The sequence below is a fragment of the Gigantopelta aegis genome, chromosome 4, assembly GCF_016097555.1.
Source record: "Gigantopelta aegis isolate Gae_Host chromosome 4, Gae_host_genome, whole genome shotgun sequence".
Lineage (NCBI taxonomy): Eukaryota > Metazoa > Mollusca > Gastropoda > Neomphalida > Peltospiridae > Gigantopelta > Gigantopelta aegis.
The window spans coordinates 62159013-62231101 of record NC_054702.1 but is presented as its reverse complement, the minus strand read 5'-3'; the positions used below and the strand labels follow the sequence as shown (position 1 = coordinate 62231101).

Genomic DNA, 72089 nt, shown 5'->3' with positions numbered 1-72089 from the left:
GGTTGGAATACCTAGTCTGTTCGAGTGCGTAGGGTGGATGTTCCTTCCAGGGAGTCACAGGTGTCACGAGTTAAGTAGTATACTAATTATTTATCTTAGTTATAGTTCGCCACCTTCCCTCCGTTGGTCTCCCAGATTGGAGTGCGTGTCGGTCGAGTGCAGAAGGTCGCTCTTCCCTCCAGGAGACGTACAGGCGGGCGGTTGCGATCTTTTTCAAATTTTTTAGCTTTTGACTAAATGACTTGCCAGGAGCCCAGTGGGTACGCTACGGCTTCCCATCCTGCCTGCGATCGGTCGAGTTGGTGGTTCGCGCCGATCGAACGCTGGCACGGCGGGTGGCACGTGGCTTTTATAATTTTGGTTTGGTGGACTGGACGAATTGGTATACTGCTTTGAAGGTTTTGAGTTTGAGGAATTTATCAGGGTTAAGTAAAAAATTAGGAGTAATTGGTTTGTTATGGTTGGCTTCGGTTATTGATTCTATCATTAGTTTTCTCTGACTGTCGTGTAACGTGCAATCCAGGAGATAATGTTTCATGTCTTCCCGGGTGCCACACTCACAGTCAGGGTTTTTATTGGTGAAAGAGCAGCTGTTGAGCTGCGATGATTTACCTATGCGCAATTTAGTAATTATTTTATCCACATAAGTGTTTAGGTGTTTAGGTCGGATAGAGTTGACTAGTGGTTTGATGTTATAGTGCCATGTATTGGTTGTTAGGTCCCAGTTGGCCTGCCATTGATTAATGTAATTTTGTCTTGCTTTTGACATGAGTTCTGAAATTCCTAAAGGTAGTGTTGTAATTTTACTAGTGATTGAAAGTGCAGTTTTGGCTCCACAGTCAGCTATTTCATTGCCAATTATCCTTACGTGAGCTGGGACCCATTCGAATACTACTGTTAAATTGAGATGGTTTAGTTCATGAAGTTTATTGTGGATAGCTGCGAGAATGTCTGGTCTGGTAGATTTATTAGTTTGAAGTGATTGGATAGAGCTAAGACTGTCTGAGAAAATAACGCTTTTTGAGTATTTTTGGGTTTTGATCCAGATTAGAGCTTCATGGATGGTTGTCAGTTCTGCTGTATAGACTGATAGATTATCTGACAGCCTGGAGTGTTTAACTAATTTAGATTGTTTAGATATTTTTTCTTCAACTATTGCGAAGCCAACCCTACCGTTATCTGGATTTTTTTAGCCATCCGTGTAGATATGGATATGCTCAGGGTAATTTTCGTTGGCTGCGGCTTCGAACAGGAATTTCTTAAATGGTGGAAATGGAGTTGAATCCGTAGCTTGTTTAATTAGATATGGTGTGTGGCACTCGACTGGCTGATTGATATGGTATAGTGCCACTGGCGTGTTATCTACACCTACTTCTATTTCTATTTTACTCGTTAAGATTTTTATTGGTTTTGAATACTAGTCCTGGTTTAGCTATGATAGGAGTGAGTTCCTGAACTGGATGATCTAGTTTAAGAGAGTGGATTTTTAGATGTTAATTAAGATGTTGAAGATTGCGACGATATTTCAGTGGCATAATGTTAAACTCAACTTCTAAGCTCTGTCCGCTGGTATTTGATGGAACTTTAGCTATGATTCTAAGAGCTTGGTTTTGAATAACATCTAATTTATGTAACAGTTTGGGGGCGGCACAGCTGTAGGCTTGGGCTCCATAATCTATTCTGGAGAGTATGCATGCTTTGTAAACCATAAGCATTGCCTCTGTTTGCGCTCCCCAACTGGTACCTGAGATGGCTGTTAACAAGTTTAGAGTATTTTTTGAGTTCCTCACTATGTCATTGATATGGTCACTAAAGGTTAGTTTTGAGTCAAAAGTTACACCTAGAAATTAAAAAAAATTGACTCTAGGAATTATTTTATCACCTGATTTAAGTTGGTGATTATCTGATTTATTGACTTTATTAAAAAGCATATAGACAGTTTTAGTTTCTGATAGTTTAATGCCCCAGTCCAGGGCCCATTTGTTAAGTCTATTCATATCAGCTTGCATTAGGTGAAATAAATTAGTGGTTGTGTTGCCTGTGCGCCAGATGGCGCAATCATCGGCAAATAGTGCTGTGTTTAATGGCGTGGTCGTTTTTGTTTTTCCTTTAGCATTAAGTGCTTTAGTTATGTCATTAATAAAAATGGTGAATAAGGTTGGTGAAAGGACCGAACCTTGTGGTATGCCATTAATTATTTCGGTTCTATCTGAATAGTGACCGTTCACTCTAACTGAGATTGATCTATTATGGATGAAATTGTTGATAAAATTAAACATATTACCTATAATACCGTTACTCCGTAGTTTATTTAGTAGACCTTGACACCATTCCATATCAAAAAGCTTTTTAAATATCTATGAATATTGTTAAGACCTTATGAGATTTTCGAAATGCATCATTAATACTATTTTGTAATCTAACTATTTGATCTATTGTTGAATGTTTAGTTCTAAATCCGCTCTGTACATTAGTTATTAGGTTATTTTCGAGTAGGTAATTGTTGAGTCGTTTATTGATAATAGTTTCTAAGGTTTTGCACATGTGGGACGTGAGTGTTATCGGTCTATAACTCCCTGGGAGGGAATGGTCTTTTCCCGCTTTAGGGAGACTAAAGCATTCTGCATGTTTCCACGCAGTGGGCATTTGACCCTCCCTCCAGATTCGGTTAAAGAGCGATAACACTACCTTTAGGGCTACATCCGGCATATGCTGGAGTAATGTGTAACTTATTTGTTCGGGCCCGGTGGCAGTACTTTTTTTTAGCTTTAAGAGCTGTTTTTAATTCTAACATTGTTATCGGTTTATTAAATTCTAAATTATCAGTAGTTGGTTGATTTGCTGTTTTAGTATCATTAGTTGGTAGAGAGTTATCTTTCTTAAGTTTCTCAAAAAATTGTTTAGGAAAATTTTCGTTGCTACTGTTTTTACTGAAAGTTTTACTGAGAAGGTCGGCCTTTTGTTTATTAGTAGTTGCTGTTTTATGTTTTTGAAGGACTGTGGAATTAGCGCGTTGTCCTTGAATAGCCTTAATTTCTAATAGATGTTCTATTGTTAATTTCACCGCAAAATTTATGCCAGCTGGCTTGTTTAGCATTGATGATAAGCTTACCTACTTCGTTTTTGGCTATTTTATATTTAGTGTGGTAGTCTTGTTTCCCTGTTTTTTTTATAAAGTTTACGCATCCTGTTCCTAAAGCCACATTTAGATTTAATTTCGTCCGTCCACCAGTTAACTGGTCTATTTTTATTGAAGGGTTTAGTTTTAGGAATATTCTTTTCAGCTATTAGTTTATTAGTGGCGTCGTCAATGTTTAGGCTATTTTCTAACTTAATTTTGCTACAGTCACTTGTAAAGCCAGCCCAGTTAGCTTTACTAAATTTAAATTTAGGTATAAATGTTTCTTCTTCTGTATAAGTAGTATTACATTTATAGCTGGTTAGAATGGGGAGGTGGTCGCTGTTGAGAGCTTCTAACACCTCCCATTGGGCGTTTGCACCTATATTGTTTGAGGTGATGGTTAGGTCGATGGCGGATGTGCCCAGATAATCGTGGATACCGATTCTCCCGACTGTTTAGATAAATACTGCGACCGCATCTGCCGAAGAATCGAGCAATGAGGATTAATTACCTTCAACACACATCAGATTATTGCCTTACTTTACGAGAAATTTTAGTTTTTTCGAGTATCTGTTTTTCCGATTGTCACTACCAATGTTCGTCTAGGTAACAAAAAAACTATTCCCAGGTGAATTAGGTGTTAGTATTTGCGTGGTTGGTCCAAATTGGATAAGAGCGGTGGGTGAACGTAGAGGCAACACGAGGCCTCTGGCAAAACAGGATTAAAAGCCAATGTTTGGCGGATTTGTAATTTACACACCACATTAACGCCTGTGTCACTTTACTATGTCCCAGTTCGAGGCCTCTGTCACAAAACGCTTGCTGGGTAATGTCGGATTGGAATTACAGAAACAAACTTGAATACTCCCGTTAACAATGAGTGCCTGTTTCAGCGGTGAGGAATGAGAGAGAGAGAGAGAGAGAGAGAGAGAGAGAGAGAGAGAGAGAGAGAGAGAGAGAGAGAGAGAGAGAGAGAGAGAGAGAGAGAGAGAGAGAGAGAGAGAGAGAGAGAGAGAGAGAGAGAGAGAGAGAGAGAAAGATAGAGAGGGGGAGAGGAGGAGGTAGGTAGGAGGAGTAATATATAGAGAAGGACAGACACAAAAAAAGAAAGAGAAAAAGAAAGAAAGGGGATAGGAACAGAGGAGAGGGTTATGCATATTTTTTAAAGGAGAAAATAACTCGCATACCATTTCAAATACATTTATCAGTACATTTATCAATAAAAATTTTTAATTTAGACTATTGATTGGTTTATCGTCCATCCGTATTTTAATTCATCCGCACATTTTCGAGTCCATTCATACGTCTGTCCATGAATCCATCCAGCCGAATGTTAAAATATGCGATTGCATCCATGCATTGAAGTTAAAGATTACTTAACCAATTATGGCCTGTCTGTTGGCCCTTCTGGCTTCTATCTCTACACACCGCAACCATTAGTTACCAATAATCCTATCGCTATCCTGTCTGTCTATATGGTTTTAGCTGTCAGCGGCGAACCGCTAAACATCTTACACGTAATTCCCTAAGTTAATAAAACTTCGAATACAGTTTTGGCGAAAAGTATTTGCTACGCCATTAAAAATAATTACGATTCTTTCATTGTCTGTTTTGATGCTTAACCTATTTCCTACAAATCGAAGAGAAACACACTGACCTTGTATTTTGCAATGTGACTTTTACTTGAGAGAATTACATATTTCACCAAAGTGGAGAAAAACTATAGACATAATGACAAAACAGGAATGGCGAAGACATGGTAAACAGTGAGACATTTTATTGATGACTGAGATGCAAAATTACCAATTGCAAGCCACGACAAAGTTTTAATGTCTGCGGGAAGAGAGGTCGCCAAACGACGAGTTGTATTTGCAGTTATTAACATGGTTCTAATCGGTGTTTGCGTGTTCGCCTAAGATTTAACGGTTCTATAGGGAAGTACACCTAAAAGACTTCTTGCTGCTAATCGGAAGGAGCAGTATATGTGGCAGTCACGGGTTTCTTTTCAGAAAAAGATGTACCTAACTACAACCCTACCCCAAAGACAACAACAACAACAACAATAACAACACCGTCAAATAAACAAACAAACAAACAAAAAACAAGACATGTCAAAACAAAAAACACCCCCCAAAACCACCAACCCTACAGCAGCAACAGCAACGACGACCACAACAACACAAAACAACAAACAAAAACAAAGACAAAGACAAAGAAATGTTTTATTTAACGATGCACTCAACACATTTTGTTTACGGTTATATCATCTTATATGGCGTCTAGACAAAGACAAAACAAAACAAAAACGCATACAAAGATGTACATTACGTTATTCCGTTTTTAGTTTCCAAGAAATCACACATATATTCTATATGTTATGTACACACTACATATCCACCCCCCAAAAAACAAAACAAACCCCCACCACAAAAAAAAACAACCACAAAAAAAACCCCACCACCAAACAAACAAAAATAAAAACAAAACCCAACAACCCAAAAATAAAACCCACCAAACAAACAAACAAACAAACAAACAAAAACAAGACATACAAATGCACCTCAAAACCAACAACCCTCCCAACAAACGAACAAACCAAACATTAAAATTTGAAATTCCACATCATACAACTGATACACTGTGTAGATTAAAGAGACATTCCCGAGTTTGCTGCATTGTAAGATGTTTCCGACTAATAAAATATTTCTACGATTAAACGTTCATATTAAATATATTTTCTTGTTTAGAATATCAGTGTATTTATATTCAATGTGTTTGTGGTCGTCTTAATATTTGTAAGAAGCTCAAACTGGATTTTGTCTTCAAAAAATATATTTTAGAAAATAAAATGAAATTTAACCTAGTACAAATATTGGAACGATCAGAAACACGTTTAATATACAGCAATACATTTGATATGTAATTAGTCGTCAAAAAGTCTCTGTTAGTCGATAACATCTTACAAATTGTAGCAAACTCAGGAATGTCCCTTTAAGTAACAACTCGTCAGTTTTATATTCTATACTACTATTATCCTGTTCAATTATTAGGCCCAAAGTTTTTTGCAAATGTTACGTTTATTTCCTATTCGATATTTGTTTTCTTTGCATTTACATGAAAACAAACCCAAACTCCGAGAGGTTTTATATATAAATCATCATATAAAATGCACGAAGTTGACTTAATTTCACTTTTTAAAAATCTCTGTCTTTTGAATGCATGTTATTTCTCCTATAAATGACTACGGTCATTTGCATATCAAAAGCATCATTCTATAGTGCGTTTCAAATTAATGTGCGATTGGTGGAGGTGTGACCCTCTGCACAACCCCAACACCACTTAAGGCTTCTTTTGTATATGGAGCGGGACGTAGCTCAGAGGTAAAGCGTTCGCTCATGGTAGGTCGACTGATCGATCCCACATGGTGGACCCATTGGGTTGTGTCTAGTTCCATCCTGTGCACCACAACCGATGTATAAAGGCTGTGGTATGTGCTATCCTGTCTATGGGATGGTGCATATAAAACGTCCCTTATTGCTTATAAAAATTGCTTATCGGAAACAGTGGCCCATGTGGCGGTAGCGAGTTTCTTTCTCACTGTCATAATGCTCCTTAACCGTTTTGTCTGACGCCACATAAACGTATATCAAATGCGTTGAGTGTGTCGTTAAATAAACATTTCTCTCGTATGTATGTGTAGTCTATATGCATTTCTAGTCGATTAGTTTATAGGTTGTTAGGTTGTTTGATAGTGAATGATATGGAAATAAATTGTTTTTGGTGTTAAAGAGTTCATGCATACATTAAAGTAATACTCCTGATGGGTATGGAGAAATAACTTAATCAGTCGACGAACTCATTTCTTCATCACTATCTTCGGTTAAGGGGGACTATCACAGGGGGTATTTTATTTCTTATAAAACTATTTTGTTTTCTAAAATCTTCTTCGATCTTTATTACATGTTTAACTGCGTCAGAGAAGTGTGTAGGTGTGACAGAGTTCAATGCATGTGCAAGTTCTCTCCGCACCGTGGTCATTTTACCATCATTATGACGAGCTATGTGCCCTTTGACTTGACTCCAGATCAGTTCTATCGGATTGCGTTCAGAATGTCTTGGCGGCAGTCTTAGACACAAATGCCCATGGCGTTCAGCAATATCATCAGTAACAAATTGTTTTGCACATTTGTTACTTTTCACAAGTTCATAAAGAACTGGCTTTGTCATGTTACTCTCAAAACGTATATTTTTGTTTCGTAGCCACGACTGAATTTCTTCCTTTTTAGCGTTTAGTGCAGGACATCGTGTAATCTCAGTTAATTTGTTGTGGTAGCTTGCGTTATCCATGACGATAACAGAAAGTTCTGGCAGAGAAGGCATAAGTTGTTCTTCAAACCATTTGATGAAATTTTCATGATTCATCTCACCATGATAGTCTCCTTCTGTTTTTTTTTAGCCTCAAAGATCAGTTCACATCCATCTATCAATCCATATTTATCACAGCCAGCATGACAAATAATAAGTCTTTTTCCCTTCCCAGTCACCGAACAGAGTTTAGGAACTCGATCAGCAGCGTCTGATTTTGGCAGGTGATTGGCGGTACTTGTGCCCGGGTGGATATCTGTCCAGTGGTGGGACGTTGTGTGGTTGACATTCACCCAGTTCTCATCTTGATACACTATTAAATACCCCTGTTCTCGTAAACTGGATATTTCATGGAGATAGGACAGTCTCCTGTCTGATATATTGGCGTCCTCAAAAATAACTTTTCCGGTTGTAGACATATGTTGGTATTTAAAATCGAGGTCATGGAGTGTTCTTCGTAAAGTTGATATGGATATGTTGATTCCACATTCCTCCCTTAAAGCCACGTTAATCTTATGTAATGTAGGTAATTCGCCCTCTCTATAAAATCTGTATACTCGTCGTCTAATAACATCTTTATCAAATAAATCGATGAGTTTTTCGTCGCGTTTTTTAACAGTGATTTCTGTGCTTGGATTCGTAGAGCTTAGATTTTTCACAGTTCTTTTTACTGTTGAAACCGAAACTTTAAGTGCAGCGGCAACTCGATCGACAATTCGATAAGAAGCATACCTTGTGGGATTATTGCCATGATCCAATCATAAACAGCAAGGTAACGAAGACATTATACGCTTTAATATAAAAAAGAAATCAACAATTACTTCCTTTCTTATAAATGAAATAAAAGAAAAAAGGGCTCTACTTCCAAATTCGTCTCTTTTTTTTTTCAATTTGATGAACCAAAATTTACATGACTTTTGAGTATAAAAAATATTTTTAGTGAAAAAATAAATGTGTAGATTCTTAATAGAAATAGTTTAGAGAGAACAGCTGAATAATATAATACACAAAGATGGAGATAGAATCAAGATTTAAAAATATGAGAAAAGAAACTTCACCCAGATTACAATATCGACACCAGATCTCATAATACCGACACTCTGAGTCCAGATTTTCAAAGCTATTGTAGCGCTACGGTATGGTAAAACCGTCGTAGGGTATGGCAAGCGATGTTATGACGTCATAGCTTACGACAGTTTAAGATATCGTAGCGCTAAGATAGCTTCGAAAATCTGTAGCCGGTGTCCATTTTCACAAAACATCGTACGTCTAGGGCTGCGTTCAGCCAGACCTAGGAGAAAAACGTCCGCTACACTGCTTTATGCGCTTCACGTTAAACGAAATGGACACGTCGGGAACCAATCAAACAGTTCGCGAACGTTAGCGAAACGTTCGCTGGCTGAACTTAGGAATGTCGATACGTTTACACGTGTTTGGCGTCTATTTCACGAAGAAAAATACATTAGTATGAAAGATGGAGCATTCTAAGACAAACGAAATTGAAATATGTGTACTTCAAATTAAATTTGCTATACTGTTAATAGTAATAAGAACTGTGGTTTGAGTCGTAGATTTACGTTTACGTAAAAAACTAGCAACCAGATCAAGCGGAAAAACGTCCGCTAGACTGGTTTATGCGCTTCACAGTAAACCAAATGGCTACGATGGAAACTAATCAAATAGTTCGCAAACGTTAGAGCTAGTGTGACTGCTAGTAGCAGACGTCAACTAGTGCAGCAGTAAGGTCACCCATACACCTTACAAGTCTGTACATCTATAATACTATTATTGATAGATAGTCCAGGATCCACAGGTCTCAAAGCCCTCAAAAATGGGTTGAACCTGACTTCACCTAACACTTTTATTTTGTGTTTTATTTGTTTGAATAGGCCTTCTTGTGATAGAATTGGGTGGTCTGCTTTGCCAAAAATTTTGCAAACAAAAATTATGGCTACATTTATACATATACTATGCAATATTTTTGTAGCAAAAAACAAAATAATAATAATATAAAAACATTGATTATGTTCTTCCCTACAAAACCTCTTGTTACTGTAGCTCATTAAATGCATTCTAATAATGGCAAACAATTAACCATTAACCCACTGACCTGGACATTGAGCCCAGATAACTGAAGTGCCCAGGATAGCGTGCTTGAACATTAATTGGACATATGCATGAAAATCAAATTAAACGTAAAGAAAAGAAACAAAAAATCAGTTCAACAGATGCTATGCGTTCTGATGTATGGATTCATAGATGTGTTATAAATACATGTACCAGGAAGATTGTGGACAACCGTGTGGACCGCCCATTGTCAATCTACCCCTACCCCCCCCCCCCCCCCCTCCCAATGCTAAACTGTTATTGATGATGCTGATCAATTCCATACCAATGGGAACTATCTAAGCTTGAAGGTCCACTTCCTACCTGAACTAAACACAAATCTGTATCGATGTGAGTATATGTTTATGGATATTTTGACCAACCTTGTGTGTTTCCCTTTCTACTTTGGATCTACGAAGACAAAAGTAATGTTTAAACATCAGAAGAAACTATGGCTATGCAATGAGAAATGGAAGTACAGTCAAACCTAAACTAGTCGCCAACCATAGTCAACAGGCACCTGTCTTAGTTGATTGGTCTGTTTCCCCTGGGTGATTTGTATTGCCTTTACGAAGTAAAAAGACGAGACATAGGTACATGTATTACCTTTACCTTTTAAAGTTTTGCGTTTAGTCCCATTTCTCACAAACTTAATTCTTACATTATTGACACTGGGTTTATAGTTTCATCTATGAAACTTCATCTCAGTGACTGTTAACAAAAAATCAAATTTATAAAATAAAATATTAATTGATGGTATTTTTGGTAAGGTTTGTTTCTTCACATACATGTACATTGAAAAAAAAAAAAAAACGTGTTTTATTTAACGACACACTCAACACATTTTATTTACGGTTATATGGCGTCAGACATATGGTTCAGGACCACACAGATTTTGAGAGGAAACCCGCTGTCGCCGCTACATGGGCTACTCTTCCGATTGGCAGCAAGGGATCTTTTATTTGCGCTTCCCACAGGCAGGATAGCACAATCCATGGCCTTTATTGAACCAGTTATGGATCACTGGTCGGTGCAAGTGGTTTACACCTACCCATTGAGCCTTGCGGAGCACTCACTCAGGGTTTGGAGTCGGTATCTGGATTAAAAATCCCATGCCTCGACTGGGATCCGAACCCAGTACCTACCAGCCTGTAGACCGATGGCCTGCCACGACGCCACCGAGGCCGGTATGTACATTGAGAAAAAACATCTATGGATGAAACCATCAGCTACAATGAATGTTGAATAAAGTTATGGTAGACATTTAATTTCACTGAATTCTTGATTGATAAGTTACTTCTATTAGACTGTTACTTGTCTAGCATTAGCAGCAACTACATACTAAAGGTACTAGATAGGAAAAAGGAGTGGGGGAACCACTGCCCCTAGTGCTGGAGCAAAACCTCAAATTCGGGCAGAAATGATACAGATATTCCGGGAAAATGTGCTAAACTGAGACCTTTTACCATGTACTACTCAAAAGAATTTAAGGGTCAAAAATTTATAACCAAACAAGTTTCAGAGTGTATTAGATTGATGATGTAAACTACACCAAAATTTTTATTTATTGTTCCATATTTACAAAAAAACACAAATAAACGTCACTGTATACAAGAAAGTCACATGACATGCTGTCAAAGTTGAAGGTTGTCAAACATGGATTTTACACATTAGAACATTCGTTTAATAGTGTGTGAATCCACCCCTGGCGCGAATACACTCGACACATCGTTGCCTCATGCTGTTGATCAGACGTCTGAAGAACTCTTGGGGAATGGCCTTCCACTCTGCCATAAGAAGTTGACCCAGATCATGAAGGTTGGCCGGAGGGGCATGGTTTATCCCGAACTCTACTGCCTAATTCGTCCCAGGCGGTTCTCTATTGGGGCCAAGTCAGGCGAATATGCTGGCCAATCCATCCTGGCGATACCTTGTTGTCTGAGAAAGTCCCGTTACCACCCTGGCGCGGTGGGGTCTGGCATTGTCATCCTGCAGAACTGCCCCGCCGCCAATCTGCTGAAGGCCTGGGAGAACCAACGGCCGGATAATCTCATTCAGATAGCGGATTCCATTCAGATTGCCATCCACCACATAGAGCGGGGTCCTGTGGTGGATAGAGATGCCGCCCCACACCATGACGCTGCCACCACCGAACCGGTGACGTTGTCTAACGTTAACGTCAGCGAAGCGCTACCCAGGACGTCTGTAGACACGAACCCGACCGTCGTTGAACTGGAGACTAAACCTGGACTCATCAGTGAACATCACTCGACACCACTGAACACGTTGCCACCGCAGATGAAGCGTGCAACAGTGACGTCTGGCCGTTCTGTGACGTGGTAGGAGTGGTGGTCCAACAGCCTGGCGATGGCAGCGTAGATTATTGGCTCTCAGACGATTGCGTATGGTTTGATCAGACACTCGAGTTCCAGTCGCAGTCCGCAGATTGTCACGTAATCGGCGTGCAGTGGTTGTGCGTTGACGTAGAGCCATATTGGTGATGTAGCGGTCCTCTCTATTTGTGTTGTGCTTCGGGGTCTTCCCCGAACGTGGACGATTTCGAACAGAATTCGTTGCTTGGTACCGTTGCCACAGTCGGCCAACGACACTCTGACTGGACACCACAAAGTCTCAGAGCAAACATTTCTTTGCGTATTGCCATCCTGAAGCCAAGCAATAGCCCTTCCTCGATCTTCGATAGTCAGTTTGAAGTCGTACCATTGTCGAATTTTGAGTGTGCACCGTACACGAACGCAAAGCTCCAATTATACGGAAATTCAGCATTGGGAACATGGAATACACGTGCAAAGCGTGCAAATGAAGCGCTTTGTGAAAAAGCAAGTTATGGGCACTTAGCAGACCTTTCGCTTTCGCCCTAATTTACGTGCAAATGTAAGCATGTTTTCGCCATTAGAACTAGTCGACAGTGTCATTGACAGTGGATTTTAATTCATTTATGGGTTGCTTAGACCCACTTTCGTCAAAATGGAACAATACCATGCGTGACATTATGGTCTAGCTAATATAACTGACATTCAGAAAATAATGTCGAAAATATCGTCTGACCCTTAAATTCTTTTGAGTAGTATTATTTCCATCATTCTACCCTCATAATTAGTTGTAATCCATGTACAAATGTGTAGTGATTCGTTTACAACCTTATATAGCTGTTTGGTAGTAATACTAAGATGAATAAATGTTATCCAGATTCGGGCATTTTCTTAATTTGAGCAAAAGCCAGCATGCCCCCCCCCCCCCCTCACCCCTACAAAAATGGGAACCCGTACGCCTATGACATCCTAAAATTAATCCCAAATCAGGATACATGTACCTGCGTTATGTGGCCACAATTAAAACATTGCCTGTAAATTTTACACAACCAGAAATACAGGCATCAAACCATAAACCAAAAGGAAAATGCAAGCGAGGAATGCATTCTTTGAGTAAATTAAACTTGGTATTTGAATTCATCCAGTTTGATTATATATTTCAAGAAAGTCCAGCTACAATGTCGTTTGATAAGATATTTTGTGTGATTCAAACTGAATCCACAGCCACGGTATTTTTATTAGTTTATGGAGAGAGAGTCCACAGCCTAAGAGATTCCCTAGGAGGAAGATTAACCAGGATCAGCAGAAGGAGATGACAACCAGTTGCACCACTGCCGGTGGCTGGTCTTTCTACAATTCAGTCCCTCTCTCGTCCTGCAATGCTAGCTAGTACTCATGTTTACACATCGAGCCGCTAGCCAGTTCACTTATACTTTGTTTTATCGACACTATTAGATTTATTGATTATTGGCTAATGTCAAATATTTAAAAATTCTGACATAATTTTAATCCTGATGGAAACCTGCTGTATTTTCCTTTAGCAGCAAAGGATATTTCATAATATGCACTTTCCCATAGACAAGGCAGCACTAATCATGGGTCTACTGACTGGCACTAAACATACAACCGAATCACCACAAACATGCGTTCTGCCGATTGTGTTAGATACGGACCCTACCTCAAGCCAGCTCAGAGTCTTCTCCTACTCCAGCTCAACGGTGATTCACATAATTATATACTGTACTCCAATATGCTGGCTATAGCAGTCATACTATTATGCAAACTGTAATTACTATGTCTACAATCTGAGCCATGGCTAGACCGTAGATATAGCAGAATGAAGCGAAGTATAACATGATTGCCATGTCTTCTCAATACATCCTAACTGGGTGTGATCCTATGACCTGTTCCTACACGTGAGGAAAGAATGTTGAAAACACCGACAAAGTACCCTTAATCTTGTTCGTGAAATGTTTTGTTGGTTGAAAGACACCTGTTCAAATGTATGTATGGACGAGATGTCTGATGACAGCCGCATTGTATTATTTTATCACCAAGGAAAATTTGCTTTACATTCTTCTGCCGAGACTGTATTTTAATGAGATGTGCAACAGTGATGCTGAAGGAGTCTGATCACTGCAAGATGTCCCAAGTACTCTCGATGCGAGATATAAGCTAAAATCTGCCAAGCTGTACATGAACAAAGGCTAATGTGAAATGTGTGATTGCTTGTCTTTGCACTGGTGACCTAAGGAAATTAGACAGCAGTGAATAATTAACTATTGACAGGAATGATAAACTTGCTGGATAGTTTTCATAAGCAGTAAGTAAACTTCACTGCACCAGTTTCCACAGTTCAAATAATATTTCTAAATCCTATCTTGTGGAATAATAACAGAAGTTACTAAAATAATATTGTGAAGCATTACCAATAGCAGGGATGGCAGCTTCTACACAATAAAGTATTGTGGAATTGTGTCAACCTTCAGTATGTTAAAACAGAAGCCATTCAATATGTGACTATGGGTAAGGGTAGACCATCTACCTTTTTTAATTAAAAGAAGTACAGTAACCGAAAACGAGAACAACGCTTAAACCCATGATCGAAAAATAATGTGTTAATTTGATACCAAAGTCTTGCCGCTTTTCTTGAGAGGCACACTTTAATTTATTGATTCTCATATTTTCTACTGAACTGTGATACACCAAACTACTTCTATAGGGCAAAGTACAAACTTGCAGATTTTGTTTTCTCTCACACACACATTTATGACAATAATTAATAGTACATGTAGTTATTTATTTCTACTGGGGAGGAGATACTATTTTCTTAAATTCACTAGAAAATGAGAGGCCTATTCAAAGATATCAGCTTAAATCTGGTAAAACTTGTTACAACTTGGAAACAACAACGTATAAAAATCGCGATAAGCCAAACTGTTGCGCGATTCGTATCGAGTTGAAATATCGCGGTATACCAGTTTATAGTTGCAGCATTAATATTAAAACTGACTGGCAAATGTATTATTATTAATTAATTAAAAATACTTTCTAAATTCGTAAATGGACTAACAAGGTCAAAAGAGATCCCGAGAATTGGTTGATGACGGCCCACTGAATGAAAAATGGCAACTCTATTGTTTCACGTTATTTATATTTTCAAGTATGGAAGCATAAGGACATCATATCAATTAAACAAATAGTTGACATTCGCACAGTTGAATGTATCTTATAAAGCAAACGATAAAAAAGGAACCGTCTCATCAGTTATTCCTATAAATTTAGCAGTCTACACATTGCTGCAAGGTGTTTAAATACTACCTTCAAGATAAGGTGGTACAAACTTCATTTGTTTTTCCATAGATTTGATGATGTTTATTATTCTTCATATTTTAAAATCTAAATAACCATCTAATATTTATTTAAATAAAACACAAATTATATGCTGTATTAATAGACAGTGTCTTGATGTGAAGTTCATTACTGATCTGCCTTCTATTACGGTTTTAATTTTTACAGCCTTTATCTGCTTCAATGAAATGATCGACGTGTAATTTTACAGTTTCACTGACATTACTCACTAGCATGTAAATATTAACATGCATATACATATGACAGTTTGTCATATCTTTAGGCTTTGATAGTTATAAAATACTAAAACTACAGTTGTTTTAATGTACATACAGATAGTGTGCTTTTAACCAATTTAGTTTCGGGTATAAAACACATTAACTTCAAAAGTAAACGTAAAAAACAATATGGATATACTTCAGTTTTCGTGGCTGGTTGCTGTCTGTACTTCTGCTTGTCCAACAGGGAAAGTAATTAAAACTATGTGGTTAATTGCTAAAACAATTGATGAAATCTCAAATGCCCCGATTCAATAGAGCCCGCGATTCAACAAAAAGCAGTATACATGAACATATGGTCATATTTTTTGTTTGCAGTGTTTCCAGCAAAGCAGATCATCCAATTGTTTACCCTGAAGGTCTGTTCTAACAAATAAATAGCAAAGCAAAAGTATGTTGTGCGGAGTTCCGAGTTTTGACCATTATATTAAGTTTACTTAACTTGAATCGTTTCTCTTGGGGACTTTAGAAACAGCTGGGACCAAATTTTGTTCTAAATAGATTCCTGTTTGGTCTACAGCAATAATGATTACCAAATGGAATATGAATTACCGTTACTTTGTGTATATATACTTACCAAAATTAATTAATGACCAGTAGATATTTTCGGGCCTTTTCGTTATAGTACTAATACATTTGTTTTTGGTTTTACAAAGCATGCAGGGGTTGCATTTTAGTTCATCGTTAACATTGGTAATGTTTTAAAGGGACATTCCCGAGTTTGCTGCAATTTTTAAGATGTTATCGACGAACAGAGACTTTTTAACGATCGTAATTACATATCAAATATATTTTTCTGCATAAGATATTAGTGGCTCATATCAAACGTGTTTCTGATCGTTCTAATATTTGTACTAGGTTAAATTTCATTTTATTTCTTAAAAAATATTTTTGTCCAGTTTGGGCTTCTTACAAATATTAAGACGCCCAGAAACACATTGAATATACAGAAACTGATATTCTAAACAAGAAAATATAATTTAATATGTAAGTTTAATCATAGAAATATTTTATTTTTCGGAAACATCTTACAATGCAGCAAACTGAGGAATGTCCCTTTAATCAAACAACATTTAGAAATCATCTGTGACCAAAGCTTGCTAAAATATTATATTACTAACAAAAACTAACCAGAAAGCTTTCTGGCCCTTGATTAATGTATTCTGAAACAGTAAAACCTCAATTAGTCACATAAAGTAAAACCATGTTCCTTGAGTCCAACCTACACACATGTATTATTCTCCCGTCACCTTCGTCACCTCTATAAAAACCCCAACAAAATAGTATCACTCCATGTTGTTTTTTTTCAAATCCACGGACCTCTTTTAAAACCAAAGTACAAATAGGCAAATGTGTATGTACTGCATAGTATTATACTTTATTAAAAAGTTAAAGTTTGTTTTGATTAACGACACCACTAGAACACAATAAATAATCGACTATTGGATGTCAAACATTTGACGATTTTGACATACAGTCTTAGAGACAAACCCGCTACTTTTTTTCCATTAGTAACAAGGTATATTTTATATGCACCATCCCACAGACATGATAGCACATACCACGACGTTTGCTATACCAGTCAAGAAATAGCCCAATGGGCCCACCGACGGGGATCGATCCCAGACAGACCGCACATCAGGCTGGGCTAAGTCCCTCCCCACTTTATTAAACGACTAACTGCAAATTACGTTTGTACAATTTTTACAAAAAATTTAAAATAAAAGTTGAAACTACTAGTATTTAAAAAGCAATTAAGTTTTATTTTCAATTTTTAATTTTCGATATTTATTTATTTTTATATCTATAATAAAGAAATACTGGATGCTTTTTACAAGAGTATTATGGGCAATCCGTACTAAAAAAGTAAAGAATTAAAACAAGTAATTATCCATTTAAAAAAAAAGTATTCTAAAATGTTTTACAATCACGTGTTTACAGTCATGCTATAAAAAGTGAAATGCATAAATAACATATTGAACCTTGGCACTGAAACCAACATGTTTTAAAATTATTCTTATTTAGGCTAACAGTAAAGATAGACAATAAGTGTGATACCGTGTACATTAAAAAACCCCACCTACAGCCAATAACAGTAAAACGAATTCCTCCCGAATTTGAACATAATGTGACACATATGAGACACATTGCATATACCCCCAATATTTTTTTTTCTTCTCCGAAATGAACATAATCTTGAACATAATAATGACACCGCCTTCGTTTGAATACACCAGACACACTGTATATACTATAGTAGAGATATTGCTGCAATGAACTAATTACAAACATAACTTGACCTAATATATGTTAAGAACATGTAATTGACAGTTCATTGTAATAATTTTTAGAGGTGTAAACATATCATTTCATTTAACCTAATACATGTCCAGGATATATAATTGTCAATTCATTGTCATTTATTAGCAAGGTTGTTTTCAACAATTACACCCCCCCCCCCCCAAAAAAAAAAAAAAAAAAAAGAAAGAAGAAAACCGCGCCCAAAAACACCATAGCTCCAAAGCCAATCCCAACAACAACAACAAACACACACACACACACACCCTCTCTCTCTCTCTCTCTCTCTCTCTCTCTCTCTCTCTCTCTCTCTCTCTCTCTCTCTCTCTCTCTCTCTCACACACACATACACACACAAATAGACACACACACCTAAATACACAAACACACCTATACACAACCCCATCTATACACACACAAACACACCTACACACACACACCTACACTAACACACCTACACACACACACACACACACACGTCTGGGTTTAAGCGCCCTTAGTAATATATTTTGGATCCTTTTTGTGATTTTCGGCTATCATATTTACTCGAGTATCATGCACATATAAAAGGAAAACATTTACTCTTTTTCAGCTGCTAGTTTTGTCATCGCGACGTCCATGTAATGTCAAACAGTTTTGAGTTAATACGTCTATCTCGTGCATGTGGTACATCAAATATAAAAGACCGTTTATCTTTTGATACATGATTATGAACATGTACTTTAGTAGCGCGGTGTTTTTGATGAGCTTATACCGACTTGCTCTTTAGAACTAATTATTGATTCCTTCCAGTCTGCACCGTCTGTTATTTACTTACTGTATCGTAGACATCTGATGGACCTCGAAAGAGGACAATGTTCGTCTAAAAGTACTAAAGGGAAAACGAAGTTAAAACAGGATCTTTGGTTAATGTGACCTAAGCAATAGCAACAACATAACACAACAGCAACAACATCGCCAAACAAACGACTAAGCAAAGCAATGCAAAGCAAAGCAAAGCAAAACAAAGAAACAAAGAAACAAAGAATGAATCATGAATCAATGAATGTTTACCCTTGCGCGTGCTGTAACCTCACCGTGGTGCAAGGGTGTAACATTCTCTTTGAGAATGGCCAATACAGCACAAATTGAAATTATGAGTAAAAGTCAGTATCTATCTGTGATATTTGTATTTTTGTACAGTTCTTTACACTGTTTTTATTTAAATCTTGAATTTTTATATTGATGTTGATCATCACCTTATTTGTTTGCATTACCATAGTTTGACACCCAATATCCGATGTATTTTTCGTGCTGGGGTGTCGTTAAACATTCATTCATTCATTCAATGAATGTTTAACGACACCCCAGCACGAAAAATACATCGGATATTGGGTGTTAAACTATGGTAAATGCAAACAGTAAGTGATGAACATAATCAAGATAAACATTCAACAGTTATATCAAAACACAGTTTAAAAATGAAAGAAACAAAGAAACATACAAACAAAAAGAACCACCCCTCTCACTTCCAACAACCGCGCCCACCCCCACCCACAAAAGCAATTCAAGCAGAAAACAAAACACAAACTATATACATGTATACATATATGTATGTGTATAATAATTATATAACCATAATACAAAAAAAGAAATAAAAGAAAGAATATCAAATAGAATTTTAAAAATAAACAATAATTTTTTTTTTATTTAACGACATCTCTAAAGCGCATTGATTTATTAATCATAGGCTACTGGATGTCAAACATTTGGTGATTCTGACGTATAGTCTTAGAGAGGAAACCCGTTACATTTTTCTATTAGTAGCAAGGGATCTTTTGTATACACCATTTCACAGCACACCACGGCCTTTAATATACCAGTCGTGGTGCTTTGGCTGGAACGAGAAATAGAAACAACAACAAACAAACAAAGCCTATAACTTTTAACCATTTAGTAGCTTTAACCGTTTCAACGCTGAATATCGTTGGACAAGTCAACTTTTTCAAAAATGTGTCATTAATACAACAGACACATCTGTGAGAGAAAGGGTTAATCATTTGAACAACAGCTGCTGGTTTTCACGTCTCCCAGAGCAATTCCACAATTAACGTTTGCTTGTGTGAAAAATCCCACTTCTAATGAACTATAACATATAATCACTAATGAGGTCTATTAGATTTGTAACAGCGGTGAAACAGGCAGTGAAAGAAAACGAATTTGAAAAACTCCTGCACTACCTCCGGGAAATACAGTATGCGTGTACTAAACTGTTGTAACAGTGTAGAAGTGTTAACAAGAGCGAATCCAGGGGATGGGACCAGGGGTCTGTCTCCCATGAAAAAACAACATCCAAGTGGGTTTAACCCCCCCCCCCCCCCGCCCCATATGTTTTAAAATTTCAATTTCACAAACGCCAAACTTTCATCGAAATGCCCCTTTCAGCTGTTGGTCCCCACCCCCTAAGATAGTTCCTGGATCCGCCCTTGGTTAATTTGATATTCATAATGAGGGACAGGTGCGTTCTTGACAAGCGTGAGAGGTAATCTCGGCGGAGACGACGCCAGCGAAACAGCCGCATTCCAAACCCAGATTAAATAAAGGGCCGTGTGTTGATCAACACCTTGCTACAGTATTGGATTAATCAATTTGGCTATTAGGTGTCAGCTCGCGTTGGTGAAGTTATCACTGGATCAAAAATGTAGTAGACGGGTCTGAAAGGCCGTCGACCTAGCTGTTCGATCTTGGACGGAACTGTCTGGCAAAGTCAGAAAAAATAGTGTCCACGACAGGCGTGCTTGAATAATTCTTTAATAGAAACATGTCACCCCCAATTGTTTTTGATTGACCTACTAAACATAGTTACACGGACTACGCGACTTATACATTATTAAATCAATGTTCTCTAGTGGTGTCATTAACCAAAACAAAAAAAACTACACGTATCTCGTCAACGGTTTTTTTTTTCTCCAAAAAGCCAGTATTAGTTAAAATAAACGAAATTAACACCTACTCACCCACCCCCACCCGATTTGTGGCTGCGTAGTTATAATTCGATTATGTACGAAAGTGGAAAATGGTGATAGTGTACACGGTTGAATAAAGCAGGTTTTGGAGCCACGACTGGTACATCAAAGGTCCAAATGCACCCTTTTGCCTTTTGGTCCCCACCCCTTAAGATAGTTCCTGGATCCGCCCTTGGTTAATTTGATATTCATAATGAGGGACAGGTGCGTTCTTGACAAGCGTGAGAGGTAATCACGGCGGAGACGACGCCAGCGAAGAAGAACTAGATGAGGATCTTCTGTAATAAATATGGCCCTCGGTTTGAGACATACTGTTCCAGTGTGAAGGAAGGAAATGTTTTATTTAACGACGCACTCAACACATTTTATTTACGGTTATATGGCGTCGAACAATTATGGTTAAGAACCACACAGATATTGAGGGAGGAAACCCACTGTCGCCACTTCATGGGCTACTCTTTTCGATTAGCAGCAAGCGATCGTTTATATGCACCATCCCATAAACAGGATAGCACATACCACGGCTTTGCTGGAGCGAGAAATAGCCCAATGGGTCCACCGACGGTGATCGATCCTGGAGCCACCGCGCATCAAGCGAGCGCTTTAAAAACTGGGCTACGTCTCCCCAATCCCGGTTTGTGAAGTGCATGGTGGTACAGGTTATGACGAGTTTTGGGCGAGTGTTTCGAATATTTGTGAGAATGCTGTCTGAAAGTATATTTTTAGACAGAGATGCGTGTCTGCTTGTCATGCGACCAGAGACATCTACCAAATATACATATCTACATAACATCGTTGAACATGTTGAACATACCTACCTATCTGCCTGCATACTTACCTACCTGTTTTTCCAGCACGTTCACTCACTGATTCGTCTATTTCCCGTTCAACCATCCATCCATCCATCCATCCTTCCATCCATCCATCCATCCATCCATTCACCCACCATCCATCCCACCACCCACCCACACATATCCATCCATCCGTCCGCCCGTCCGTCCACCCATCTATACATCCACCCAAAACACATCCTTCCATACATGCACTCACCCCAAAACCCAAGCATCCATTCATCTATCAATACACAAACCTACCCATCCACCCATCCGTCCATGTTAGGGTATGCAACAGCAAGACAAGTATTTCCAGTGAAATGACTACCTAGTTTCGCAACATTAGCCTATTGTTCGCTCTAGCCAGTGCGCCACAACAGGTATATCAAAGGCCGTGGTATGTGCTATCCTGTCTGTGAGATGGTGCATATAAAATATCCCTTGCTACTAATGGAACACTATAACGGGTTTCCTCTCTAAGACTATGTCAAAATTACTAAATGTTTGACATATAGTCTTAGCCGATGATTAAAAAGGTCAATGTGCTATAGTGGTGTCGTTGAACAAAACAAACTTTAACCTAGTTGGGCAGCAACCCGTCTGTCGTACGTATACACATTTCATTTCATTTCTACTTATTTTCGTGCTTATATCCAATTAAGGTTCAAGCACACTGTCCCGGGAACACACCTCAGCTATCTGGACTGTCTGTTCAGGACAGTGGGTTAGTTGTTAGTCTGTTAGTGGTTAGTGAAAGAGAAGAGGGTGTAGTGGCCTTTGAACCATTAAGAACTCGCTCTGGGTTGGAGTCGGTACCGGGCTGCGAACCCTGTACCTACCAGCCTGTAGACCGATGGCTTAACCACTGCGCCACCGAGGCCGGTACGTATACACAGAACTACCAGTAGACATTTCTGGGCCACGGTCTCCCGTGAGATGGGCACAATCTGTCTCAGACAAAAAGATAAACAACCAATTTGTTCGTTTACCAGCTGTTGTTAGATAACCAGGTGACTAATTCGCTGTCCGACCACCTGCCTTAAAACCATCAAGTCACTAATTACCCAGGCTGCCAGCCGCATTAAGGTAGCCTATTGATCATTTCGTTACATTGCAGGGTGAAATACTTTAGTTATTAAGTATTTTGTCAAGCACCAAATGTCGTTATTAGCCTACAAAGGTTCAGTTTGTTTGGTTCTTGTCATTTTTAAAGAATTCATGAAATCAAGGTCGGATACGGATTTCCGATGTCCGACCACCTGCCTTAAAACCATCAAGTCACTAATTACCCAGGCTGCCAGCCGCATTAAGGTAGCCTATTGATCATTTCGTTACATTGCAGGGTGAAATACTTTAGTTATTAAGTATTTTGTCAAGCACCAAATGTCGTTATTAGCCTACAAAGGTTCAGTTTGTTTGGTTCTTGTCATTTTTAAAGAATTCATGAAATCAAGGTCGGATACAGATTTTTTTTAGAAGGGGGGGGGGGGGGGGGAGGGTACTAAGGCAAAAAAGGAACATGGACCAACAGGTGAAAAGGGCAACCCAATGGAATCTTTTAAAAGCCAGGGGGAAAAAGGCGGCACTTGAATATATACTGAGTAAAATTAAAAACTTCACAATCTAAAATTTGAATAAAGTCAATTAGTGTTGCAAGCAGGTATCTTTCAGGAATAAATATTGTAATGGCAATGTCTATACTCCATTTGAAGCCCGTCACAGCCCATGTGACCTGATCCATAGCACGTGCACAGCACCATTGAGGCAAAAGTGGTTTTGCACGTGCCACTGGTCACGTGACTACAATAGCACACGTGTTTTTCATCGTAACTTGCTCACAATAGTCTGACACAACGAAAAAACACATTAAAACAATATTTGTTACGACCTGTTTCGATGCCTCGCCTCACAAATGTTCAGCATGAACGTGCCGTCGGCATGTTGCACGCGGGAACGTCAGTAGCTGACCTTGCAAGGGCGATGAATTGCAGTCGACGGGCAATTTATGATCCGCGGTCACGAGTACAACAAACGGGCAACACAGCTGATTGACCCCGACCAGGTTGACCACGAGTGACGTTATAGGCAGATGACCGTCATATTGTGTTACGTCACCTCCGCAACCGTTTCATGACAGCTACAGCAACCAGCAATGAACTTTTCAGACGTTGGGTGTTCGCGCAAACGATCCGAAATCGGCTGCGAACCGCTAACTTCCACGCACGGCGCCCATATGTTGGACCCATTTTGATCCAATTTCATCGATGTCAGCGTCAACTGTGGGCACAACGCCACTTGCAATGGACTCAGGGGGAATGAAATAGAGTCGTGTTTAGCGATGAATCAAAATTCACACTGCGGTTTGCCAATGGCAGGCAGAGGGTTTGGAGACGACGTGGTGAACGTCATGCTCAGTGTTGTGTCAGTGACGTCGACAGATTCGGAGGCGGAAGTGTAATGGTTTGGGGTGCTTTCTGTGGAAATGGACGTTCTCGACTTCTTGTCATAGGTGGCAACTCAACGCTGTTGCATACCGCAACCAGGTACTGGCACAGGAACTTGTGCCCTTCATGGCAGCTCATGGTCCAGGCCTGATCTTTTAGCATGACAACGCCATACCCCACACGGCCATCTTAACAAAGGATTACCTGAGGATCAATGTCATGGATTGGCCTTCAAGGTCGCCCTCTACAGACTTTGCAGGAACTTGGTGCCTCATTAGTAAAACAATGGCGCCGTATCCCTAATGCAGTCTTTACACACATCAGACAGTCAAAGAGGAGGCGTTGCCTTGCAGTTGTGGATAAACATGGAGAGCATACGCGCTACTGAACCTGTGATTTCATCAGACGACCCTGCTTGTGAATTACCATTTTGACTGTTTGTGGTTTTGACGAATGCTGTGGGCTCAACATTTATTCCTATTCTTATACAATACAAAATATCTTATTTAACACGTTCTTCTGTCATATTTACTAATTAGCCAAAATGAAACGGTTGTGAAGTTTTTAATTTGACTCAGTATATTTAGGGGGTCCCCTGGTCCAACCTTGGATTCGCCTCTCGAAATAACAAGATTACTACATTCTGTTTAGACTACCAGCTATCGTCAAATGACATGTTACTACATATTTTGTTAGGCTACCAGCTATCGTCAATGACATGTTACTACATGTTTTGTTAGGCTACCAGCTATCATCATATGACATGTTACTACAAATTTTGTTAGGCTACCAGCTGTTGTAAAATGACACGTTACTATATATTTTGTAAGGCCATCAGCTTTTGTGAAAAGAAATATCCTTATTTTATTACACACCCACGAAATCATGCAATAGTAATAAATACCATTCTAACCGTACAATTAACAAATCATTGATGCGCTGTCGGTCTGGGATTAATCTTCGTCGGTGGGCCCATTGGGCTATTTCTCGTTCCAGCCAGTAAGACCGTGGTATGTGCTATCCTCTATGTAGGATGGTGCATATAAAAGATCCCTTGCTACAAACGGAAAAATGTAGCAGGTTTCCTCTCTAAGACTATATTTCGAAATTACCATATGGTTGACATCCACTAGCCGATGATTAATAAATCAATGTACTTTAGTGGTGTTGTTAAACAAAACTAAAACTTATTGACATATTTATGATACAAAATATCGCATGCGTAATTCGCGCGTTCACTGGCGTCTTAGTACTAAGTTACTACATATTTTGCTAAACTGTCGACAGTTACTGACGTCATAGTACTACGTTACTACATACTAGTATTTAGCTTAAACGTCAACAGTTACTGACGTCATAGTGTTACGTTACTACATACTAGTATTTAGCTTAGATGTCAACAGTTCCTGGCGTCATAGTACTAAGTTACTACATATTTTGCTAAACTGTCAACAGTTACTGACGTCATAGCATATTTTGCTAAACTGTCATCAGTTACTGACGTCATAGTACTACGTTACTACATAATAGTATTTAGCTTAGATGTCAACAGTTCCTGGCGTCATAGTACTAAGTTACTACATATTTTGCTAAACTGTCAACAGTTACTGACGTCATAGCATATTTTGCTAAATTGTCAACAGTTACTGGCGTCATAGTGCTACGTTACTACATATTTAGCTTATATGTTAACAGTTACTGGCGTCATAGTACTAAGTTACTACATATTTTGCTAAACTGTCAACAGTTACTGACGTCATAGTACTACGTTACTACATACTAGTATTTAGCTTAGATGTCAACAGTTCCTGGCGTCATAGTACTAAGTTACTACATATTTTGCTAAACTGTCAAGTTACTGACGTCATAGCATAGTTTGCTAAATTGTCAACAGTTTCTGGCGTCATAGTACTACGTTACTACATGTTTAGCTTATATGTCAACAGTTACTGGCGTCATAGTACTAAGTTACTACATATTTTGCTAAACTGTCAACAGTTACTGACGTCATAGTACTACGTTACTACATACTAGTATTTAGCTTAGATGTCAACAGTTCCTGGCGTCATAGCACCAAGTTACTACATATTTTGCAAAACTGTCAACAGTTACTGACGTCATAGCATATTTTGCTAAACTGTCATCAGTTACTGACGTCATAGTACTACGTTACTACATAATAGTATTTAGCTTAGATGTCAACAGTTCCTGGCGTCATAGTACTAAGTTACTACATATTTTGCTAAACTGTCAACAGTTACTGACGTCATAGCATATTTTGCTAAATTGTCAACAGTTACTGGCGTCATAGTGCTACGTTACTACATATTTAGCTTATATGTTAACAGTTACTGGCGTCATAGTACTAAGTTACTACATATTTTGCTAAACTGTCAACAGTTACTGACGTCATAGTACTACGTTACTACATACTAGTATTTAGCTTAGATGTCAACAGTTCCTGGCGTCATAGTACTAAGTTACTACATATTTTGCTAAACTGTCAAGTTACTGACGTCATAGCATAGTTTGCTAAATTGTCAACAGTTTCTGGCGTCATAGTACTACGTTACTACATGTTTAGCTTATATGTCAACAGTTACTGGCGTCATAGTACTAAGTTACTACATATTTTGCTAAACTGTCAACAGTTACTGACGTCATAGTACTACGTTACTACATACTAGTATTTAGCTTAGATGTCAACAGTTCCTGGCGTCATAGCACCAAGTTACTACATATTTTGCAAAACTGTCAACAGTTACTGACGTCATAGCATATTTTGCTAAATTGTCAACAGTTACTGGCGTCATAGTGCTACGTTACTACATATTTAGCTTAGATATCAACAGTTACTGGCGTCACAGTCCTAACTTACTACAGAGTTTGTTAACCCATGATCGATCAGACGGGCGGAATCTAGCTCAATCGGCAAAACAATCGCCGTGGTTCTTGGGTAGAAGGATAAAATTGTTTTTTCCAACCCAGTCAAAGGCTGTGATAGGGTATGTGGTGACCTGTGACTTTGAGAATGTACATATGAGAGATCTCTCGATGTAAATGACAGAAAAAACCCCGACCCAATGTCTTCCTCTGAAAACTAAGTTCAAATTACTAAATGTTCACTTCCAACAATTGACGATTAATTAATCAATGTGCTCTATTGGTGGCGTTAAACAAAACAAAATTTTACTTTAACTGAACAGATAGCCTACATAGCTGAGTATACGCCCAGGAAATCATGTTTGAACGGTACAGTACTTGTATGTAGACAAATAAAATGAAATGGGTAAGAAAGGTAAACATGTGATAATAACATATTTCGTATTTCGTAATAAATATAAATAAAAAATAAAAAATAACAGATTGCTTGGGCCTTATTTTACTTTATTGCTTCAAATAGGGTGGGTTCGTTTCTAACATCTAGTCATGTGATGTTGTTTTGTTTTGAGTATAATCGCCTTCAAATATGTTTGGCACTCTACAAGTTTTTGTCAACTTCAAATGTTTTCAATATTATATTGAGGCGAAATGCTTATGTTCCTGCTCAGTTGAAGTACGTGTATTAGGAATTGTGACACATTCTGACAGTTTAGTAGGATATATTTCTAAAATATATTTACAACACCCAAATGTCATCAACATTCTTTTGGAGCACTAGGAGTTTTACAACATCCCTGTAAAGATTTTGATTTGTTTAACGACACCACCAAAGCGCATTGATTTATTAATCATCGACTATTAGGATGTCAAACATTATGGTCATTTTGACATATTATAGTCTTAGAGAGAAAATCCGCTACATTTTTCCATTAGTAGCAAGGGATCTTTTATATGCACCATCTCATAGACAAGATAGCACATACCACGGCCTTTGAAATACCAGTCGTGGTGCACTGGCTGGAGCGAGAAATAGCCCAATGGGCCCACCATCAGGGATCGATCCCACACCGACAGCGCATCAAGCGAACGCTTTACCACTGAGCTACGTCCCACCCCTTCATTTCGTTTCAACTTATTTTCGTGCTTATATCCAATTGAGGTTCAAGCACGCTGTCCTGGGCACACACCTCAGCTATCTGGGCTGTCTGTCCAGGACAGTGGGTTAGTTGTTAATTGGTTAGTGGTTATTGAGTCCTTAAGAACTCGCTCTGGGTTGGAGTCATGTACCTACCAGCCTGTAGTCCGATGGCTTAACCACTGCGCCACCGAGGCCGGTCCCACCCCTTCATCCTTGTAGAGACACTGTCTTGCGCCTCCACAGAATTAGGACAACAAAAACACATTACCTGTGCAGAAATAAAATAACGAGAGCTAGAACCTGTAAGCTTCTGCCAGATGTACCACACACATCCTTAGCTGACTTTTAATTATAGACATCAAACCTGACAATTAACCATGGCAATCGGCAATGCCGTAGATATTGCCGACGTGTTTTGAATTTTCCGCTGCATTTATTTTACCGTTGACATTTTTAAATGTCATTTTTCTTAATTAACTTTTTTTTTTTGTAATACTAACAAATTAAACTCCTTTTTTTTATACATTAATTGCAAAACTGCAGTGGAAAATACCGTGGGGACTGTTTGTTAACGGTATATTTTTGTTGCCGAGGCCATTTTCTTAATTAATTACCAGGCTTGGATGTTATAAAATAGTCATTACTAGTATGTATTAATTTCGGGAGGTGGGGGGGGGGGGGGGGGTATGTTTCTACATGTTCATATCCACTGAAGGTTGAAATATGCTCACGCCCACCCGTTGGGTCCCACTGTTGACATAGTCAGTGGCCGAATCCAGGGCAGATTGACCAATTTTGCACAACTCGGTTGTCGATTATTAAGAAATCAATGCAAGGGAAACAACTCCAATATTCTGATTCCAATGGTTTGTTGTTGGGTCGTTGTTTTGGTCGCTGAGTGACACACTTTCTTCACGGAAAGATGACTCGTCCTCACCGTTATTTCAGATATTACTAATCGTTTCGGTTACCCGCATTAGTGCATCTTTAAAGCGTGGTGGTCAAATATGTAGCTAGGAGTAGGGGCATGACTGCAATGCATTGATGTTTAGTATGTAAGCAATTTACTACGTACCAGGAAGCCGTATCTAAGAATCATGGCCTCCCCACCCCAAGGTGATGCCGCCAGTACCAGTGCAAGCGACCAGTCACCTGTAGAACAGGTGAGCAAGAAAAGTGATAATTTATATCATTACAGGTGATCGAGAACTGCTTCTCAATTTATAAATGTGAAAAGCAGAGGTTGTTCCCCATTTCACAAATGGGCGGAGTAACCCATATATTATATAAAGTGGTCGCCTGATGTGCAGCTGTTCTAGGATCGACCCCCGGCGGTGGGCTTATTGCATGTGCTTTTTCTTGTTCCAGCCAGTGCTTCACAACTGGTGTAACAAAGGCCGTGAAATGTACTATCCTGATGGTGCATATAAAAGATATCTTGCTGCTAATCGCAAAGAGTAGCCCATGAAGTGGTGACAGCAGGTTTCCTCTGACAATATCTGTGTGGTCCTTAACCATATGTCTGATACTATATAACCATAAATAAAATGTGTTGAGTGCATCGTTAAATAAAACATTTCCTTCCTTCAGCATTATAGGCCTACCTCAGGTATTAAAAGGGAACCAATGACTTGGCATGTAATTCTGTAATGAATAGCATTAAAATTTGTCTCTAAATATATTACGTTTTAACCCTTACCAACAGTACTTGTAAAAACACTTTTAGTTTCTTTGTAAATAGCACACACTAAATCTTTTTTTTATATTCAGTTATGAAGGCAACTGATGGAACACCCCAGCTGAAACACACTCAGTTCTAACTTTTGCAATCTAATTAAAATTAGCTCCACTATTACATGTGGATCTAAAGACAGCCAGTTGGAGCTCATGTCCACCAATCAAAACCTTACTTGCAGAATCCTGCCAGTGATTTAAAAATAATTTGAAAACATTCTGAATTATCCTGAGGGTATACGACATGTTTCGTGTGAATTACGAATGCCTTAAAACATGTTTTATTTTATAAAATAAATAATTTGTAATGTAAAACTGAAGACTGATTTAGTTTTTTTAATTTTATAAATAAATAAATAATTTTTAATGTAAAATTGAAAACTGATAACCCACCCCGTACGTATTGGTATGGTTCGCTGTACTGCGGCCACTAAAATAGACTCGCCCGATATTTTTAGAATTTGTATGCTCCCAAATAACGTTATAAAAGGCAAAGTGTGATTGGTCAATATTTAAATTATTATTTACAGACGAAATGTTACCTGGACATTGGGGACTACGCAGTGTTGTTAGTTTTAAATCACTGGCAGGATTCTGCAAGTAAAGTTTTGATTGGTGGACATGAGCTCCAACTGGCTGTCTTTAGATCCACATGTAATAGTGGAGCTAATTTTAATTAGATTGTAACTTTTGTGTCCGTGTACTGCATTATCGATTGCTTGTGGCGATATTGCATGGCTTGGTTTTTTTAGTATCTTGCCTTCACACCAGTATTAAAAATGAGCTTTAATCTGTACAATTTGGTGATAATTTGTAAAAAAAAATCAAAAATCAAAAACTACAAATATTTTCATAAATATTTCTTGCAAAAAATGTTATGAGAATTGGATTTGGTATAAAAGTTATTATGTTTGATACAGGTTTTTAAAATGAGTTTTAGCATTATACAATATGTAGTTATTTGCCAAGTCATAAGTTCCCTTTTGCCACAAATGAACTATAGTGTCGAAGTGTTGGTATAAAGTGGGAATATCCCTATTAGTACTACCAACTAAGATAACAGGGAAATTCCCTCTAACCACTGCCAGTAGGAGCACTTAATATTTTTTGGCAACACTACAACATAAGCACTCAACCACTCCATACGTATTGATGCAACATATTAAACAGATGTGAAAATAATTATGGTGTTACCTAACACATTGTAGACTATGGTCAATAAGACACTACTACTACATGGGCTTACAGTGGTTGGATTTTAAAGGCTATTTATCGTGTGTATGCATTTGCTTCCAGACAGGATATTACATACCACAGACTTTAATACATGTAAATAAAACTGACTGAAATGAAAACAAAAGCAAAATGGGTGTCAGGGTTTTGTCACCTATGTTTCTATAGACTCCGATAACGGGCACCATTCCCCAACATTATTCAAAAGCTAGATCATTTTTCATTCCCAATTTTGGAGTAAAAAAATCTCAGTGTAAATAATTATAATTTTTTATTATTATATAAAGGCATATTTTTAAAACAATACATAAGACTAGATATTAATTTGGATAAATACAAGTATATGTATAGTATTAGTCTTTTCGATTCTGATAAGGCTTACTAAGATTTTTTTTTTAAATGGAACTGAAAATTCCCTAAATTTTGTAAAACGATGTTAAAATTCCCAAAGTCAAAGCCAAATAAATTTTTGAATTAAAACCCTGGGTGTATTTCACCAAGGATGGTTATTTACAACCCATTATACCTCAATCAGTGCATGTGTGCAGGAGGAGGGTTTCAGGAGTCGAAACCCCTCCCGTCAGACATATAGTTAAGGACCACACAGATATTGAGAGAGAAAACCCACTGTCGCCACTTCATGGGCTACTCTTTTCGATTAGCAGCAAAGGATCTTTTATATGCACAGACAGGATAGTACATACCATGGCCTTTGTTACACCATGGAGCACTGGCTGGAATGAGAAATAGCCAAATGGGTCCACCGACGGGGATCGATCCTAGACCGACTGCGCATCAAGCGAATACTTTATCACTGGGCTAGGTCCCGCCTACGGGAGTGATGTGGAGTGAGTGATGTGGAGTGAGTGATGTGGAGTGAGTGATGTGGAGTGAGTGATGTGGAGTGAGTGATGACTCCCCGTAAATGAGGAGGTCTGTAAATGAATGAGTTTTAAAGCCCCCACTGCCCAATCCTAACATGTTGCTGTTACCTCTTTTTTTTCATTTGTATAAATATATACAGGGCTATATATAGCTTTGCCACTCACCAAATCCATTGTTTCATTTAAAAACAATAGACAAATTTCTTTGTACATTAACAAGATAATTTCATTTATTGATTGATATTTTATTGGAAAATAACTGTGGGTTTTTGAAGTTTAATGGATAATTTATCATAAATATTCTCCTCGCCCAGAGCTGACGTTCTGTCCCTGTTTTAAAGAGTTGAGCTACCTTGTCACTGGCACTTTTTCGCTGTAAGGGTTGCATGTGTGGTTATGGTGGTTCCAGAACAGTGTGTGTGCTCAAGTGATTTGTAATAGTCTTTCAAATGCAAATATTTGATTAGCTACCTGTGTGGAGAGGTAACTGGTAAGTCTAGCTGTATACAGTAGTGTTTCACAGATCCTAGCTTGCACCTTTGTTGATGGTTTCTCCGGTGACCTAGAACCGGGGTCACTCAGCTGTGACAGTAGGACTGTCAATATCCACAAAGACTAGCTTGAGTGGGAGCCAGATATATATATCGTATGTCTTTGTTGTTACTTCAGTTTCAAACAGAGGGAGACGGTTAGGATTGGATCATGTAATTTCAAGAACCTCTTTATAAGTGTATGTTTTAATGTTTAAGTTTGTAACCATAGACCTGGTGATTTGTTTTTCGTTTTTTAAAATTACCTCTCATTTTAAAATTGTATTTTCTGTTTGTTGCACAGTGTATAAAGATAATTATTTGAGTGTTGGTAAACAGCAGGTTTTTAGAATTAAGTATCTATGGGTGTTATTTTACAATTGATAAGCTTTACGGAAGTGAGTGGGTGTATGTGTTGTGGAGATTCGTATCAGATGTGTGTGTGTGTGTGTGCGAGTCTTGTTTGAGAATTGTAAACATTAGACTGTGTTGGTTGTTACTGGATAAACATTGCCTGGGAAAGTGGACAGCTGCACACAATTCTTAGTAGTAGTATTTCATTACTTACCTGTATGTATATTGAGGGCTGTTGACCAACATTAATTTTCGTTATATGTCCGCTCATTGTGAAAGTGAAAGAAGTCCACTATTTCACTTTGAAAAAAAGTGTATATATATTTTTGTGTGTCCTGGAGCTAGCCGAGGCCAGCACTTGTGTCCAGGACAGGCATGCACTACAACAGCTCTGAATGTGCACATTAAACAATCTTATCCTTGTCCTTGTGGGGGGAGGTGAACATGCATGTAACAGTAGTAATACAATGCTATATAATGCTACATAATTTGAAAAAAAAGTAAATGAAATTATTGATTCTTTTCAGGTTTTTACCTGATGTAGTACATTATTTTGTTTCACGTTTGTTTTTTTTTTTTTTTTAACCTGATGTATTACATTTTTGTTATACATGTTTTATTTTACACTGTTAAACAAAACAAACTTTTACACTGTTAATACATTGATGCATGGTGCATTTCCTTTGTTACACTTTTACTGTTACACTAATGTCCTTGTGGTGTAGATTTATTATTAACAAGAGATGGGCACACTATCATAGGACGGTCCAGTGTTTCTGCCAGAAAGAAATTTTTGGGTATGCATGCAGTCAACGGGGTATGGGGATCCCGGGGGTTCTTCCCCAGAAATAAAATGGGTTACGTTTAGTGTTAGGGTTAAGAAAATCATACAGTAATAATAATTTAGAGTAATTAATTTTGTCAAAAGGTTAACGTAAAAAGAATCTGCAAAACATTTTGGTTATGCATACTCAATTTACTCTCTGGCAGAAAGCCTGGTCCGACGGGCTATAACTAATCAGTAAAGTGCCTTCTGAAAATGCACAGGTTGTAGGATCAAACCTCCTTGGTGGACTGACTGGACTTTCACCTATCACAACCAGTGCCGTGCGACTGGTATATTAAAGTTGGTGGTATGTGCTGCCCGTTCTGTGCATATAAAAGATCCTTGCTGGTTATGGAAAAATATAATGGTTTTCCTCTGGAGACTACGTGTCAGAAGTATCAAACGTTTGACAAAAAAGGGCTCTTGTTTGTTATGTTTCAGGGCGTGCAGCTCCCACCCACCTGCGACCCCTTGAGGATTAAGATTGTGTATATTAAAAAGTTTATCATTTCAACATTTTGTTTCAGAATACGAAAGCACTCCATGACCATTTTGCTACAGAGGAAGACAGAGATAATGATGAAACTACAGGCCTCCTCTTGAACAACATGAGCGAACGTATGTAATGTTTGTTAGAGTTTAGTTTAGTTTAGTCACTTGTAGATACAGTGAGAGCTAAACACATACAGCATATATGTAAGTTATTTGAAAGTGGTTTCCATCTTAACACTGAGTTAATGATAGCACTATTTATGTTGATGTGATGTCAACTAGTTGCCTCAGAAATTAATAATTCTGTGGGGGGCACACTTTTATATTTACACACTTTTACACTATTATAAAGCAAATATAAATAAAAATATCTGAACAGTGTAGGTTGCCCCACCCCCCGCTTATACACCAGTGCAATTGAACAAAGAAATATATTTATTCAAGCTCCAATTGATCAGGCCCTGTAGGAACCGGGGGGGGGGGGGGGGAGGGGAGGAGGTTTGCAGGGGGCCTGTGCTCCTACACTTAAAGATGAAAAATGTTTTGGGTTTTTGGGGGGTACTTTATATAAATAAATATAAAAATCTGTCTTGTGCTCTCCCCACTAGAAACTGTATACCCCACTCCTTCACCACATATTGCGGCTACCACTCCAGATATTGTTCCTATTATATAGGCCTACCCATGGATATCACCACCACGTTACATACCTGTACCTGTATGAAGATTGTAAACGTCAATAAGAAACCTGTTAGTGTGGTAGATATCATTGAGCTCATCATAAAGCTGGTTATGAAATTTAAAAAAAACCAAGTCACCCTCGAGGTACGTCATGTGTTGATGTATTTAGAAAAGCTATAAAAAATAATCTTATGTTAAAAACTAAATTACGTGTCAACTGAAGACTACGTGTTGATTGGTGTGACTCATGTCACAACTTGATAGCTGTTGTTCGATATGATGCATCACCAGTGAAATTTGAAAATCATGTTTGACACAGTGACCCCATTTAATCATAATTATCGGGGAACAGTAACAAGTTAAAAGACTTGCAACGACGACTGTTTGGCTTCGACCTGCAACTAAAGGGTATACTCTAATTTAGACTTCTTGGTTTTGGCATTTATTTTAAAATGAAAATAAAAATGCCAGTAATAATTACACTCATAAATATTTTCTTTGGCTGTTATTTCATGATTTTCAAAATAGAGTCAAAACATTATCATAAATAATATTAATATGCACATTTGAAAATTTGTGATGACATTGATTATTATATCATGCAGTAAATTAAGCAAATGTTTTGTCACATTTATGAATATTTTTGCAAAAAAAAAGAGATTACAACAAGCAAATACACATGTATATCACAATTAATCTTTTAAATCCATTCATAAATATCACATATTTCTTAATTAATAGTATTTTCCCATTATTTTGAAAGACTAAATTGAAATTTGACATCACATATATAAATGTCATGGCATCTGCTATCAAAACTTTCTTCACAGATGCTTGCCAAAATATGTATTCTCCTATACATTTTAACAAAATATGTATTCTCCTATACATTTTAACAAAATATGTATTCTCCTATACATTTTAACAAAATATCATTTTTGGAAGTCTGTACTAAATATGACGTCATCACAATTTGGCAAACACTCAAAATGACGTCATGTAGTTTAAAGAGTTTGCGTTTACGGCTCTGTTTTTGGTGTTAAATATTCATAACAAAATGTCATTTTAATGCAATTCCTTATAGATTTTGTAGCAGAATAAAGAGAACTTTTGTTTTTGACAATTATTTATGCATGTGATTAAATTACAAAGTTATAGCAATTCTCAGTGGTTTACGTCGTTTCTATACAGGTTGGCCTTCGTGCATGTGTGTCGAAAATAAAGGCTTTTAAAGCAAAAAATAGCTGAGGTAATAAATAGAATAACAAACTCAGTACCAGTTCTGATCAAATTTATGTCCCTCATGAAATAATTTTCATTTGTCACTCGCTAAAGCTCGTGACAATTGATAATTATTTCACTCGGGACATAAATTTGATAATACATGTAACTGGTATCTCGTTTATTATCCTCTATTTATTGTTAGTAAATATTGGACCTAATAACTGCTAGACCTTTGAAATATAGATGTACCACCGTAAAGCAACACCTTATTAATTTTGCAAGTAGTCATAACTTCCCTTTTAATATGAGTTTTTCTGTGATAGATGATTTTGTTGGTGTGATTATGATAGGTCATCTGTTGAGCACTTCGTCATCCACTGTGAACACAACTATGCGAGGTAGGAACACAAACATGCGCACTGTCGTGTGGTAACTATTTCTTGTTGGTAGTAGCTTCTGTCTTAGAATCTTCGAGTACTGCTTCTCTTAATAATAATAATATGCATTCCTGAAAGCACTTTGACTACTCAGTCTCTTCTATAGCGCCAGAATTCTTTTCCTTTACAGATACCTGTATTATATATAATACTATTACTATGATTTTCATATTAACTATATAGTTAGTATTTGTATGGGCTTGAAAGGCTTTGCTGCAGAATTCTATAAGTACATGTACCATTTTTGAAAATGTCTTTTTATATTTTTAAAAGAACAGTACTTACATGTATATATGCTTACCTGTAAACTGTGCAACATTTATATTTCAGTTATCAGTTGGAAACAAAAGCCTTTTCTTTAGCACCTATCTGTTTTATTAATTAAACTTTAAAGGGACATTCCTTAGTTTGCTGCAATTTTTAAGATGTTATCGACTAACAGAGACTTTTTGATGACTGTAATTACATATGAAATATATTTTTCTGCATAAAATATTAGTGGCTGTATATTAAACATGTTTTTGATCATTCTAGTATTTGTACTAGGTTAAATTTCATTTTATTTCTTAATTATTTGAAGACAAAATCTAGTTCTGGCTTCTTACAAATGTTAAAATGACCAGAAACACATTGAATATACAGACGCTGATATTCTAAACAAGAAAATATATTTAATATGTAAGTTTAATCATAGAAATATTTTATTAATCAGAAACATCTTACAATGCAGCAAACTTGGGAATGTCCCTTTAATATAAAAATGTGATCTGGTGTCTGTTTTTCCAAAATGGTTTAAATGCATTTTGTAGTGAACCCCTTTTAACCTTGATATGCCAGGTTATGAAATTATAGATCAACAGGCACAGATACCATGATTTTTATAGGGTGAAGGCTCTAAATTGTGGTTGGCATCAATAATGTATAACAAAAAGTTAAAATTAAGGTTTGTTTTGTTTAACGACACCACTAGAGCACATTGACTTATTCATCATTGGCTATTGGATGTCAAACATTTGGTAACTCTGACATATAGTCCTAGGGAGGAAACCCGCTACTTTGTTTGTACTAGTAGCAAGGGATCCTTTACATGCACCATCCCATAGACAGGATAGCACATACCACAGCCTTTAATATACCAAGTCGTGGAATGAGAAATAGTCCAATGGGCCCACCAATGGGAATTGATCCCAGACCGACTGCACATCAGGTGCATGTTTTACCACTGGGCTACGTCCCGCCCCATAATGTATAACAAAATATCTGCCCTCGATGGGACTTTTATCAGATATATATGTAATACAACACCTAAAAGTTGCCTTGAGCAGGGTGAGCATTCAATCTTTTAACTGGCAACTTGAAAATCCTTGTATTCATTCAGATCTTTATCATTCAGTCTGTTTAAAATGATCTAACATTACGTAGTCTAGTTCAAGCAAACTAGTTGTTACAGATGCTATTCTACTCCATTAATTAAATTGTTTTAAATTATGTTACCAAGCAGCAAGTGGGAAAAAGAAGAGAGGTATAGTATATATTATCACATCAAATTTTAATGTCCTCAAAACATTTTGTTTTCTTTTATTTTGGTTACTAATTGGTCTTATTGTTTTCTTGTGTATTATTTTCCAAGTTACAACATATAACTCCTTTTTTTCTCAAAGTGTATTTTGGTTTTTGCTTGTGAATTCTTTTCTTATTAGGAAATTGAACATATACAGCTGGGCTGGCTGCTGGTTCTTAAAAACAAAATACACACGCATGTACTGTCTATATAGTCCATCCCACCCTCATACAAAAAAATTATTTTTTGTAAATAATTTCAGTTTGGTTTGAGTAAGAAGAAAAATGAAAGTGTTTTGGAATTAACAAAACAACCCAACTATTTTTGTGTGCAATTTACAAAACAATTGGCTCAGAAATAATTTATAGTAAGTTCCATAGTATGAAAAAAGGTGTTGCCTGTGGGAAGGACTACAGTTATTAGGGCCATACCTATGTAATAAGAGGGGACTATAAGTTTCATCTCTGTCCTGTCTGTCTGTCTGTCTATCAGTCTGTCCATCCATCTGTTCCACATATAGTTTCTAGATCCGATGTTTTTTCACAATACCTTCAGATACTGAGCTACAAAAATTGTATAGCTTTATCATGTAGTTACAGATCAAGCGTGACATTTATGGTGATATACCTATTTTTGACAGAGTTATTGCCCTTGAACTTGGGAGATACAAAAATTTATTTTCCTACACTTTGTTTTTGCAATGCTTCAATATATTGAGTGGAAATTTTTGGTATAGCTTTATCATGTTCTATTACAGATCACATTTGAATTTCATGGCAATTTAACTATTTTACAGAATTATGGCCCTTCAATTTTGGAGATACAAAAATTTGTTGGTCCAGTAGGAGATATGTTTTGCTTGAGCAGTACTCTCAGAATGCTTGTTCAGATTTTCCTTTATGTAGGAAATTTTGTTTTATTTTCATGTTGTTGATAAAATACTAGCTTTTTCTACATATGCCTAACAATATATTATAATAAATATATATAGAGTAGAACTTAAACCTGTCTATATGATCAAGCCTAGAAATCTGTTGCACTTTATGAACATGTGGTCTTTATATACATTTTAACATACTTTAATAGTCAGTTGGTTGATAGTCAGGTGGTTGTAATACAATGTGCTGTTTGGAGCTGTTCAGTGATTGCCAGTTAAAAGCTTGAGAGTGTAGGGGGTGTTATGGAGTGATTTATTTATTATGTTTTCATTTAAAAAATATGATAAAAAATATTATATAGCTATGGTAAGGGAGGTGCATGGTGGTGTTGATGGTGGTAGGACAGTTGACTTGGTTTCAATTAGGTATTTGTTGAACAGCCATTAAAAAGTAACCAAATAAAATAAATAAATTGACAACTCTTATGGTGGCTTAAATATATATATATCATCGGCAAAATTACCCCGGTACATAACCTCGTAACTACACTTTTCAAAATTTTACAGGAGAGCAAAAAAACTGAATATTTTTCGAAAAAATATGTTATTTTGTTATAGTCATTGTTATACGAACATATTAACAGTTAATAGTGATATCTACTTAATAGTGGGTGTACCATATGTGTCAGGTCTACAAATGTACTTACGACATTTTACACCTGAAATGTCATTGAAAGTGTCAGTTACGACATTTTGATCTAGAATTTAACACAGGTCAAAGGAATGAGGCAAGATCTATACATGGATTAAATACACATACAATCAGGTGAAAATGTAATGTGTGAACATAATGCAATGCTGAGCGTCATGTCCACACTCTAGCTTCCCGCTTTGTAGATACTATGTTTTGTCATTTTGTTTCTTGGACTAGTTATAATACGACTATTTGTCATGTGACAATCAACCACTTTTTAATAGGCCGATAGTTACGATCTTTTGACAAAAGCAGAATATGAGCATTCTAACTCTGGAAATTCCAAAAAGTGATTCCTCGCCAAAAGCGTAGTTACAACTTACGACCTTTTGTCATTTTGCCGACGATATATATATCAATGATCACTACAAGTAACTGCAGGTGCTTGTGTATATGTAGCTAATGAATATTTCCTGTACTAAGCTACAACTGTACTTCAGTTCTCAAGTTTTGCTTCCTTTAGTTCTCAAGTACCTCTTACATGACTGCTTTTTAAAGGGTTAATTTGGGTCATACTCTGTGGACCTTGTGTTATGTGCTGTACATATTCTATGCTGATACAAATTCAAAAAGTTTTATTGGTTTGATTAAATTATGAACTATGGATCATTAAGTGAAGCTTATCAATATTGGAAATTAATGTGTTGTTTTGTGTGAGTCATGAAATGTAAGCTTTTCAACTTAAATTGTAAGCATTATTTATGTTGGTAAAACTGTTGGTATTGTTTACGAGTATTAATGTGAGTAATCTAAATACTAGGCACATATAAATTTATTCTTTCTTTGTTTATTTAACTTTCTAGTACTTTGCAATAATTAATTATCACATAATTGTGCTTCAGCTTTCTTAATGAATAATACAATTTTGCTCCAGAACAGTAAAATAACATTGCATACAATTCTGTTTCTTTGACGTTTTGGATACTGAAAGGAATATGGTCATGCATTACTAACTAATTATGTACATTTACTTAACACAACAAACTGTTTGTATGCTATAATAAATACAAATACATCAAAAGAATTAGTAATTTGTAGAACCAAGTAATTAGTGTTTCACCTTAAAACAATTTTGACATTAATTAGTGGAAATGAAAAAAATTAATTTATTGATTTTTATTGACAGATTTGAAAAGAAAAGTCATGAAATACAATGTATGTCATTCTTTTTATTGAAATATGTCAGTTGATTTTGAATTGAAATATGTCATTTCTTTGTAGTGAAGTATAGGATGTCAGGTTTTTTTTCTAGCGAAATATGTATTTAAAAGCATTAAATATAGTGAAATATGTCGTTTGCTTTTGTAGTGAATATTTTTTATTATTATTTTGTTTTTAATAAAAAAACTTTTAATAATATAAAAATATGTTGATGTCATGTTTTCTGGTACTGAAATACATGTACAGTGAATCCTATCCAAACCAGACCCTGAACATACCCAAATCCTGTCAAAACCAGACCCTGAACATACCCAAATCCTGTCAAAACCAGACCCTGAACATACCCAAATCCTGTCAAAACCAGACCCTGAACATACCCAAATCCTGTCAAAACCAGACCCTGAACATACCCTGAACATACCCAAATCCTGTCAAAACCAGACCCTGAACATACCCAAATCCTGTCAAAACCAGACCCTGAACATACCCAAATCCTGTCAAAACCAGATCCTGAACATACCCAAATCCTGTCAAAACCAAACCCTGAACATACCCAAATCCTGTCAACACCCCTGAACATACCCAAATCCTGTCAAAACCAGACCCTGAACATACCCAAATCCTGTCAAAACCAGACCATGAACATACCCAAATCCTGTCAAAACTGTACAAATTTTATGATCCCCAATTTTCTGTTATTTAAACCATGTATTAAAAACCTGATAAAACCAGAACCTGTCAGTTTCGGAAACCAGATTTATTTTTTGCTCAGAAATGTAAAATCCTTAATTACTTAACCTGAATAAACCGGAGTTGTTATTTTAATTTATGTTTTAATGTCGGTTCATAAATAAGAAATGTACATAACATACATAGTGTCATTATTATTAGTCCATGTCACTTCGACAGTCACTTTCATTCGGCAATTCTCAGACATGTTCGCTTACAGTTACGAATTCTATGCTGATGTAATGTCAAGGGAAATAACACTGTATTTTGAAACTCGACCCTCTAAATACCGTATCCTGTCTAAAATGGATAAATTTTAGGTCCCTGGCATGATCCGGTTTTGACAAGTTTCACTGTATATCATTTTAAAAATTATTGAAATTGTATTTTTATTTCAGCCCTGAAATATGTATGGGTTTTTGGTCCTGAAATATGTTATAAATCTGTCATTTGGTTTTGTAATAAAATGCCTTGTTTCCATTTGTGTTTAAGTAGTCGAGATGGTGGTGTACCTGCGAGACCGGACGGGCGTGATGTTCAGTCTGGAGGACGGCCACCTGGCGCGGGCCGACGAGCTCATTGAGATGGTCTGTGAGGAGCAAGGTCTCCCACAGGAGGCGCAGCGAGTCTTCGCTCTCTGGCTCGTGTCCACCTTGATGGGTAAATCTCTACAACAAAACTGTAATACACAAGCTTGTTGAGTCTTCACACTCTGGCTTGTGTCCACCTTGATAGGTAAATCTCTCCAACAAAACTGTAATACACAAGCTTGTTGAGTCTTCACACTCTGGCTTGTGTCCACCTCGATAGGTAAATCTCTCCAACAAAACTGTAATACACAAGCTTGTTGAGTCTTCACACTCTGGCTTGTGTCCACCTCGATAGGTAAATCTCTCCAACAAAACTGTAATACACAAGCTTGTTGAGTCTTCACACTCTGGCTTGTGTCCACCTCGATAGGTAAATCTCTACAACAAAACTGTAATACACAAGCTTGTTGAGTCTTCACACTCTGACTCGTGTCCACCTTGATAGGTAAATCTCTCCAACAAAACTGTAATACACAAGCTTGTTGAGTCTTCACACTCTGGCCTGTGTCCACCTTGATAGGTAAATCTCTCCAACAAAACTGTAATACACAAGCTTGTTGAGTCTTCACACTCTGGCTTGTGTCCACCTCGATAGGTAAATCTCTACAACAAAACCGTAATACACAAGCTTGTTGAGTCTTCACACTTTGACTCGTGTCCACCTTGATAGGTAAATCTCTACAACAAAACCGTAATACACAAGCTTGTTGAGTCTTTGCACTCTGGCTCGTGTCCACCTTGATAGGTAAATCTCTACAACAAAACTGTAATACACAAGCTTGTTGAGTCTTCACACTCTGGCTCTTGTCCACCTTGATAGGTAAATCTCTACAACAAAACCATAATACACAAGCTTGTTGAGTCTTCACACTCTGGTTTGTGTCCACCTTGATAGGTAAATCTCTACAACAAAACTGTAATACGCAAGCTTGTCGAGTCTTCGCTCTGGCTCGTGTCCACTTTGATAGGTAAATCTCAACAATAAAACTGTAATACATGATCTTATTGAGTTTTCGCTATCGGGCTCGTGTCCACTTTGATAGGTAAATCTCAACAACAAAACTGTAATACATGATCTTTCGAGTCTTCGCTCTCTGGCTTGTGTCTACCTTGATAGGTAAATCTCTACAACAGAACCGTACTACACGAGATAGCCTGTGAAGAGCTTGGTCTCCTCTACAAGTTACAGTGAGACTTCACACTGTGTCTCGTGTCCACCTTGATAGGTAAATCTATGCGTGATCAGGGCCGTATCTCTGCACAGTGTAGAGTCGAAAGGGCATTTAGTGGTTGATCAATTCCATGAATCTCTGTCTAGTGCCTCGTCTATAGGAGGACAACCACTCCCGAGGAGATCCTTTCAATACGGGAGATTTCATCCTTTTTGCATCACCACAAAGAGAACTGCCACCCCTAAACTAGTTTACGAAATGAAAACTTTAACATAGCTTTTTAGGCAAGTTTTTTATAGCCAGAAATTTGACTTTATTATGATAGACAGAGTTCATTGTATTCCCAAGTGTTCATATGTTTTAATTCATATGCTCTAATTTTAATTTCTCTACTATTACTGCATTATTGTGTTAAGCCCATTATGAAAAGCATTGTTAGTGTAGTCTCCATGAAACTATTCTTCCTTGATGTAGGTTTTAACTGAATATTAGCTTTTCTCACCATTGTTGTAGATGGTATTACATGTATATATATATCTATGAGTATTGATGGTTTTGATGAAATGCTCTAGTACAATATTTAGAAATGTTATTTTGAAATTATTGAGATGATTCTTGCATTTTTGAGTTTGTGTTTATTGGTATAATTTTCTTATTAACAATTGTCTTGTCAAATATCTGGGAAATGAATGTATTGCAAGATGATTATACAAGTGAACCCATACATTGTCTGATTAAGAGAATATTCATGTGTTCCCATGTTCTAATATGTTACCATGCTTACAGACCTGCGGCTGAAGAGACACCATCAGCCTCATCAGATTGCCCAGAAGTGGGATGAGTTGTGTGTCCTGTATACAGACGCCAAGATGGATGAAATTCAGGAAGGTTTGTTTCATGACTTGTATTCTTTTTACTCTCTCTAATTCACCACCTCTTCTCCCAGTTTGTTCTTCGACTATTTCACAGTGTTTCTTTTAAAAAGAACTGTTGGTTGATTTTTATTGGAAAATATATACATTCTATTACATACATGTATTTAAATAAGTTAGAGTGTTTGGATAATCTACAAGTATTTTGGAAATCAAGCATTTATTTTCCACTGAACCCAAATTTCCACCTGTCACAGTTTTGAAGTATCTCAAGCTGTTCAAAATGAAGGTGAAATAAGTACTGCATCATCTTTCTTCTGTTTAGTTTTTAACACCACATGACCCTCAACTGCTAAGCTCCCAAGTAATGGTTACATTCATCTCAGCTGCCATCAACCAGTCTGCTAATCCAAATGCTTGTTTCAAGTTTTCTATAAAACTGAGCTAGTTCAAAGACCATTAATGTGCATGATACTGTGAAAATTGATAAAATGTTTGTATGACTGACTGTAAATGTAAAAAAGACACAAAATGATATTAAATGCATGTATGATGTGTTTTATTAATGTCAGTATGTTTTCTGATTTTAGCTGAGCCTGTACTCATGATGCAGAGAGATGTGTTTTACCCCAAGGATGAAGAAATGCAGGTAGGATGTTTTACTTCAAATAACACAGAGGAGGCTTAATTATCCAATCTTTTTTCAGCCCAGTGACTGCCTTTGATTACACCCACCTACCTTCTGGATTTTCCATTAATCCTTTCATGGTGAATGTTAAAGGGACATTCCTGACTTTGCTGCAATTTTTAAGATGTTATTGACTAACAGAGACTTTTTAACGATTGTAATTATATATCAAATATATTTTTCTGCATAAAATATTAGTGGCTGTATATTAAACCTGTTTCTGATTGTTCTAATATTTGTACTAGGTTAAATTTTATTTTATTTTCTAAAATATATTTCTTTCGTACATACGAAATTATTTGAACACAAAATCCAGTTTGGGCTTCTTACAAATATTAAGATGACCAGAAACACACTGAATATACAGACACTGATATTCTAAACAAGAAAATATATGTAATATGTAAGTTTAATCGTAGAAATATTTTATTAGTTGGAAACATCTTACAATGCAGCTAACTCAGGAATGTCCCTTTAAGAAAAGTTCATATACGGCATATATGCAATTTCAAATAGAAGAAATATTCCCTAAACACACTCCTGTAGATGTTCTTCCATTAGGCTGATTTCCCCCTGCTAATTATTTTATATTTAATAACATGTTTTAAAATATCTCAGCAACTCTGAATAATAGTATGTGACTTTGAATATAACAATGATCATATTTTACTATTTTTATGCTAAAATATTTAACAGTGAATGTGGCAGCTTTTGAGTGATTATGAACTGTTTTCATCAGAATTCTGCCATGTGTTTTCTCCCTTCAGATTCAGCACGAGGAAATGCTATGTCTGCTGTACCACGAGGCCAAGTACAACGTGGTAGAGGGTCGGTACGCCATGTTCACAGAGGACTACCACCAGCTGGCCGGCCTGCAGGCTCTCATACACCTGGGCAGATACAACCCTAAAGAACACATACTGTCACAATATAGGTAAACAGTTCGATGCTTTTACAAAGAAATGTTTTATTTAACAAAGCACTCAACACATTTTATTTTCAGTTATATGGCATCAGACATATGGTTAAGGACCACACAGATTGAGAGAGGAAACCCACTGTCACCACTTCATGGGCTACTCTTTTCGATTAGCAGCAAGGGATCTTTTATATGCACCATCCCACAGACAGGGTAGTACATACCACAGCCGTTGAAATACCAGTCGTGGTGCACTGGCTGGAATGAGAAATAGCCCAATGGGCCCGTCAACAGGGATCGATCCCAGACCCGACCACGCATCGAGCGAGTGATTTACCACTGGGCTACGTCCTGCCCGATACTCTTACAGTGCTGGGGCGGGACGTAGCCCAGAGGTAAAGAACTTGGCTGATGCGCGGTCAGTGTGGGATCGATCCCTGTCGGTTAGCCCAATGGGGCTATTTCTCATTCCAATCAGTGCACCATGACTGGTGTATCAAAGGCTGTGGTATATGCTATCCTGTCTGTGAGATGGTGCATATAAAAGATCTCTTGCTACTAATGGAAAAACGTAGTGGGTTTCCTTTCTAAGACTAAATATAAAAATTACCAAATGTTTGACATCCAATAGCTGATGATTAATAAATCAATGCATTCTAGTGGTGTTGTTAAACAAAGAAACTTTTTTTTAACTTACAATGCTGCAAGTTTTGGGGCTTGAGAAAATAAATTACAGTTAAACCTGCTCTAGTGGTCACTTGGATTAAACAGCTACTTTTTACAAGACGCCACATTTTATTTTCCTAAATCGGCCAATGTATTTTTTATTCATTTAATATACTATAAACTGACCTGCATTAAGCAGCTATCCATCCTAAAATACACTTTGTGATTCTCCTTTTCTTGAAAATAGCTATGTTTATTTAGGATAGACCATTCGAAACATGCAGTCACCAAAAATGTGCACCTAATTAGCACATACTCCGTGAATATACTAACAACCTAAATCATAATTTTTTTACATTGTTAAAATAAACCTTTAAAAAATAAGGGAACATGTGTAGTTGTAGACACCATATTTAATTCACTGCTAGTGTAGTAATATCAGTATTCCATACAAAATTGTAATGCATGACTTAATGTCAGTAGTATTGAATTGACTGCAAGTAACCTGGTCAGCTTGTGACACTATGGACTGAGGGTTTTGGTTGCAGCCACTATTTGCTGTTACTATTTGTAAATTGCTGTTGGAATAACATTGTAAGACAGTCATATTGAGCCTTTAGTCAGAATAAGATACTATTTCAGATATCAGTTTTAGTTTTGAATGTTCATAGCTGTGTGTTCCATAATTTTTTATTTTATTATTTCAGAGCTAACCTTATTAAGTTCTATCCAGAGCACATGTATCAACAGAAGACATTCCTGTTTTTCCCCAAGAAGCCTGAAGGAATAGACTGTGAGGAATTGTTCCAAGGTGCCCATCAGAGGCGGTCACAGGAATATGCAAACCTTGATCTGACCAAGGACTTAGCAGTCCTTTATCGAAAATACCTTGAAATATGTTGGACATATCCATTTTATGGGTGAGTTGAACTGACTGAATGTCTTGTGTATTACAGTATTGAACTCCAGTGATGACACACAGAAAGAGCCTGACTTTATACTCAATATGAGTTGTCGAAGGCACTAAATAGCCTTTTTAGACATTGTGCACTTTGGACCATATCCTGTCACAGGATGACACTGAGCAACTATTTGGACCATGCTTGCTTGGAATCTGCTTGAAAAAACTATTAGCTTGTTAATGTTAATGACTATGTACAAGACCGAGATCAAGGGATATTTTGATAAAGTCGTGATTATACACACCCACGAATTGCCATGGTTCCAGTTTCCCATATCCAAAAGAGCACTATGGAACTTATCCATGTTTAAATCTAAAATGTATCTTATGTTTCATATCAAAAAACCCTTTCACCACTCAACAACAATAATATTTAAGAATTAAAGATAAGGATACAAATTTAATAGTTGTGTTCTTTATTCAGAATCCTTGTCCAGTTTTAATGGTTCTGCTAAAAATATTAAATGTGTAATCCTGCATCAACTGTTTTGTGTATTTAATTAAGTTTTAACAAATATTCTGTCTGACCTTTGATGCTTGCTTTTGTTTTGCAGGAGTGCATTTTTCACTGGACAGATAGAAACTCCTGCATCTCGATGGAAGAAACTTGTGCTGTCCCCTCCAGATACTCATGTGATAGTGGCCATCAACATGGACTGTATCAGCCTTATTGACAAGGAGAAAGTGGTAAACCTTTTAGGTTACAATACAATCAATACTCACGTGATAGTGGCCATCAACATGGACTGTATCAGCCTTATTGACAAGGAGAAAGTGGGAAACCTTTTAGGTTACAATACAATCGATAGTCACGTGATAGTGGCTTTTAGGTTACAATACAATCGATAGTCAGGTCAACGTGGACTGTATCAGCCTTATTGACAAGGAGAAAATGGTAAACCTATTAGGTTACAATACAATCGATACTCACGTGATAGTGGCCATCAACGTGGACTGTATCAGCCTTATTGACAAGGAGAAAGTGGGTAAACCTTTTAGGTTACAATACAATCGATACTCACGTGATAGTGGCCATCAACGTGGACTGTATCAGCCTTATTGACAAGGAGAAAGTGGTAAACCTTTTAGGTTACAATACAATCGATACTCACGTGATAGTGGCCATCAATGTGGACTGTATCAGCCTTATTGACAAGGAGAAAGTGGTAAACCTTTTAGGTTACAATACAATCGATACTCACGTGATAGTGGCCATCAACGTGGACTGTATCAGCCTTATTGACAAGGAGAAAGTGGTAAACCTTTTAGGTTACAATACAATCGATACTCACGTGATAGTGGCCATCAACGTGGACTGTATCAGCCTTATTGACAAGGAGAAAGTGGTAAACCTTTTTTACAATACAATACAATCGATACTCACGTGATAGTGGCCATCAACATGGACTGTATCAGCCTTATTGACAAGGAGAAAGTGGTAAACCTTTTAGGTTACAATACAATCGATACTCGCATGATAGTGGCCATCAGCGTGGACTGTATCAGCCTTTTTGACAAGGAAAAAGTGGTAAACCTTTTAGGTTACAATACAGTCGATACTCACGTGATAGTGGCCATCAACGTGGACTGTATCAGCCTTATTGACAAGGAGAAAGTGGTAAACCTTTTAGGTTACAATACAATCGATACTCACGTGATAGTGGCCATCAACGTGGACTGTATCAGCCTTATTGACAAGGAGAAAGTGGTAAACCTTTTAGGTTACAATACAATCGATACTCACGTGATAGTGGCCATCAACGTGGACTGATAGTGGCCATGGCCAGCGTGGACTGTATCAGCCTTTTTGACAAGGAGAAAGTGGTAAACCTTTTAGGTTACAATACAATCGATACTCACGTGATAGTGGCCATCAACGTGGACTGTATCAGCCTTATTGACAAAGAAAGTGGTAAAAGTTACAATACAATCGATCGACTCACGTGATAGTGGCCATCAACGTGGACTGTATCAGCCTTATTGACAAGGAGAAAGGTAAACCTTTTAGGTTACAATACAATCGATACTCGCATGATAGTGGCCATCAGCGTGGACTGTATCAGCCTTTTTGACAAGGAGAAAGTGGTAAACCTTTTAGGTTACAATACAATCGATACTCACGTGATAGTGGCCATCAACGTGGACTGTATCAGCCTTATTGACAAGGAGAAAGTGGTAAACCTTTTAGGTTACAATACAATCGATACTCGCATGATAGTGGCCATCAGCGTGGACTGTATCAGCCTTTTTGACAAGGAGAAAGTGGTAAACCTTTTAGGTTACAATACAATCGATACTCATGTGATAGTGGCCATCAACGTGGACTGTATCAGCCTTATTGACAAGGAGAAAGTGGTAAACCTTTTAGGTTACAATACAATCGATACTCGCATGATAGTGGCCATCAGCGTGGACTGTATCAGCCTTTTTGACAAGGAGAAAGTGGTAAACCTTTTAGGTTACAATACAATCGATACTCACGTGATAGTGGCCATCAACGTGGACTGTATCAGCCTTATTGACAAGGAGAAAGTGGTAAACCTTTTAGGTTACAATACAATCGATACTCGCATGATAGTGGCCATCAGTGGCGTGGACTGTATCAGCCTTTTTGACAAGGAGAAAGTGGTAAACCTTTTAGGTTACAATACAATCGATACTCACGTGATAGTGGCCATCAATGTGGACTGTATCAGCCTAATTGACAAGGAGAAAGTGGTAAACCTTTTAGGTTACAATACAATCAATACTCACATGATAGTGGCCATCAACGTGGACTGTATCAGCCTTATTGACAAGGAGAAAGTGGTAAACCTTTTAGGTTACAATACAATCGATACTCACGTGATAGTGGCCAAGGAGAAATCTTTTAGGTTACAATACAATCGATACTCACGTGATAGTGGCCATCAACGTGGACTGTATCAGCCTTATTGACAAGGAGAAAGTGGTAAACCTTTTAGGTTACAATACAGTCGAATCAGGGGGTGGGACGTAGCTCAGTGGTAAAGCATTCGCTTTATGTGCGGTCGGTTTGGGATAAATCGATCCCTGTCGGTGGGCCCATTGGGCCCATATTTCTCGCTCCAGCCAGTGCACTACGACTGGTATATCAAAGGACGTGGTATGTGTTATTCTGTCTGTGGGATGGTGCATATAAAAGATCCCTTGCTGCTAATCGAAAAGAGTAGCCCATGAGGTGGCGATGGTGGGTTTCCTCTCTATATATCTGTGTGGTCCTTAACCATATGTCCGATGCCATATAACCGTAAATAAAATGTGTTGAGTATGTCATTAAATAAAACATTTCCTTTCCAATCAAATCAGTCTTTTGAGCCCATTGAAAGATTTAAAAAAGTGACCTGTATGTACAAATTAAAAAAAAAAAAATGTACCTGCTGCTACAGATTAAACAAATCCCAAGTGCCTATAAGGGAACATGGTTTTGGTATATTAAGATGAATTTTCAGCTGGATTGAAAGTACAGTTTAGATCCATGCGTCGAGCTGTGATTGTCTGGGGGTGTTGTTTTTTGTTAAACTTGAAAAACAGTTAATTTTCTTTTTAATTACGTTTTTACTGTTATGGTATACAGAAGTCTTGTCTATTAATTACTTTAACTAATAGTTTTGTTTCAAGACTTTACTATACACCATTCATTTGTTAATGAATATTTAAACTTGCTTTTAATTTGTATTTTAATGATTGATTGATTGATTGATTGATTGATTGAATTATTCATTGATTCATTGATTGATTGATTCATTCATTCATTCATTTACTTGCTCAATGACTCATTCATTCATTCATTCATTCATTCATTCATTCATTCATTCATTCATTCATTCATTCATTCACTCACTCACAGGAGCTGATTTTGTCGGTGCCATTCACTGAAATGTCGTGGGACTTCAGGGACACAGAGTTCGATGTGGATGGTGAAATCATGCCCAGTCTGTTCATCCAATTTGCCTGCGACACAGAGGATTCAGAGCGAAAAGACTTGACCAAGTTGCTGGCCATTTACTCAAGAGAGGTAACTCCGCTTGTCTTGTTGTAAATGAATCTGATAGAACAGTATATGTTAAAATTTTGTATAGAGTACTCAAGAGCGTCGGAAGTAATTAAAAGTTGGTACGGCCATGAAAGCAATGTATATGATGAGATCTATACTATGCTAGCTCCATAGGAAGAGAGGAAAAACATTTCTGGCCCATAAAGTGGCATGGCCATGGCTGTATAGGCGATACTGCTTCTGACGTGCCTGGTACTCACCGTTTTACATCATACCTTAGCTGTATATGAACACGAACTGTTAAATGAACAATTGTTGAGTGACATGAGTCACTGACAACAGTGTTTTTTAAATTTATATCTGTAAATGAAGTTAATAGAATGGTACGTGTATACGTTACAATTGTCACGAGTACTTGCCTTTTTTCATCACACCATAGCTGTTTATGGTTTTTAATTGAACACTTGTTGAGGCAGGGCTAGCTCTGATACTAGCCAAATTCACCAACTGCGAATTTTGAAAGCAGTTTGCAGATTTTACTTCAACTTGGCCAAATAATTTCATGTAATAACTGATATTTTGTTAGAAAATAACTGAGTTTTTGCAATTTTAAATTTTTCATACACATTTTCTGCTCACCCAGAGCTAGCCCTGTGAGTTTATGCAGAATACATATACCTCAATTTCCAGTTATGTCATATTTTGAATTTCTGTATCACGTGAACCTGGAACCTGTTATACGCAACTTCAAATGCACTGCTCTGTGTTTTGACAGGCCAAACTGATGGATGCTCTGATAAACAGCTGTGTCAAAAGGAAGCTTGCTAGTCCTGGCATTGACTATGTGGATTCGGGTGTTTTCGGTATGTAACCATTTACGTAGTAGACATCACAGCAGACCTCACTTTGAAAACCCTTGATGAGAGTTATTAAGTCCTCATTCGGCCTCGCTGGTGTTGTGGTTAGGTCATCGGACATAAGGCTGGTAGATACAGGGTTTGCAGCCCGGTACCGGCTCCCATTCAAAGCGAGTTTTAACGACTTGATGGTTAGGTGTAAGACCACTACACCCTCTTCTCACTCACTAACCACAAACGACTAACAACTAACCCACTGTCCTGGACAGACAGCCCAGATAGCTGAGATGTTTGCCCAGGACAGCGTGCTTGAACCTTAATTGGATATGAGCATGAAAATAATTTAAAAGAAAAAGAGAGTCCTCATCTAACTTAGATTATGGGGAGCCATTTAAGATATTATTATATTGATACCATATAAAGGGGAAATAAGAATTACTCTTGTTGAACTGAACCCAGAGGTGTGATGGAGAGTTTGATTGATAGCATCCCTTACACAGCGAGGTATGTCAGAGCTCTGTGTATCTTGCTTATTCTGTGAGGTTAGATCATGAATAGATTTCAGTCCATTACATCCTTTTCAAACTGAATACAATCAAACCTACATGTCAAACAACCACTGAATGAAGTAAAAAAAAAAAAAAAAAAAAAAAAATATATATATATTTTTTAACAACACCAATAGAGCACATTGATTAATCAATAATTGGCTATTGGATGTCAAACATGTGGTAATTCTGACTTGTGGTCATCAGAAGAAACTGCTACATCTTTCCTAATGCAGCAAGGGATTTTTCATATGCACTTTCCCACAGACAGGATAGCACATATGATGGCCTTTGATATACTAGTTGTGGTGCATTGGCTGGAATGAGAAATAGCCCAACGGGTCCACCAACGGGGATCGATCCCACACTGACCACGCATCAAGTGAGTGCCGTACCACTGGGCTATGTCCCACCCCTCCGAAAGAAGCAAGGCCTGCGATAGAGAAGTATGAAAGATAGGGGTGAGATTATAGTCCTGTGGTTGATGTTTGCAATGGAAGACTCAGAAATGTTTTAGGCAGTAGGCCTTGGTACATGCTGCCCTGTAAGGTTTCTGAATCATAGATGATCTTCAGTTTGCTGCCTAATGTACGTTCATTGGTGATACCAGGGATGTGATTTTAAAAAGCTTTTTATCTGATTTCAGTTGTTTTTTGTAAAACAATTTTTTCAAAGCAGACTGGATTTAATCTGAAATACCGAAAAATAGCCATGTTTATTTAGGAATAGTGTAGAGGTTTCAACTTTCACAAGATCATTTCAGCTTTTATTTATAAATATGTATCACATCACTATGATATTCTGGCCGATTTGAGAAAATACTGAATTGACTTCTAAAGAGGGACTGGATTTATCTCAGCTGGTTAACATGCTTGCATTGCAGGATTCAACCACCTCGGTGGATCCATTCAATTAATTGGGTTTTTTTCTCATTTCAACCAGTGCACCACAACTGGTCAAAGGCCATGGTATGTGTTTTCCTGTCTGCGGGAGAGTGCATATAAAAGATCCCATGCTGCTAATGGAAAAATCCAGCAGGTTTCCTCTGATGACTACGAGTCAGAATTACCAAATGGTTGACATCCAGTAGCTGATGATTAATTAATCAATGTGTGTCATTAAACAAAACAAACTTTAACTTTGACTTTTTAAGAAAGGATATTTCTCTGTAATGGTTTCCATATGGACACAGTTGACTGCTTGTTCTGGTACTTTATCAGTTGTCACCCAGTACAGTGTTCATTGCTATCTTCACTTGAGTCATTTTAAATATTATTGCCTTGCAGACAACCGAGGTTGTTTTTCTTGGAATCACCTTTCCACAGAAAATGATATTTGAAAACTGTTGTGAAAATTATTGCAGGGCTCGAACTTAATGACGACACCGACGGCAATTGCCATCATTGAGATATAAATTGCCGTAGGTCGGGAGCATCACCAATGGCAAAATGTTTACACCTGGGCCCGTGCCATTCAAACTTTTAGAGTCCAGACACAATCTCTAATGACATCACACTCATACAATTTGTATGGCATTGTCATGACATCAGCGTGTCAGACTCTATTATGTCTCGAGTCAAGACTTTAAAAGTTTTATAAGTACCAGGCCTGATGTACATTATCTGCCAGTATTTAATCATTTAAAATATGTCTACATACAGTAAAATAACCTTTCAGTCTTATTTATTTGATGCAAAAGTAATTTTTAAAAAACCCATTGCCATGGGCAGGCTTTAAATTGCTGTCAATGGGCCATTTCACCCATGGCAATTTTGTTTTTAAATTTCTGTGGGAGACAAATTCATAAATTTGAGCACAGTCATTGTGTCCCGAGTCCCTGCTTATAAAATTATAGTCTAGATGGACTTGAATCTCTAATGATGTCACATGTATACAGTTTGTATGGTGTTTAATTCATAGTCTTGAGTCTAGACTTTTATATGACCAGGGCCTGATTCTGTTTTTCCTCCTCTCAGACTCCACCAAAGTCATTTTAAACTAGGTATAGCACTGAGGCATGTGTTTGTGGGAGAAAAATCGTTTTCACTTGTATCATCACTGACAGGAATCCCTCCATACATGTAGGCCTATGTTACAACTATACCCATACTTTGCAGGAACTGATTCTGTGGATGGTGCTAAAGCAGGTTTGTATTTTGGGCAGAAGATCATGAATGTACTGTCAATGTCTTAGCCATAGTTTGTATGTGGTCCTTACACTAGGCTTGTTTATTATTAATCACAGACATACATTTTAGTTAAAAATTAATGCACTGTTTCAAGCTTTAGCTTTCACTGACAAGATCATTATTTTGGCATGCGTGGTGTGGGGTATGATCTCAACATTTCAGTTGTGGATCATCACTATCACTTTCATTAGTCCCCTGCCAGTCCAACCAGGGGTCTTACGGTTTTGTCTTCACCCTTGTTTTTTGTTTGTCTGTCTGTCCATCAGTCCCACATATCTTTTTCTAAAAATAATTTCATCATGCCTCAAGATATTAAGCTGACATTGTGTGTATACCTTTATCATATAGAGTTAGAGATCAAGTGTGATATTTATGATAGGCCCATATTTGACAGAGTTATGGCCCTTGAACTTAACAAAATTTGCTGGATTTAGCAGTTCTTCCATAATGCTTCTTATTAATAAATTATGACATTGTTTATTTTCATATGTATTAATTAATTTTTTATTTTATTTTTATTATTTTAATACATGCTTGAACATTCATAACATAACCAGAACTAAGACGGCCAGGTGGTGTAGGAAAATATTACATATTACCAACTAGAACACTTAATATTCTGAATTAGTGTCTTTCACTTTTTGTTTAAAGGGACATTCCTGTGTTTGCTGCAATTTTTACGATGTTATCAACTAAGAGAGACTTTTTAACAATTGTAATGACATATCCAATATATTTTTCTGCATAAAATATTAGTGGCTATATATATATAGGGTGTATACTACCAAATCAAATCCCATAGACGACAATAGTAACATATGTGGCTAAAACTCCTACCTGCAACGTATCAACCGACATAAACGCCACGGATATAAATACTACCACCCCTTACACTTAAAGTGAATCAGAAAAAAATGGGGGTCAAGCTGCTCGTTTCTGAGATAACGGCTAGCGTCTATGACTACCCTAGTTTCGCACAAAATTCGAGTACTTTTTTTTACAGGTACCCCATACATGTTTCAAGCACAAGGCTACTTGACACATTGGTACTAGATGAAATAAAATTGCAATTTTTTTTTACCCAGATGAAACTATTATTTTTTACAACCAACACACTCACATTTATAACCAATCACAGGACTTGTGGTGTTCACTTCTCTATCAAAAGTTCGGTGCACCTCGCACTTTGACCCAGCCGGAAGTTATTTGGTTCAGTACAACCTTAAACATGTTTCTGATCGTTCTAATATTTGTACTTGGTTAAATTTCATTTTATTTCCTAAAATATAGTTTTTTCGTACGTACGAAAATATTTGAAGACAAAATCCCGTTTGGGCTATTTACGACGACCAGAAACACATTGAATATACAGATACTGATATTTTAAACAAGAAACTATATTTAATATGCAAGTTTAATCGTAGAAATATTTTATTAGTCGGAAACATCTTACAATGCAGCAAACTCAGGAATGTCCCTTTAAGTGTGAATTGTATTGTAACACAGCTACGTATGTGTGTTAATGTGTATGGTTGCTATTTAGGGTACTTGCTTAAAAAGGTAACTTAGTAAAAACAGAAAAATTGTGCTTCATGTTTAAATCTAAATCTTTTGTTTTTAATAACAGAAATGATACATAATTACTTAATACGAATTAAAATATAAAGATTTTTTTTTTTTTAATGACACCCTAGGATATTATGAATCTGTGGCTATTAAAGTGTCTACCATAAGATAACTAAAAGTCTAGAAAATAATAAAATATTGTTACCAGTATTATGACATCCATTTAAAGGCACTTTTTGGTGAATGTTTAAAAACTGTATGCAGAAATATAGTTTTCACTGTTAGCAAGTTAATTGTCTATCTCAGTGTGCATATCTTTCTACTGCTTTCTGCTTTATTCCAAGAGTTGAAATGTTAGTATCATGATACTGAAATACTCATATTAAATTTTTCCACTTTTTGTCAGAAGCATGTACACAAATTTCTTTTGTCATAGTACAGTACTTTAATGGCAGCTGCTGGTAATAGAAACTACACATTTTAACCTTTGTATCTTTTTCTCGGTGTCTGCCTGGCTGACTGCATGTCATAGCAGTTAATGTACCTACTAACAGCAATGCAAACTGTTAGTTAAGTTATTTCCATAGTTAAAGGAAAACATCCTTTTTATCATTACCATCTTATAATCTTAAATTATAACAACAATTGATGGCTGATTTTTAATACAGTTTCATGCATTATTTATGTATTTCAAGAAGTCTTTATTAATATAACACAGTTTCGTACATTATATATATATATATTTCAAGTAGTCTGTGTTACGATAATACCTATCTATCAAGGTTCTAGCTATATTGTTTATTGCATGCTGAGGTTGAACTGTATCTTAGGACCATTTCTTCCTGGTCATTTTCCCAGTCATTAAAAATAAACACTTTTTAACCTGTTGCTAGTAATTGATGGCCAAATATCCATGAATTCCCAACTTGGCCCCCTCAGGAAATAGGTTAACAGGTGAGACCCAGCTTTTAATTCTGACAAATTAGATTTTAATAATTTAATTATCAAAGGATAAGATTTGCACACCCAGTCAGTGAAAATCAAACGTCGAGTTGCTTGATGATAATTTTTCTGATATTATGAAATATTTCAAAATATAAATTTATGTTTAATATATAATTTTGTTTTTGTGCTATACCAGTACAGATTATAAATTATTACATTTATTAAAATAATTAATTTTTCTTTCAGAATCATCTTTAAAAAAAGTTACAAACAAGTTGGACAAATTCTGTTTGACCACTTACACAAAGAAAGGTATGAAAGGATCTGGTTGATTCATTAATTTAAAAAAAAGTTTATCTTAGTCTTATCAAAAATATATTGTGTTGCACCAATTCAGTCAACATACTTTTATACTTTTATAATAAATGTGTCAAAGTACCTAAACATCTGCTAATATACTCTGTCAAAAAAGAAATGCAAAGGTGATAGGGAAAGAAGAAAAGTGTTTGATTTTACAAAATGTAGGTTTTTTAAAACAATGTTGCTGAATGACCATGTTTGTTAATGTTCCTGGAATGGGACAGCATGCCCAAATGCACCCTAAAACAAATTTAATGCACGTTGTGGCACATTGTGCAACAATTGCAGGAAATCGGCGTGAAATGATCAGATTTTGGCGAATGCACGTGAAACTCGGGGAAAAGATTGGGGTAGTGATGGGTATTTAAAGCTGCAATACTCGCAATGATGCCTCATTTTCATTTTGACGTAGACGAGTTACAAGATGCCAAGACTAAGCCAAGTGAATTAATATACTCTGTCAAAAAAAACCGCAAAGGTAATAGGGAAAGAAGAAAAGTGTTTAATTTTACAAAATGTAGGTTTTTTTTAACAATGTTGCTGAAGGATCATGTTTGTTAATGTTCCTGGAATGGGACAGCATGCCCAAATGCACCCTAAAACAAATTTAACGCACGTTGAGGCACATTGTGCTACAATTGCAGGAAATCGGCATGAAATAGTCAGATTTTGGCGAATGCACATGAAACTCTGGGAAAAGATTGGGGTAGTGATGGGTATTTAAAGCTGAAATGCTTGCAATGATGCCTCATTTCCATTTCAACATAGACGAGTTACAAGATGCCAAGACTAAGCCTGCCGAATTGAAACATTGCAATAGGCCGCCTCCAGTTAGGTGAACCGTAGTCAGCAGTCGCACTCCACATGAACGTCCATCAGAGCACCATTTCACGTCTCTGGGACAGGTACCAGCAGTTTCATTCAGTTGAAGACCGGTCCAAAAGTGGAAGACCTCGCCTAACAACTGCAGCACAAGATCGCTACATCCGGGTTCTGCACTTATGTCACCGAACTGCCACAGCAACGAACACTGCTGGTTGCATACCTGGTTTGAGAAGCGTGTCTGCACAAACCATTCGGAACTGACTTCGAGAAGCTGGTTTACGGGCTAGGAGACCGTATGTTGGCCCTGTCCTGCGATGTCAACATCGACATTTGCGTGTTTGCTGGTGCACGAATGTACAGGGGTGGAACTTGGGAAACTGGCGGCGAGTATGGTTCAGCGATGAGTCACGTTTCCTTCTACAGCGACATGATGGATGACGTATTTACAGACCCCACAATGAACGTTTTGCCAACAACTGCGTCGCCCAAGTTGACAGATTCTGTGGAGGGAGTGTCATGATGTAGGGAGTCATGTTGTGTTTGTACAAGGCAACCTGACAGCTGTATGCTACTAGGATGAAATTCTTCGCCGTCACATGCTTCCCATTTTGGATTGACAGAAAGAACTCTTTCAGCAGGACAATGCCAGGCCGCATACAGCACGTGTAACAATGGATTTACTACAGAATGAGAACATTAATGTGCTGCCATGGTCATCAAGATCGCCAGATCTCAACCCCATTGAACATCTATGGGACGAACTGGACAGACGGGTATGCCAGCATGACCCGGAGCGTCAGACGCTTCCGCAACTGTCACATGCACTGCAGGAAGAATGGGCTAGGATTCCACGTGCCCGGATTCAGAGACTCATTCAGTTTATGCCAAGGAGATGTCGCACAGTGATTGCTGCTGCTGGTAGCCATACAAGGTACTGATTTCAGCGCCCTCGTGCGATGCTGTTTGGTGACAAAAATGTGTCCACTACCGTCAGTCCATAGCAAAAACACCGTCACATACTCATGTCAGATTTGACTGTGATACAATCACAAATAACGAAATTATGCCACTTTGTATTAAAGAGATAATTCCATGAATATTTCGCCTATGCGTTTCTTTTTTGACAGAGTATATTTTAGTGTTAATTAAACTCATTGAAAAATATCAAACTTTATTGTTGGTTTTTTTCCAACAGAAATACTGTTTTTAAGTAGTGCCAAATTCTTGTTGATATTGTAGAGATGTAGGATTTTAAATTATAAAAGAATTTTGAATGCATATTTTAACTCATGTTTAATACATACTGCTAGCCGATTACAGTGTATTAGTATTTTAGTGATACAGATTGGATAGTTAAAACATTTTGATGGCATTATAGCATGGAGAATATGGAAATATACATGAATCATATATATCAAAGGTTAATGGACTTCTGGAATTTGTTTTGAATTAAAATGCCCCCGTCCCCAAATCCCCAATACTTATTGAGCATTTGTTGAGCAGTTTATGCATAGTGACATTAATGTAATGTTGAACTTGGCTCAGTATAATTGATTGTCAACCCACATTACTAAATGTTAAATGATTTCAAATTATTTATCTTTTGGATCTTTTTGCAGGTGATTTAGTTGAATGAAGTATTTGTGCAACAGCTCACTTCACCAATTTTCATTTTGAACTACACCTATCACTTCATATCATGACCGTCAGATGGTACTATGGAAGAAAAACTTCACTTTAAGCAGGTTATGATGTTGATCACCAATGTTCCTGCATTTTAAACAGTTAACTGTATTTTCACAATCTTGTGAAATATTGGTGAATTAAAAATGAAGTTGGTTATGGAACCAACTTAATAACCAACACCCAGTTTGAAAAGATTGTGCCCTATTGTCCCATTATTGTGTGTACTTTACTTTACAAAAAACTGATGTACACAGTAACCCCACCCTCCTAAACCAGACATCCACAGGACCTAGTAAAAAATCTGGAAGGAAGGAAATGTTTCATTTAACGATGCACTCAACACATTTTTTTAAGGTCATATGGCGTCGGACATATGGCAGTGGTCCATAATTCAAAAACTAAAATTGCCGAGAAAGTTGACATGGATTTCACTCCATCATGGTTCAGTTAAGGTGATACAATAGCTAGATTTGGTTTTTAACAATGTAATTTCTATTTATTATTTATTTATAGAGAAATAAGGTCCTTAAATATGTGACAATATGCCTTTAAGGACCACACAGATATTGAGAGAGAAAACCTGCTGTCGTCACTTCATGGGGTACTCTTTTTGAATAGCAGTAAGGGATCTTTTATATGCACCATCCCACAGACAGGATAGTGCATACCACAGCCTTTGATATACCAGTCGTGGTGCACTGGCTGGAACAAGAAATAGCCCAATGTGCCTACCGACTTGGGATCAATCTAGTAAAAAATCTGATTTAAAATGGTATCTAGTTTAGAGAGATTCTGCTCAAAGTGATATTTATAAAGGGACTGAAAAACATCTGGTTTTTGAGGGAATTCTGGATTACTGAGTCCAGTTTTGAGGGTTTTACTGCATAGAATTTAGAAATATCTCCATACAATAATAATAACTGAGAGGTAAATTGGATAGTCTGATTGAGTGTTATTAGGAGTGTGACATGACTGTGATTAATTAGATATGCTTAATTGTACCCATAGTAGAACTTTCAGTAGTGCAAATTTTCACTCTCCCCATTGTGATTTTCTGAGAGTGATAAGACATGATAATACTGGACAATTTTAAAATCAAAAGGATATCACCCAGTATATGGTGTGTGACAACTGACCTTTAATATAGTATGATGAAACAGTATAGCGACATGCCTGTATTCACTGAAGGTTCAAGGAGACTGAAGGTTCAAGGACACTGAAGGTTCAAGGACGCTGACCTAGGGGCACCTCTTCAGGACACAATACAGAGACATGGACAGCAAGTGTTTTTGTTTGATTGGATAACGATGAAGCATTTTAAAGTGTATTTAGTTTTTAATATGTATCTATCATATTATGCTGAGACTGCCTGGACATGGTTCCTCTGTAGGATATATCCAAGAATATCAGGTACTCCAGAATGTTTATTCCAAGTCTAGAATTAACTCAAACACTAATGTTTGAATTTAACAAATATTTGGGATCCAGCGTTTCTGCTGCAATCAAATTATATTGCAACCAGAATATTTTATGCCTGGAACACATTGCTTTCAAAGTCTGTACTTTCAGAAGAGTTGCTAGTAATTTAGTTGGCAAGAGTATCTGTCACTGTTTACAGGGTGGTACTGCAGCTACGTGTGTTGTGAGTTTGTTGAAGAAAAGAAAACATTTCGTTTGATTTTATTTAAAACGACTGTGCTGAGTTTGTTTTCAACTAGTAAAGCATTTTTAACAACTAAAATTACACATTAAATATATCTTGTTTGTTTACTACCCAATAATATATATATATATATATATATATATATATATATATATATGAATAAAAGACATTTTGAAATACATGTATATACAAACATTAGATCAGAAACATACTGAATATACAGACACTGAGATTCTAATTTATTTTATATATTTAATATGTAATTTTATTGGTTAAAAATGCAGTTATTGGAAACTTGGGTCAGTCTCTTTAATATTTATTTACAACACATACAGTGTACATATATTGTGTAATGATTGTATATTTGCATATCATTTTACAGCAATTTGAATGGAAATTGTATTCATAACATATTTAATTTGCTCAGTGTAAATTGCTCAATTTAGTCATATCTGTTAGTCTTTACATAAGATTAATTTAAAAATATTAATTTTATCATAATAACAGACATAAGATAAATTGTAATTTTTACAAATTCATGAAAAAAAGAGAGAAAAAATAGATTGGTAAAATTGCAAATTACTTTAAACTAATATTCTACACACCCAGCATTTATAGATCATGCTGTGATGAAATTTGAATTTTTTTTACGTTGTCACTTGACAAATACATAAATTTAAGGCACTATTTAAATACTGGTTTATGTCTGATATACATGAGTAATGTATGCTTCTAGTAATGACCTTTAACGAGAAAAGTTAAATTGTACCTTTAATAGCAGAAAATGTAAGTTAAAATAGAATTGGTTGCAATATTTCAAATATATATTGCTAGGTCAGATATATAAAATCGAATCTTTTTCATAAAGTTAATTTTAATATTTTATTTTTGTTAACTTTATTATTAAATATTTTTGAATCAGTATATTACATATATTATTTGTGCTTTTACACATTATATTGTGACATTTATTATTATTCACAATACAGTAATTTACATATCCTACCTTCTATTTTATTTTACACTTTTAAAAATGACGTATTTGGATTAACCATTTAATGACTTATTTGTTTTCTTTTTATCAGAACAGTTGTACATATAAATAAACATTTTATTCAAAAGCAAGATTGTGTTATTAATTTCTGTAAAATATTTGCAGTTCTTTGTATGAAATATTATTCTATGCACATCTGGTTATGCATTCCGACATCCTTTTGTTTTAGGAAGCTGTAGAGCTGTTTTTGGCATCTGACTTTGGCGTGCCATAAATGGCAGTCCTCTTACAGAGAGAGTTGGAACCATATATCGTAGTCAAGATCAGCTCTCTGTAAAGAACGCACCAGGCAGTAGGTTATGGCTGCATACCCCCAAACGTTTCTTGTAATCGGTCTTGTGTGGAGATAGGCCATTAAATATGCCACTGTAAGATTCATAATCACTGTATATGCCATGGCTTCTATTGCACACTTAAAATACGCTACTGATGTATTGCTGATGACAAGGGGCTGCAGTTAGCTCAGTCTGTACAGAGTTCACCTGGGGTGAATGGATCGTAAGATCGAACCCACATTGCTGACCAATTGGGGTTTTCCCAACCAGTGCTTCACAGCTGATATATAAACGACCTTGGTATGTTCTATCTTTTCTGTAGGAAATTAATATGAAACATCCTTGCTACTAATGGAAAAAATGTAGCAGGTTTCCTGTGAGGACTATATATCGGAATCATCAAATATTCGACATCCAATAGCTGATGGTTAATAAATCAATGTGTCCTGGTAATGTCATTAAAGGAAACCAAAAATATGATGTATAGGTAAATTCAGATTATCATCAATTTTCTCATAAAAAAATATCTTCCTTGTGAAAGTGAAGTACCTTATAAGTTAACTGTAGAATTAGTTTTAGACTTAACATTCAGAAACGTATTTATTTTCAGATGTAATTTGGAGTATATTTGTATATTATGTAATCATTTAGAATATATCGTCCACATTATTTTCCCAGTACATGCCATTCTTCCATATTAATAAGATACAGTTGCAAATTTAGACCATGTAAACATGTGTTTGAGTAACAATAAACTGGTGAAGAAAGAGGGAGAGAGAGCTATTGGTATGGTGCAGTTGGGTGTGAGTTATGCCCATGTGGCAAGAATCCTAAATTGCACAAAATTGACGATCACCAGGTTGATACAGCGTTACAGGGTGACTGGCAGGACTGCAGACAGACCATGAAATGGAAGATCCCTCGTCACAACAGCCAACGAGGACCGCCATCTCCGCATCTTACACTTACGTAACAGATTCCTCACTATGACGTCATCTGCAGCGACTGGCCTTGGACATGTCATCAGTTGTCACACTGTACGTCGTCGACTACGACAGCATGGTATCAGGGCCTATCGACCATTCAGAGGGATGACATTGACAAGGCAACATCGACTTCGACGTTTACGTTGGGCACGTCAGTTTCAACGTTGGCAACATCGGAACTGGCAACGTGTACTTTTTTCTGATGTGAGCAGGTTCTAGTTATTCAGAGCTGATGGCAGGACTCGGATATACCGACGTGCAGGAGAGAGAACAGCTCCGTGCTGTGTTCAGGAGACTGAATCGTTTGGTGGTGGATCTGTGATGGTTTGGGGCGGCATCTGTGGCCAACAGCGGACAGACCTTATTGTCATTGACGAAAATCTGTCCGACGTCTGATCCATGCTTGCATACTTGCACATGGACATACACGCTATTGAAACATGTTCTTTGTGGTTACATTTATTCACCTTCGTGATGAGTGGTCCTTTATGAAATCGCACATTTCACCCCTAGTGCTGTTGTGAACTGTGATATTATCATTTTATGGGTTTTATTGAGTATACTCGTGTTTATTTATCGCCAAATTATTATACTTTCAAAATATAACATTTGCATCAACTTGTGTTTTGTGTTGTTTTTAATACTTTGAAAAAATAATTGGTATACTTTCTTTTGATCGTCAGTTTATATATCATCACTTACAGTACCCTGAGAATCCCATGTATAGCAAGACTGTCCGTGGAACTTGTGCATGATCAATTATTGGCATTTCGCTACTAATGTTAAAAAGGTTTTTGTATATTATGAAATAAAGGGAGAAAACTGGTAATGGACTACTGCTTCAACTTGAAATCTCGAATTATCCACCTTGCGGAACCGCCGTGTTCCATTATTAAAGCTAGACTACCCATATGCTGAATGAAAGGATGACCGCTCCTGGCCCCAAACACTACTTATCCTATACATCAATAATTTACATTTGACACTAGTACTAACAAAAGTTCTAGAATGCAATTAAGACAATCTAGGATTAAAATACATCCTCTATAAGTAGATGACGACTTTTTGTTAAAAATAGAATAAGTTCCCACACAGTTGGATAGATAACTAGTTTAACGTGCCCATATACCACTAGGGTTTCGAACACGCCCATCCAGAGTCCGACCTCCGATAAGATCGGTGGCCTGACTCGGGATGGGGGGGGGGGGGGGGGGGGGGGGGGGGGGGGGGGAGATAGAGTTGAAAATGGGCAGAATTTGGAAAATGAAAATTAGTAAAAAAAAGTTAATAGAATTAAAAAAACAAAAATTACAAGCCAAAAAAAAAAGAATTGACTGCTCGGCCGAATATTTATATAATTTGGAGCATTTTAGAAGGACCGTCCAAAAATAAATAAGAGAAAGAAGAGAGGATCGGACTATTTAATAATATTAAAAAAAAAAAAGAAGTAATTTCGACATAAAATTTTGAACGGAGGTCTAAAAGTTAGTCCAATCTATATGGTCCAGGCTGGGGGGATTTAAGGTGGGCAGAATTTGGAATACGAATTTAGTTGTTAGGTCAAGGACCTAAAGCCAAAATGAGCTAATTTCATACTACTCATGTTTGGACAAAAAATTAAGTCCAAATAATAAAATTAGAGTGCTCGACAGAAACGGTTTTAAGGTGATTTGAGCATTTTAGACGGGCTGCCAAAATAAAGTGCGTCGTACTGTTTACAAATAAATAAATTAATTAATTAAATTAAATTAAAAAATAAAATGGAATAAAATTTTGAATGCCGGCCAAATTTTTTAAAGTCCGACTAAGCCCTTGGAACGGTTGGCAACTACGGGGACGAGATGAAGTGCTTCGCGTCGAACTGCGGCACCAGTTTCCTCCACCGGTGGGCTAGCAAGGTCTTGGCTAGCTGGACGTAATGGGCGCCGGCGATGATCTTCAGGACTCTATGGACGGTGTTGTTGTCCATTTCTCTGAAGAGAACTCCTTGTCTGTAGAGTCCATCCCGACGCGACGTCACCACAAGTCCAAACGTCCCGTCCCCTAGCTCCATGTCGTGGATCCCGACCTCAGTGCCGTCTGGGAAGCGCTTGAAGGATCCTTCGATGACGCCTCCCGGCAGTGAGGCCGTGTGTGGTGTGTCCCCGACTAAGTACTTCGAGTACTGGCCCTTTATCTTCGACACTGCGAGACTCCAGGCGGAGAAGTCCCTGCCTCGGGTGGAGGCGGAAGGCCGGGCCTTGGCTGGCTGGTCACTCGGAGGAGTGACGGCCTTCCGTTTCGCAACACCAATATCTGGCTTGGTCGCTGCGGAGTCCCCCGGGGGTGGGGGTCTTAACACGGACACAAGCGGAGGGGTTGGAACCGTAGACGCCGGCCGTGGAGTCTCGCACATGGCGGTGTCCAACACTGGCGTCGACTCGTCGAGCTGGTCAGTCTGCGTTGAAACAGCTGGCTTGTCGGGTCGTGGGGGTGGGGGCGGCGACGCAGACGGTTGAGCCGCCAGCTTTGTTCCCCCCTGTGCCGACCCTGGCGCACGTTTCCTCCTTCTTGTCCCTCTTCCCTTCCTCTTCTGAGTGACCGCGTCGCCATACACCAAAGTCACAGTTGCCCGTGATCCGTTGTAAGCGACGCGGTACTCTAACAACTTCCCGTAACTAACAAGCAGTCCCCCCAAGTGTGTGTGTGTGTGGGGGGGGGGGGGGGGGCAAGTCGAGAGCACATGAACATACGTCCAGCTTCATCGCGTGTTGTCAGAGAAGTATCTCCCACACAGTTCACAATTCTTTCAGTTACTTGAAGATTAATTATTTCCATAGTTAAACATTATTTTAGTTATCAACATTAATCATTATTACCTTCCATTCAAAACTGTTTCAGTAAGTCTATATTAACCACCATTTCCCTCAATTAAAAATTATTTTATTGGTGGGTTTTTTAAAATCTTAAATTAAAGAGTTTTGTTTAGCTTTCTCTCTTTGTTTAGCGACTAAAATGATATATTAAACACATTTTCTTGTTAAGAATGCCAGTGTCTGTACTGTGTATCATTATATCCAATGTTTTTGCGGTCGTGTGCTAATGTTTCTAATTGCTAATTGTACTTCGTAATATATATAAAAAAAAAATTCACAAACGAAATTATTGTGATGTAAAACCGGACTTGGCCTACTACAGACATTAAGAGGACAACAAACACCTTGCTTAGATACACACATTGATATTCTAAACAAAAAACCTATAATTATTTAATGTGTAACTTTAATCACCAATAAAGCCTCTGTTACCTGAAAACGTTTCACAATGAAAGCAAACTCAGGACAGTCCCTTTAAACTATATCGAGTTGCTGTGTTAGACATCCCTACGGAAGAGCATTAGGGCCAAGCGAATTTAAAAAAAAGAATTTGAGTTGTTAACTAGAAATTTCGAAATACAAACTTAAAATTTCAAGTTAATATCTCGAAATTTCTAGTTAACACTACCCCCCCCCCCCCCGAAAAAACAAACAAACCACCCTCTTTTTTTCGCTTGGCCCTAATGCTCTTCCGTACATCCCTGATCTATTCGTTTTCAAATCTTCTTCTTCTTCTCGTTCTACGTTAGTCAAATCATCAGTCCAGTCATTCCCACAAAAGAGGCGGTGTTCATTAGTTCAATGACTGTTCCATGCAGTTTTGTGGAGAGTGTTATTGATGATGATGATAACTAGTTTAACGTGCCCATATACCACTAGGGTTTCGAACACGCCCATCCCGAGTCCGACCTCCGATAAGATCGGTGGCCTGACTCGGGATGGAGGGGGGGGGGGGGGGGGCGGTGAAAATGGGCAGAATTTTGAAAATAGCAATTAGTAAAAAAGTTAATAAATTAAAGAAAAAAAAGAAAAAGGTTACAAGTCAAAAAAAATAAAAAATTGACTGCTCGGCCGAATATTTATATAATTTGGAGCATTTTAGAAGGACAGTCCAAAATTAAATAAGAGAAAGAAGAGAGGATCGGACTATTTAATAATATTACAAAAAAGAAGTAATTTCGACAGAAAATTATTAACGCAGATCTAAACGTTTAAAGTCCGATCGATATGTTCACGCGAGTGGCCTCGTTAAGGCCGTTTGGGTGCACAGCTTAAAGGGACGAAATGGGTTGCATCCCGTCAAGAAAACCCCTAGATTGACAGTCGATAGACGTTGAAGGTGTAGTGCTGTGCTGAAATACAGATCTTGAGAAGCCGGATCCGTCTAAACGAGTAGGGTATCAGACTAGGGTATAGTCCAGTCGTCATGGGTTGGTATAGTGGTGCGGACGGGCCCGACTCCGGAGGATACGAGATGGTATCACTATAAAACAATGTAAAGTCTAGAAAAAGAGTAGTAGGGGCCGACCCCGCTTCCTATTTCTTCTTAGAGTGGGGCGGTCAATCTTCCAGTGCTGCTAGGACAGGCTCGGACATGTAGAGACTAAACGCGAACAACCGTGACATTCTGCAGAATGGCCGTCATAGAGTCACGAAAAGACAAGTCAACATAGTCAGACGGAGAAAAACGTGGAGGCGAGGAATCTCGCTGAAAAAGAATCCAACCTGGTGGTGCAGACTGTCGAAACGAGAAGCGTTCCAGCGTTCAATCAGTTCCAATGGCCGCATACATCCCAGTAGAAAACTTCATTTCGCTGACAAAAACAACGAAATGAAGGACCCCCAAGTCGAGCACACGAAAGCACGTGCAGTGTGCACAAGCGAAACAAACACGTCTTACCGCGTGGAGCTCCAGACTGGGAATGTAGTTATTAGGGACTGTAAACTGACTGGAGTGTGTTCTGTATTGTGATTGGTTAATTACATTTAATAACAGTGTTATTGTGTTTGGTCATATTAATTGTCTGTAACTACATAGGCTGTCTTAATTTTATACAAAACATTCTAAACAATGAGCTAGACGTTATCCTACTTAAAATCATACAAAACATGAATAAAAATTCCCAGATCTCTATTTCATGTTGTTATTATTATTATTATTATCATTTTATTATTACAGTATTATTATTATTATACATAATATTTTTTTTTATCCCACTGCCCCCTTTCCTTTCTCTCTTTTGACTTCCATCTTACACGTATTTCTTTTCGACCTGACAGTTCCCTTTATCTTTCTTCTTTCGCTGTCCTGGGAAGTACACAGACTGCACCTATGGAGGAAGTTGAGACAGGTAGTGATGGTGTGCACAGCTCAGAGAACGGAGTCGGAGGAATCTGACAGATAGCGTCATGTTATTATTATTATTTGTAGTAACTATAGGGGAATAGTGGCAAGTTGACTTTCACAAAAATCTGTAAATTGCTTATTAAGAACTGTCGATTTTTTTATATATAATTACCGGGATATTGGAATTACCCAGATGAACAACTTACAGAGGCACATAAAACACTGGCTACATACTATTTATATTTATTTCCTAAACCCGTGTCAATAAAATTAATACCGAGTGCACGAAATACCATAGACTCACTACTAACGTGTAAGTCTAGTGTTTCTAATGGTAAAATGAAGTAAAGAAATTGTTTAGTCAGTGGCTATTACGTGTCTAACACACGGTAGCCTAATCATAACTCTCGAGTTACCTCCACATATCTCACTCTTTTCAAATGACAACAAGGGATATATATAGGGAATAATACATGAGTGGCCGTTAGATACCATTTATCTAACAACGAGTTGTTTTAAAACGTATCTAACGAGCGAAAGCGAGTTTGATACGTTTTTAAACAACGAGTTCTGAGATAAATGGTATCTTACGAACACGAATGTATTAATCTATTTCTTACATATCCTAAAACCTCCATAAAAAAATCCCCCAGGCTTTAAACAAATTTTAACATCTTTTTCTACTAAAAGTTCTTTACAGCCGTTGTACTTGTAGCTGACTTGCGCCTCACAGACACATAATTGCCAGGTTAACTATACGTCACAGTCTAATCAGTTTCCACAGTGCTGGGTTTTTTATTGGACGTATAGCATTGGTGACCTGGTCATCACCTAGAAGCAGCCAGTCGTATGTCTAAACAACTATGAGTAAACAACTATGTGTTATCAAAAAATAACGCATGGTGTTCTCACCAACGGGTGTGTAAGAAAGTCTAGTGATTCTAAGTGATTTTGGGGCACAGCCCAAAAGACATCGCAATATATTTTTTTCTCCAGAATTCATTTAAGGAATGTCCCTAGATCATAATACTAAACATCCACCAACATTCCCCATAGGGAAATATGCTTAATATGCATAACTCCAATATGGCGGCCAATGTATTTAACTTTGCAGCGTGATAGAAGGAAGGAAGGAAATGTTTTTATTTAACGACACACTCAACACATTTTATTTACGGTTATATGGCGGTGGGCATATGGTTAAGGACCACAAATATATTGAGAGAGGAAACCCGCTGTCGCCACTTCATGGGCTACTCTTTTCGATTAGCAGCAAGGGATCTTTTATATGCACCATCCCATAGACAGGATAGCACATACCACGGCCTTTGATGTACCAGTTGTGGTGCACTGGCTGGAGCGAGAAATAGCCCAATGGGCCCACCCACAGGGATCGATCCCAGACCGACCGCGCATCAAGCGAACGCTTTACCACTGGGCTACGTCCCGGCCCAGCGTTATAGAAGCTAGAGAACAGTTCTGAACCGTTCAAACAATAAAAATAGTTTTGAGTGGACGGGGAAGCTGTTTAATAAATTTCTAGTTTGGTTCGACACTTCCTTCGTTTACATAATTCCAATACGACTTTCAGACAATCTGATTAAAATTAGCTCTACTGGGTCTACCAGTAGATCTAACAGCATTGCGTGGACTCCCATGTCCAAGTGACATTTCATCTATAAATAACAATTTAAATATCGACCAATTACACTTCGCCTTTTATAGCGTTATTCGGGAGCATACAAATTCTAAAAATATCGGGCGAGACTATTTATGCAATAGGCTAAATTGTTGGTCAATTTCAACACTGAAAAACCAGTAGGGGGTGGGGGTGGGGGGGGTGGGTGGGGGGGTGGGGGTGGGGGTGGGGATTGCAGTAATAAACTCTGGATTATATACTAGTACAAACAGATTTTATGGCTATACCATCACCCGAATCATTTCGTATACCCTCGTCATAATCCCGAATGTTTTCAATCACTGGCATGATTTTGCAAGTAAGGTTTTAATTGGTCGAATGAAAGGTCAGCTGGACATGAACTCTAACGGGCTGCTGTTAGATCCATATGTAATAGTGGAGCTAATTTTAATTAGATTGACTTTCAGAATACCTTAGAACAGGCAATTTTGCGTCTAAATATTATGGGTGTTGTTTTTAGATTTTGAAATTGTTTACATATTATTTGAAGATGAGGAACTATTGTAAACAATAAACAAATTCCTAGCTGGACTTTTAAAATTTCGAGTTTTAATTACATATAATTTGGAGATATTTAAGCTATTTTATACAATGATGTATTCATTATATTGCTCCTTAGTTCACATAAATAGAAAAATGATTGCCAAATGTAACATTTCAAAGAGAATGCCCGAAACCCCCCTCCCCTCTCTCTGTCTGTCTGTCTCTCTCTCTCTCTGTCT

The 72089-nt window shown here is 37.4% G+C and overlaps 1 protein-coding gene across 14 annotated transcripts; it reads left to right on the top strand.

Annotated features, from left to right (window-relative positions):
* Window positions 1–29028: 29028 nt before the first annotated feature.
* LOC121370879 (putative FERM domain-containing protein FRMD8P1) lies at window positions 29029–60915 on the top strand. Of its 14 annotated transcripts, none has more exons than XM_041496396.1 (15): window positions 29029–29315; window positions 34241–34331; window positions 36461–36508; window positions 38049–38069; window positions 42125–42289; window positions 44178–44279; window positions 44854–44912; window positions 45719–45885; window positions 47244–47456; window positions 48052–48184; window positions 51366–51533; window positions 52288–52375; window positions 55035–55064; window positions 57864–57929; window positions 60422–60915. In XM_041496396.1, the coding sequence occupies exons 1-15, from the start codon at window positions 29250–29252 to the stop codon at window positions 60436–60438; spliced, it is 1434 nt and encodes a 477-aa protein (XP_041352330.1). In that variant the 5' UTR covers window positions 29029–29249; the 3' UTR covers window positions 60439–60915. The 14 variants fall into 14 exon arrangements, with proteins under 14 accessions (XP_041352330.1, XP_041352329.1, XP_041352334.1 ...); XM_041496395.1 differs by having other exon boundaries at window positions 42122–42289; XM_041496405.1 differs by lacking the exon at window positions 29029–29315 and adding an exon at window positions 32414–32493 and having other exon boundaries at window positions 42122–42289.
* Window positions 60916–72089: the final 11174 nt, after the last annotated feature.

Bases quoted from the DNA above. Each gene is read 5' to 3' on its own strand.
- LOC121370879 (XM_041496395.1), top strand. From the start codon at position 29,250: ATGGCCTCCCCACCCCAAGGTGATGCCGCCAGTACCAGTGCAAGCGAC. The intron at 44,280-44,853 runs GTTTGTTTCATG...TTCTGATTTTAG, and splicing joins GATGGATGAAATTCAGGAAG to CTGAGCCTGTACTCATGATG. The intron at 51,534-52,287 runs GTAACTCCGCTT...GTGTTTTGACAG, and splicing joins TGGCCATTTACTCAAGAGAG to GCCAAACTGATGGATGCTCT.